General features: G+C 33.6%; 3 protein-coding genes and 1 long non-coding RNA gene across 6 annotated transcripts; 2 read left to right on the forward strand and 2 right to left on the reverse strand.

Moving 5' to 3' along the window:
- The first annotated feature begins 12111 nt into the window (after positions 1-12111).
- LOC107899591 (protein trichome birefringence-like 35) lies at positions 12112-14679 on the forward strand. Its single transcript, XM_016825347.2, has 6 exons — positions 12112-12543; positions 12622-12907; positions 13251-13422; positions 13516-13712; positions 13804-13956; positions 14223-14679. The coding sequence occupies exons 1-6, from the start codon at positions 12321-12323 to the stop codon at positions 14551-14553; spliced, it is 1362 nt and encodes a 453-aa protein (XP_016680836.1). The 5' UTR covers positions 12112-12320; the 3' UTR covers positions 14554-14679.
- A 673-nt stretch (positions 14680-15352) lies between these two features.
- Positions 15353-16427, reverse strand: LOC107898462 (beta-amylase 8). The gene is made up of 2 exons (XM_016823928.2): positions 15908-16427; positions 15353-15827 (listed from the first exon to the last, which is right to left on the reverse strand). The coding sequence occupies exons 1-2, from the start codon at positions 16400-16402 to the stop codon at positions 15615-15617; spliced, it is 708 nt and encodes a 235-aa protein (XP_016679417.2). The 5' UTR covers positions 16403-16427; the 3' UTR covers positions 15353-15614.
- A 12515-nt stretch (positions 16428-28942) lies between these two features.
- On the reverse strand, positions 28943-35917 carry LOC107899592 (protein BREAST CANCER SUSCEPTIBILITY 2 homolog B). 3 transcript variants are annotated; one of them, XM_016825348.2, is made up of 20 exons: positions 35605-35917; positions 35377-35532; positions 34072-35109; positions 33871-33977; positions 33626-33780; positions 33209-33331; positions 32914-33111; positions 32759-32840; positions 32615-32665; positions 32450-32525; positions 32223-32334; positions 32059-32130; positions 31262-31457; positions 31005-31187; positions 30664-30806; positions 30532-30594; positions 30239-30437; positions 29845-30009; positions 29601-29752; positions 28943-29313 (listed from the first exon to the last, which is right to left on the reverse strand). In XM_016825348.2, the coding sequence occupies exons 1-19, from the start codon at positions 35747-35749 to the stop codon at positions 29696-29698; spliced, it is 3321 nt and encodes a 1106-aa protein (XP_016680837.1). In that variant the 5' UTR covers positions 35750-35917; the 3' UTR covers positions 28943-29313; positions 29601-29695. The 3 variants fall into 3 exon arrangements, with proteins under 3 accessions (XP_016680837.1, XP_040946702.1, XP_016680838.1); XM_041090768.1 differs by having other exon boundaries at positions 35377-35543; positions 35605-35743; XM_016825349.2 differs by lacking the exons at positions 28943-29313; positions 29601-29752; positions 29845-30009; positions 30239-30437 and having other exon boundaries at positions 30664-30825.
- Positions 29175-30071, forward strand: LOC121215907 (uncharacterized). The gene is made up of 2 exons (XR_005911895.1): positions 29175-29309; positions 29597-30071. It is a non-coding gene; the product is annotated as an uncharacterized lncRNA (long non-coding RNA).
- Positions 35918-72089: the final 36172 nt, after the last annotated feature.

Genomic DNA, 72089 nt, shown 5'->3' on the forward strand with positions numbered 1-72089 from the left:
ATTCCTGCAATTATAAAATCGTAGTATCCATAAATAAAGGAAGAAAGCTTGTTCAAAATGTTAACATTAATGGGAGACAACATTAATGGCAAACAATACAAAGTGGTGCAAGTTTAGCACCCTAAAGTTGACTTTGAAAAAGTGGCATGGGATAATTTTTTTTTGGTCCTTGAGATAATGGGCTATTTATTGTTTGGTCCTTAAACCTCAACTATAAATAGGCCTTCTCATTTCTCATTTCAATTCATCCCAACCAATCTTTCTCTCTTAGTTTTCTCTCTTCTCCCATTTGAGAATTCTTAAGGAATTCTATTTGTTTGTAATACTTTGGAGATAGTAAAGTTATCATCTGGTGTTAGTGCCCGAGGACGTAGGTATAATTTACCGAACCTCGTTAAATCTCTTGTGTTCTTTCTTGTCCTATTTTTCTTTCAATATTTGAGGGTATAATAGTAGTATTTAATTGTGCTATTAAATTACTATAGAAGGGATATTCTGTCTAAGGAAAGACTTGGTATTTAAGAGATCCATGTGATCCACCTCTCTTCCCTGGGAATTGAACTTTGTGTGATTTTTTAGTACAATAATTTACACGCTTCCGACCCTATTGGAACAACAAGTGGTATCAAGAGCCGAAGGTTAATCGTAGTATGCTCTGTGGTTGCAGTTTGAACTGATCTTCCACATCAGAAAAGATTTCCTTAGGTATATTGAAAGATAATGGAGAAAACGGTCGGTGTAGGAGCTTCAACATCGTCCATGTGGACAAGACCGACAATTGCAAATGCAAGATTGGCCGTGGAGATCTTTGATGGCACGGGCCATTTTGGTATGTGGCAAAGTGAGGTTCTAGATGCCCTTTTTCAGCAGGGTCTAGACATTGCCATTGATGAAGAGAAACCAGATGATGTACAGGAGAAAGATTGGAAGGCGATCAATCGGTTGGCATGTGGCACAATTCGATCATGCCTTTCTCGAGAGCAAAGGTATGCTTTTCAAAGGAGACTTCTGCAAATAAGTTGTGGGTGGCACTTGAAGAAAAACAGTCAAAATAAGCTCCACTTGAAGAAAAGACTGTTTCGCTTCACATACGTCCCAAGTACCACAATGAATGATCACATCACCAAATTTAATCAGTTAGTCACTGATTTGCTGAATATGGATGAGACATTCAAAGATGAAGATTTGGCTTTGATGCTGTTGGGGTCACTTCCTGAGGAGTTTGAGTTCCTAGAAACTACTCTACTTCATGGCAGGAGTGATATATCTCTGAGCGAAGCCTGTGCGGCCTTATACAGTTATGAACAGAGAAAGAAGGACAAACAGAAAAACTCAATCAGAGATACAGAAGCTTTAGTAGTCCGAGGTCGTTCATACACTCGGAAGAAAACTCAAAAGGGGAGATCAAAGTCAAAGTCCAGACTCGGGAAAGATGAATGTGCTTTTTGTCATGAGAAAGGCCACTGGAAGAAAAATTGTCCAAAGCTGAAGAATAAGGAAAAAGCTGCTGTAGATGCTTGTGTTGCTAAGCATGATACTAGTGACTCTGAACTATCACTGGTTGCATCATCATCGTCGTTCCATTCAGATGAGTGGATATTGGATTCGGGTTGTACCTATCATATGTCCCCTAACCGGGAGTGGTTCTCTGATTTAGTAGAACTAAATGGAGGAGTTGTTTATATGGGCAATGACAATGCCTGTAAAACTGTTGGGATAGGTTCAATCCAATTAAAGAATCAAAATGGATCAACCAGAGTTCTGACTAATGTTCGGTACGTGCCCAGTTTGAAGAAAAATCTCATCTCATTGGGAGCCTTGGAATCCAATGGTTCAGTTGTTACTATGAGAGATGAGATTTTGAAAGTGACATCTGGCGCACTTGTGATATTGAAGGGCGTCAGGAAAAATAACTTGTATTACTACCAAGGTAGTACAGTGATTGGAGCAGTCGCTGCAGCTTCCGGCAACAAAGAATTGGACTCAATATAGTTGTGGCATATGAAGTTGGGACATGCCAGCGAAAAATCCTTGCAAATTCTGGCAAAGCAAGGATTGTTGAAAGGTGCAAAGGCTTGCAAATTAAAATTTTGCGAGCATTGTGTTCTGGGAAAGCAAAAGAGAGTGAAATTTGGTACTGCTATCCATAATACAAAAGGTATTTTGGAATATGTTCACTCAGATGTGTGGGTGCCTTCCAAGACACCTTCATTGGGAGGAAAACACTACTTTGTTACTTTTGTTGATGAGTTTTCCAGAAGAGTTTGGGTGTATACCATGAGAACTAAGGATGAAGTGCTTAGAGTTTTTCTTAAATGGAAAACTATGATCGAAAACCAGACTGGCAAGAAAATCAAGCGGCTTAGGACGGACAATGGAGGGGAATATAAAAGTGATCCATTCTTCGATGTGTGCCAAGAGTATGGTATTGTTCGACACTTCACAGTTAGGGATACACCACAGCAGAATGGATTGGCAGAGCGTATGAATCGAACATTGCTGGAGAAAGTTCGATGTATGTTGTCCAATGCTGGGTTGGGCAAGCAATTTTGGGCTGAGGCTGTGACATACGCTGGCCATCTTGTTAATCGTTTGCCATCATCTGCATTAGAAAGAAAAACTCCTATGGAGGTATGGTCTGGAAAACCGGCTACAGATTATGATTCCTTACATGTGTTTGGAACCACTGCATATTACCATGTGAAGGAGTCAAAGTTAGATCCGAGGGCAAAGAAAGCTCTCTTTATGGGAATCACTTCTGGAGTGAAGAGATTTCGTCTTTGGTGCTTAAGCACAAAGAAAATGATCTGTAGCAGAGATGTTACCTTTGATGAATCTGCCACATTGAAAAAGGTAGCAGATAAAGATATTCAGACGAGCAATACTCCACAGCAGGTGGAGTGTACTCCAAAACAGGTAAAGTTTGAGCAGATGGGGATTTGCCCAGTTAATAAGTCTAATTCTCCAGCCACAATGGAGGAATTAGAGGTTGAAGAGGTTCTGACCCAAGAACCACTAAGTACACCAGAACCAGTTGCAGTTGCAAGGCCACGGAGAGAAATTCGTAAACCTGCTCGATTTACTGATATGGTGGCCTACGCCCTTCCCGTTGTTGATGATATTCCTATCACTTATCAAGAAGCAATGCAAAGCTTAGAAAGTGATAAATGGAAAAGCGCCATGGATGAAGAAATGCAGTCTCTCCTGAAGAATAATACTTGGGAATTGGCGCAATTACCAAAAGGTAAAAGGGCAATCGGATGCAAGTGGGTATTCGCAAAGAAAGATGGATCTCCTAGCAAGAAGGATATTCGCTACAAGGCAAGATTGGTAGCTAAAGGCTATGCTCAGAAGGAGGGAATTGACTACAATAATGTATTTTCCCCTGTTGTGAAGTATTCTTCCATTAGAATTTTGTTGGCCTTGGTAGCACAGTTGAATTTGGAGCTAGCTCAACTTGATGTTAAGACGGCTTTCTTGCATGGTGAGTTAGAAGAGGAGATCTATATGACTCAGCCCGAAGGATACACAGATGCTGGCGGTAGAAATTGGGTTTGTAAGCTGAACAAATCGCTATATGGATTGAAGCAATCCCCGAGGCAGTGGTACAAGCGATTTGATAGCTTTATGAGAAGGCAGAAGTACACAAGAAGCAAATATGACAATTGTGTATATTTGCAGAAGCTGCATGACGGATCTTTCATTTATCTACTCTTGTATGTTGATGATATGTTAATCGCTTCGAAGAGCCAAAATGAGATAGATAAGCTGAAGGCGCAGTTGAATCAAGAGTTCGAGATGAAAGATCTAGGTGAGGCCAAGAAGATTCTCGGCATGGAGATAAGTAGAGATAGACCGAGAGGCAAGCTCTGTTTAAATCAGAAGCAATATCTGAAAAAGGTATTACAATGTTTTGGTGTAAATGAAAACACAAAACATGTAAGTACCCCACTTGCTTCTCATTTGAAACTTAGTGCTCAATTATCTCCGAAAACTGAAGAAGAAAGAGAATATATGGCGAAAGTCCCATATGCTAATGCAGTTGGGAGTTTGATGTATGCGATGGTGTGTACGAGGCCTGACATTTCACAAGCTGTTGGAGTTGTGAGCAGGTATATGCATGATCTTGGAAAAGGACATTGGCAAGCTGTGAAATGGATTCTACGGTATCTTCGAAAAACCGTAGATGTTGGTTTAATTTTTGAACAGGACGAAGCACTTGGTCAGTTTGTAGTTGGATATGTTGATTCTGACTTTGCTGGTGATTTAGATAAACGTCGTTCAACTACGGGGTATCTGTTTACTCTTGCGAAAGCCCCAATGAGTTGGAAGTCTACCTTACAGTCTACAGTAGCTGTGTCTACTACAGAGGCAGAATATATGGCAGTTACAGAAGCTGTTAAGGAGGCTATTTGGCTTAATGGATTGTTGAAAGACTTAGGAGTTGTTCAAAGTCACATAAGTTTATATTGTGACAGTCAGAGCGCTATTCATTTAGCGAAAAATCAAGTCTATCATTCAAGAACCAAGCATATCGACGTAAGATATCACTTTGTGCGGGAAGTCTTTGAAAAAGGAAAAATTCTACTTCAGAAGATTCCAACAGCAGATAATCCCGCAGATATGATGACCAAGGTGGTAACAACAATCAAGTTTAATCATTGTTTGAACTTGATTAACATCCTGAGAATTTGAGCACCTTCAGGTGTATGGCGCTCGAGAGTGCATTTGTAGGCACTACAAAAGATAGCTTTATCGAATTTGGGGAGTTGAAGGAAGTGTGTGAAGATGTGATTATCCTAATCAAATCTTCAAGGTGGAGATTGTTAACATTAATGGGAGACAACATTAATGGCAAACAATACAAAGTGGTGCAAGTTTAGCACCCTAAAGTTGACTTTGAAAAAGTGGCATGGGATAATTTTTTTTTGGTCCTTGAGATAATGGGCTATTTATTGTTTGGTCCTTAAACCTCAACTATAAATAGGTTTTCTCATTTCTCATTTCAATTCATCCCAACCAATCTTTCTCTCTTAGTTTTCTCTCTTCTCCCATTTGAGAATTCTTAAGGAATTCTATTTGTTTGTAATACTTTGGAGATAGTAAAGTTATGATCTGGTGTTAGTGCCCGAGGACGTAGGTATAATTTACCGAACCTCGTTAAATCTCTTGTGTTCTTTCTTGTCCTATTTTTCTTTCAATATTTGAGGGTATAATAGTAGTATTTAATTGTGCTATTAAATTACTATAGAAGGGATATTCTGTCTAAGGAAAGACTTGGTATTTAAAAGATCCATGTGATCCACCTCTCTTCCCTGGGAATTGAACTTTGTGTGATTTTTTAATACAATAATTTACACGCTTCCAACCCTATTGGAACAACACAAAGACCATAATGCATTTTCAAATTTACGTGGAGTACCAAAAATGATAACATGTCAAATAACAAGAGATGTTATGCTGCAAATTACAATGAATACCACTATATCCTATTTTGCAAATTTAAACTAAATCAAATGTGTTTCTTTACCCAGTATTTACTATTTTCAACCTCAACCACACAATAATGCACACCCAATTAGCAAGTAGCAACACCAACATAATTCAAATAATAGATAATAAATTTTAGACCTAAAAGTGCTAATGCAAATTGTATGTTTATGTCATCAAATAACTAAGTGTAAAATCAAGTAGTAAAATCTACACTCTGATCATCATTTTTAAAAAAAAAAATCATCAATCTTTTACTCAACCAAAAAAAACTTGATTATTAAAACTGAATCTTAATCGATTTCAAAAACCAAAATCAATTATTCTTTGGCATCAAGTAATAATATTGCAAAAAATATTAAGAGAAACCAAGAGGGTGTCAAACTAATAACATAAATCAAACTTCATCAATAAGATACTTTCTATATATTGAGAAAGATTCTAGTTGAAAGTTAAATGAATAGGCTTAAACTTAAGATGCAACTTACCTATGTTTCGCACTCTCGATTTATTTACTTGAAACGAAAAGTATTTTGTCAACTAATCTTGTACGTATCAGTTTAAGATGCAGAAAAACAACAAATATTAGTCCATCAATGTTATAATCGAAAAAGCTTATTCTTGTACAACTTCTTGTGTTTGTTACCATGAGAATGTGAAACAAACAACTTGATAATGAAAATTAAAAAAAATTAAATTAAATAATAAAATAAATTCTAAACTTCCCAAATCGATTAAAAATAATTTTTCTAATAAAAATTACTTAAAAATAAATTTTCAACAAACAATTGATATAAAAGAATGCACCTAATCAACAAACAAAAAACATTAAACCATCATATATATATATAATATTGTTATAGAAAAATAATAATAAAACAATAATAATAAGTAAAAAGTGGATGAAAAATACAGGAGAATTTTCATTGTTTAATTTTCACTTACAAGGTGCTATTTATAAGCTCCTTTACATTCAATTAGTAAATATATTACATTCAATGAATTAAGTTTTCTTAATTACTCCATTTAATGATCTCCTGAGTATAAATGAAGTAAAGAGTTTTATCTTATTACTTTAATATGTTTAAAGGGGTTATAGACATTCATTTAATGTATTTACAACACTCCCCTTTGGATGTCTTTTAAATAAAAATGTTCCTCATTAAAAACTTTATTAGGAAAAACCCTGTGGGATAAAAACCTAATGAAGAAAAAAAAGTACACAATCTCCTATTACAAGTTGCCTCGTTAAAAACCTTTACCAAGAAAACCCAGTGGGACAAAACCTTGGTTAAAGGAAAAGAGTACAACATGTTTTAGACTCCCCATAATGGCAACATCACAGTATATCTTCGAGTCGACGCATTCCAATCTTGTTTCGTAGTCTTTCAAATGTTGAAGTTGGCAATGCCTTGGTAAAAAGATCTGCTAAATTATCACTAGAACGAATTTGTTGAACTTCTATGTCACATTTCTTCTCAAGATCATGAGTAAAGAATAATTTTGGTGAAATATGCTTCGTTCTGTCACCTTTGATATAACCACCCTTTAATTGAGTTATACATGCTGTATTATTTTCGTATAAGATAGTTGGCATATTTTCCTGTAAAGGAAAGTTACATATCTTATGGATATGTTGGGTTAATAACCTTAGCCAAATACACTCTCAGCTTGCCTCATGCATTGCAATTATTTTAGCATGATTTGAAGAGGTAGTAGCTAATGTCTGCTTTGTCGAACGCCATGATATGGCAGTACCTCCACATGTAAATAAATATCCCATTTGAGATCGACCTTTATGTAGACCCGATAAATATCCAGCATCAACATAACCAACTAATAGGGATTTTGAATCATTTGAATAAAATAACACCATATCAATGGTCCCTCTGAGATATCTAAATACATGTTTAATTCAATTCCAATGTCTACGTGTTGGAGAAGAATGAAATCTTGCTAACAAGTTTACAGCAAAAGTAATATCAGGTCTTGTGTTGTTTGCAAGATACATCAATGCTCCTATGGCACTTAGATATGGTACTTCAGGACCAAGAAACTCTTCATCATTCTCTTAAGGACGAAATTGATCTTTATTCATATCTAACGATCGTACAACCATCGGGGTACTCAATGGATGTGCTTTATCCATATAAAATTTCTTTAAGATCTTTTTCGTATAAGTTGACTTCCATCTTTTAAATGCTCGATTTGCAGGCCAAGACAAAACTTTGTTTTTCTAAGATCTTTCATCTCAAATTCTTTCTTTAAATAATTTACTGCATTTTGAAGCTCTTCAAGTGTTCCAATAATATTTAGATCATCAACATAAATAGCAATTATCATAAAGTTTGATTCAGACCTTTTTATAGAAACACATGGCAGATTGGATCGTTTTTATAACATTCTTTTAACAAATATTCACTAAGACGGTTGTACCACATACGTCCAGATTTTTTTAATCCATATACACTTTTCTGTAATCTGATTGAGCAATTTTCTCAGGAAACTCTATATCCTTCAGGGATTTTAAATCCTTCTAGGATTTTCAAATAAATTTAACTATCAAGTATACCATACAAATAGGCTGTAACAACATCCATTAGACGCATGTCAAGTTTTTCACGTACTTCCAGACTAATAAGGTATCTAAACGTGATTACATCCACCACAGGAGAATATGTATCTTCATAATCAACCGGGCCTTTGTGAAAATCCTTGTGCTACAAATCGTGCTTTATATGTTACGACTTTATTTTTCTCATTTCGTTTTCACAAAAATATCTATTTATATCCTACCGGCTTTACATATTTAGATGTTTGGACTATAGGTCCAAAAATCTCACGTTTATAAAGTAAATTTAATTCTACTTGAATTGCGTCTTTCCATTTTGGCCAATCTTTTCTATTTCTATATTTCTCAATAGATTTAGGCTCAGGATCCTCATTTTCTTTTGTTATTTCAATAACAACATTATAAGCAAAATTGTTATCGAAAACTATATTTTTTCGGTTCCAGCTTTTTCCTGAAGTAACAAAACTTATTAAGATTTCTTCGTTATCACCATTTTCAGGTACCTGAACCTCTTCTGGGGTTTTTTGATTAGTTATATCTTTGGCCTCTTCTTGGGCACTTGCCTCCACAATATTATCATCTTGAATAATTGCTCCTTTTCTTTTACTAAGATTTTTATCTTTGGAACCAATTGGCCTTCCATGCTTTAGGCGTAGATTACTTTCTTTTGCACTAACAATTTACCCTATTGGGATATCAATTCGTATTGGAGTATTTTCAGCTGGTATGTGAGATTTTGTAATTCTCTTTAGGTCAGTAAATGAATCTGGCAGTTGATTGGCAATGTTTTGCAAATATATAATCCTTTGAACTTCTTGTTCACATTGACTTGTGCGAGGATCTAATTGAGATAATGATGACCCATTCCATGTAATTTCTTTTGCCAGTTCTATTTTCTCTCCCCCTAATTTTGAAAATGTTGTTTCATTAAAATGACAATCAATAAATCGTGCAGTAAAGAAATCTCCAGTTAATGGTTCAACATATTTAATTATAGAAGGAGATTCATAACCAACATTTATTCCCAACCTCCTTTGAGGACCCACCTTTGTGCGTTGTGGTGGAGCAATTGGAACATATACTGCACATCCAAAAATTCTAAGGTCTGAAATATTTGTCTCCTGACCAAAAGCCAATTGTAATGGGAAGTACTTATTATAACTTGCTGGCCTTAAGCGCACAAGTACTGCTGCATGCAAAATAGCATACCCCAAGCTATAACAGGGAGTTTTGTTCTCATAAGCAATGACCTAGCTATTAGATAGAGGCGTTTGATAAACGATTCAACTAAACCGTTTTGTGTGTGAACATAAGGTATAGGATGTTCAACTTTTATCCCAATTAACATACAATATTCATTAAAAACTTGGGATATAAACTCACCAGCATTATCAAGACAAATAGTTTTGATTGCATAATATGGAAATTGTGCTCTTAATCAAATTATTTGAGCAATTAGTCTTGTAAATTCTAGGTTGTGAGCCGATAATAAACACACATGTGACCACCTAATAGATGCATCTATTAATACCATAAAATATCTGAATGGTCCACATGGTGGATGAACGGGCCCACATATATCACCTTGAATACGTTCTAGAAATGCGAGAGATTCAATCCCAACTTTAGCTGGTAATGGTCTAATAATCCTTTTTTTCTTGAGAACAAGAGACACAAGATAAATCCTTGAATTCAAGAATCTTTTGGTTCTTTAATGGGTATCCAATTGAATTCTCGATGATTCTTCGCATCATAATAGATCAGGGATGACTTAATCGGTCATGCAAATAGTAAAAGTATGTGGCTCTACAAACTTCTTGTTTGTAGTAACATGTGACTCAATTGCACTAATATGTGTATAATATAAACCTGATGAAAAAGCAAGTAGCCTTTCCAAAACATATTTCTTTCCACATTGAACATTTGTAATATATAGATATTCAATATTTTTCCCATTCATAGTCTCAATATGATATCTATTAAGACGAATATCTTTAAAACTCAATAAATTTCTTTGAGACTTAATGGAATATAAAACATCATCGATGACAAATTTTGTACCTTTAGGTAATAATATAATAGCTCTTCCAAAGCCTTCAATAAGTTTTGAACTACCCAATATTGTATTAACATGGGCATTACTCATTGTCAAATGAGAAAAATATTTTTTTTTATCTTTGAGCATCGTATGTGTTATAACACTATTTGCAAGACATATGTATCCATTGATTTTGGGTCCATCGAAATTTTGTTGAATAGTTATATTCTTCATAAAAACAAATAAAATATAATATGAGAAAATTGCAAAAATTTATTAAATATATAAATTATTCTTTATGCAAGAAAATAAAACATACTTAAAATAATATAAAAATGTCAAAATAACATCAATTTTTCTAATGATTCTTAAAGAAATCTGCCACATCTAGGTGAGTTATATTATTAAGGTCATTAAATTTATCACCCTCGTAGGCATGGTCAGTTTTAGTATTATAGTGGATATATTCATCTTTTGCCTCCATTTCATCATTTTAGGATATAAAATTTGTTTCCATATGTTTTCCCTTCTTTTTAATGGATACTTGATAAAATTTCACTAAATGCTCAGACGTATGGCAGGTACGTGACCAATGCCCCTTCATGGCACATCAGTAGCATATATTCTCAACAATCTTTGAAGGATTAGTTTGACCACTTCTTTATTTTTTTTCATTGTTATTCTTTTTCTGGTGGTTAGAAGTATCATTGTTATGACCACCATGATAACGATTACTAAGACGTCCTCGACCACGTTCCCTACTACGTCCACCCGACCACGACCGCAACCTTTATATTTTCTTTTTTTTTTATAATTATTGTGTACTACTACATTCACTTCAGGGAATGAACCAGTGGGACGAATTCCATGATTTTTCATTAACAGCTCATTATTTTGTTCAACCAGCAAAAGGCATGAAATTAATTCAGAATACCTTTTAAAACCTTTTTCACGGTATTGCTGCTGCAGGAGGACATTAGTAGCATGAAAGGTCGAAAATGTTTTCTCTAACAAGTCCTCATCAGTTATGTTTTCTCCACATAATTTTAGTTGAGAACTAATTTTAAAAAGTTATGAATTGTATTCACTTACAGTCTTAAAATCTTGCAATCGTAAGTGCATCCAATCATAACGAGCTTTAGGTAGTATCACAGTTTTCTAATGGTCAAATAATTCTTTCAAATTTTTCCACAACTCAAGAGGGTCTTTCACAGTGAGATATTCCACTTTTAATCCTTCATGTAGATGATGACGAATAAAAATAATTGCTTTTGTCTTGTCTTGATTAGATGCTTCTTTATTTGTTAATATAGTATTTCCTAGAACTTTAGCATCTAGGTGAATTTCAGCATCTAACACCCATGACAAATAATTCTTGCCTGAGTTGTCTAAGGCCGCAAATTCAAGTTTGGCAAGATTTGACATTATAATCACTTGAATCAAAATTAAAAAAATATATCAGTAAAATAATAAGCATTCTCAATCGTAAAATAATTCAATTATAAATACCAAATTTGCTAAATAATAATATGTATGTCAAATATTGGCATAGAGAGGAATAGTCATAATAATAACTTAACACAAATTACATTAATTGAAATATCTTTTAATAAAGAAAAAACATGTATATATAATTATCATTATTAGATTTTAGTTGTAAAAATAAATGTGCAAATGTTACCCAAAGTAAATATTTCATCTAGAAAATAAAATAAAAGAATTATGGAAATGCATATACTGTATATAGTTTAACGAGAGTTATACGGGCAAGTTATATAAAGTCGAAATGACGTGAACTTCAGTATGAACTCATAGAAGCTCGTGTTGATAACGTGTTATAGAAAAATTAATAAAACAATAATAATAAGTAAAAAGTGGATGAAAAATACAGGATAATTTTCATTGTTTAATTTTCACTTACAAGGTGTTAATGTATTTACAACAAATATTTATTTAAAAAAAAAACGCGGCAAGAATATATATATATATATGTGTGTGTCTCTGTGTGTCCGGGGTAACTATTTTGGTAGCTTTTCCCAAGTTTATATCAACTTTTTTTCTTTTCTGAGCTGATGCTAGAATTTCCGTTTCCTGGTAACTATTAATTGTTGAACAATTTCCTTTCATTTATAGCAAGCAAATGGAGTTATTACTTGCTATGCCTTCCGGAAGTAACCGCCATTTTTGAAGCTCAAAAGTCCTTGCTATCTGCATAATCCTATGGCTCTGCCACTCACCGTCTCCATGTCGAATAAATGGAGCAGAAAGAAACGCCACTTCCCTTTACTCGCAGTTCTTTTCCTGGTTTTCTTAGCTTGTTCGGTTATCTACATTGAATTCAGCATCCAACAAATCCATCAAAGCCCGGATCATGTTCTTCACAGTCAACGACAAACTTCATCATTTACTTATGTAAAACCAAATCTTCCCAAAGGAGCTTCAGGTGTGCTTATCTATCTTCAATCTTTACTTTCCTTTTATTTTCTTTGAATTTGGCCTAAAACATGAAGTTGGGCTTTAGATGTTTTCGATGGATCCAGTAGTTGCAACTCTACTAGGAACTACAGTGGGAAGAAAATCCGGTGGGTCGGCACGGATGCGGAATCGAATCAGCTGAGGAGCATAAGCCAAGAGAACAGCTGTGATGTGTTCTCCGGCAAGTGGGTGTTTGATAACCAATCGTACCCGCTTTACAAAGAGTCCGACTGTCCTTACATGTCGGACCAGTTGGCATGTCATAAGCATGGGAGGTCCGATTTGCAGTATCAGCACTGGAGATGGCAGCCTCATAACTGCAATTTGAAGAGGTAATTTGTCCTTTTGGTTGCTTGTATTTTGTTAGTGAGACCCAAGTACTAGATTTGCCAGTTTCTACCTTTACGCAATTTGAAGAATGGGATGTAATTGGTTAAAATTTTAGATTTTTAGCCATAGATGATAGAACTTCCCCGTTTTTATCTGATATTTGATAGCCATATTGGGCCTGACTAAATTCAGAGTCAAGCCGGGTCGCCCTGTTTTTCTCTATAAAACTTGCTTAAAGGGTATTAAGCTCTGTCACTCGATCCAACAGGCGTTAATATAGATGATTGAACTTTCTCTTATTGAAAAGTTGCAAGTGATTGTGTTTTTCCTTTTTCTGGTGTGTAGATGGGATGCGACTGAAATGTGGGAGACGTTGAGAGGGAAGAGGCTAATGTTTGTGGGAGATTCTCTGAATAGAGGTCAATGGATATCAATGGTGTGTTTGTTACAATCAGTGATCCCAGCAAATAAGAGATCCATGACTCCTAATGCTCAGCTTACCATTTTCAGAGCAGAGGTGAGCCAGGATACAACCTATAAGAGGTTTTTAACATAATGACTAAGAACTGAAACATTGTTGCCGTGTGTGTTACTTTGATGTCATTTGTAGGAATACAATGCCACCGTGGAATTTCTCTGGGCTCCGCTTCTGGTTGAGTCCAATTCTGATGACCCGGTGAATCACAGGCTGTCTGAACGAATTATCCGTCCGGATTCAGTACTCAAGCATTCAGCACAGTGGGAGCATGCGGATATACTAGTTTTCAACTCGTACTTATGGTGGAGACAGGGCCCAGTTAAGCTGCAGTATGTACGATAGTTGATCGGTTCTAGTCGAATCAAGGTAAATATATTTTCAAGATGCGCTGAAATGCTTGTGTGCTTGCAACTTTTGCAGATGGAGTGGTGAGGAAAATGGAGCCTGCGAGGAGCTCGATGGGTTAGGAGCAATGGAACTAGCCATGGGAGCTTGGGCAGACTGGGTAGCATCAAAAGTCATTCCCCTGAAGAAACATGTCTTTTTCGTTACAATGTCGCCAACACATTTCTGGTTAGGATCTTTACCCTTGCACTGAATTATCTCATACTACATCTATATAATCTGGATAAGTCACCTGATGAAAGCTTGCAAACTTATCGAATACCGTAAAATCATAGCATAGAGGCATTTGAAGCAAAGATAGTGCATCATGAAGGCACTAAAAGGACTATTGCTGGTATATAGAAGCTAATGTATATAGCATGGACTTGTGTGGGAATTATACAATCTTAGTGGCCCAATATGGTTTTTTTTACTAGCATTTTGACATGAAATAGGAAAGGAGAGTGGGAAGCTGGAAGTAAAGGAAACTGCTATAATGAGACGAGACCTATCGATCGGGAGAGCCACTGGGGAAGTGGTTCGGACTTGGCTACCATGCGCATGGTGGATAAAATGGTTTCTGGTTTGGGTTCGAAGGTAACAGTTATCAATATAACACAACTCTCAGAATACAGAAAAGATGGGCACCCTTCCATCTATAGAAAGTTTTGGGAGACACTGAGCCCCCAGCAGTTGGGGAACCCTGCAAGCTACTCTGACTGCATACACTGGTGCTTACCAGGTGTGCCTGATGTGTGGAATGAATTACTGTTCCATTTTTTGTAAATATTAAATCTTATTTTATTTATGAATTAAATGTAATCAGCTCCCTTGGATGGGATGCTTCATATTTGGGTTGAGTCCCCTCCCATATTTTAGAAATTAATAACCAGCTATCCGCATTCATTTCAACTTTGGCTATTCTTTAAAACACTTACCATGTCTCTTGTGTGCAGTTCCTATTAGGATCACCAGTAACACACCAACCAAATAGCAATTGATAGTAGAACTAAGGTTAACAGTTAAAAAGTTAAAAGTTAAGTCTGTATCCTAGTTCAATCATTAAAATCGTTAAAAATTATTAATTTGATGTGTTGATTAGGCTGCTCTCTTGTAACGGAAAATATACATGTTGAGTTGATAAATTTTAATAAAAAATACAATTGAACTAAAATTTTTAAATTAAAAAAAAAAGAGGATTAAAATTTTAATTTTTAATTATAAAGACTAAATCTTAAATTCTATAGAATTACATACAATAATAACATATTTTAACCTAGAACTAATTAAATTAGTAAAATGCTTGAAAGGAAACCATGTTCATGTGCAAGGCAAGACCAAATTCTCTTTGCCTTGGCCCCTTAAAAAAGGGTGAAATTCTATATTTGGGTCCTCTTGAGAATTAGAAATTCAATTTAACCCTTTTAGCATATAAGGTTTAGCTTTGGCCACCAACAATTTATATCCTGACTCCAACTCCACCAAAAATTTCTGATTTCGCCCTGTGCAAGGGTCTGTCCTAAAAAAAACCCGAGCACATATATATGTTGTAATAAACTTCTATCGAACAAAAGAACATGTAGTGTTTAATAATAATTTCTAATATTTTCGATTCATGTATGTATATAACCTGCATGTTTTTCATCAACAAAATGAGCACCAACAACATTTGAGTGCAATGCTTTCCTATTTTCTTATAATTTCTCTCTCTCTCTCTCTCTCTCTCTCTCTCTCTCTCTCTCTCTCTAAATATATATATATGAAAAGAGATGAACAAAAGCTAGACAACACTTTATCCCTAGCTTTAAATACACTCCCAAGTCCCATATCAAAGAAGTTCATTACCCCTAGGTGAAGGAACTGGAAATGGAGAGTGAAAGCATCAAGTTAATATCATGACATTCATGGGAACGCCCGAGCCCTAGTGATAAGAGGGTCGGTGCTGCAACATTTCCATCATCATTGCATATGCAGTAATCTTCATCTGTTGATTGACCAATATCCTCAACAAATTGGCAGCTAGAGTGAACCATAGAGACCGCCATTGTTGCCCTTGATTTCTGCAACAAATTATAAAATGTTGTAAGCACAAAAAAGTAAAAAAGTAAAACAAAACAACATTTCACATTTATTAGCTGACCTTTCTGTAAATGGTTCCATCGGCCTCCACATGCCAACCAGCCTCTTCACAAACAGCTTTCAACAGATCATTGCTATCAGCACGCTTTGGAAGGTTGTAGTTACCATGCTCCTTCAGCCCTGCAAATATTTTGTGAGCTACGGCTCGACGCTTGCGCTCCCTTTGCTTGTTCTTCAGGCGCTCGTCCTCGGTGGGGAACCGATACCTGGTGACTCTGCCACCCTCTTTGGTGGTTCTGTGAACAACCCATGGCCCTTTGCTCTTCTTGATGCAGCCCCTTAATGTACTAGTGTTCTTGTTCTTCTTCTCACCAGCCATTGCCATACCTTTTTTCTTTTTTTTTTTACTTTCGGCTCTGTGTCTCTTGTTCCTTGATTTGAAGTATCTCAAGCTGCCTTTGATATTGATATTGATGGCTATATATGTACAAAATAATGGAGTGAGGAGACCACAATAACGGAGTGTGTGTACTTGGGGTGTACCATTAGACAGCATAATGACAATTTTGGAACATTCCTGAACCTGCATGCAGGGTACGGTTGTTATGAGTATTATGGAGGAGTGATAAAGCATTTTCATTATTAATTATTGGGTAAAACTGTATGAAAGATCCTTGCACTATGCATTTTTGGTGTATTTAGTCCCTCTACTATAATTCCATCATTTCTACTTCCTTACTTCTCGATATTTTTAGTCCTAGGACTTTTTCTTTGTGAATTTTGTCGAATATACAACTTGACATACCTTATTTTGTAAACCGTATGGTTATAATTAGATTTGATTATGAGTCAGGCCACTCGCTAAGGTTTGCTCAAAAAATAAGAGGATTTAGACAAAAATATAGGTTCAAAAAATGGGCTTAAACAAAAAATAATAATAATAAGACTTGTTTTCTAAACGAGTTGGGCCTCGGATAAGATTTTTTGTCTCAACCCGATTTTGAATCTACCTAATTTTTTTTCTGCTGTTGTTTTACTGTCATTTTGTTGTTTTGCCGCCAATTTGCAGTTATATTGCTACTATTTTATTGTTATTATTTGTATATATTATATAACTCTTGTTTTATTGTTAATTTTGTTACTATTTTAGAGGTATTTGTTTGTTAAATTGCAACTATATTAGTGTTATTCAAGTAAAAAGTTTTTTTAATGTATTTTCAATATGTTGGGAAACATTTATTTTAATATTTTTAGTATATTTGATGTATTATATTTTTAAAATTTATTTTTAAATAAAAAATAATATAAAAAAATTTAATATGGACGGATCGGATTAGGCTCGGATTTAGTATTTTTTATTTGGACTAGGCTTGGGCAAAATTTTAAGTTTATTTTTTAAGTTGGGCCTAAATTTTGACATTAAATTGATTCGACTCATGATCAAGTTTAGGTATAACACATACACCTTGCTTTTTTTTTTATAATTAGGAAAAAAATATTATTCTTTTTACCATGCAAAAAGCTTGTCCAGCTGAAAAAAATTGAAATATATATTATATGACAATATGTTTGACAAAATTAAGGAAAAAATTAATCGCATGACTTAAAATACACAAGTTTTCTACATTGATTGTCTCTTCACTGGTATTTCCAACTTCCATGCAAAACAAATTAGGTGTCCTTTTTCTGCTGTTCAATAAATAGGTGTTGTCTGCACTCTCTGCAGCTGAAAAAAGAATAAAAAAACAACTTTAGACATAATTGTGGCGGTACCGTTAAAGCGTGGGAATTAGATTAGGTGGGTGACCTTCATTTGGTTTTCATGAATAACTCCTCCATCCACACACTACAGCCGTTGATTTTTTTACCTACTACACTTGCATTTTCCTACATTATAGAGGCAAAAGAATTGATCAATTTTTGTGATGCACCATTTCAATACTTGCACTGAATAAATAATATAATTCATACAAAATCCAAAAATGTGTTTTTCAAATATGTGCAAGCATTCAAGGTTCCAGATTGTCGGGGAGAGGAAATAAATTTTAAATTTTAAAAATCTTCTAAAACAATAATTTTGGGACTTGAATAAGTTAATTAATTATTTAAGTTTATCATATTAAATTTTTTTTTCTTCTTATTTTGCTTCGAAAAAATTTTCAAATACGTATGATTTCAAATTTATGTGCTCTAGCATGAAATTAATTATATTGTAACAAGACTTTAATTTGACATGTTTGAAATTTTAATTTAACTCAACCAATTTCACTTGATTCAATTCGACTCGAATTTGATTTCACTCGAAAAAAATTTCAAATCGAGTTAGAATGATAAAATAAAACTCGTCAACTCGATTAACTCAATTTTTTTCTCGATTCGATCGAAAACTCACCCCTAATTATAAATATTTAAATTACACAAAAAAAAATTAGTAATTTGGACCTAAACCATACATCAGTCCCAGATTGGTGTCCCGTTTTACCAAAAAAAAATATGACATCTAATAAAAAAAACATGCTATATGTCATGTTTTGATTGGTTGACATCGCTTGAAGGAGTAAATTAGGATACTTCCATAAGAAAAATTTTAAGAAGAATTTAAGAATTGAAATACAGTTCAGAGGTGAATTTACTAATAAAGTAAAAAACGCAAAAATACTCTTATAATTACACTCTTTTTTCCAAATCTGATAGGGGGTAGGCAATTTTTAAAATATTACAAAATTTGATGTTTAAAAAAATTATATATAAAAATTTATAATAAAAAAAGTTTTATGTCATCACAAAAGAATTTTTGTTTTTCAAATTCTTCACCTCAAACGAATTTATAAAAATTTATCCTACTAAAAAAATCAATTCTGCTTAATTTAAAAATATTGATTGTGATAACTAAAATTACCTAAAATTAAAAGAATAAAAATTTTATATACTATAAAATTTTACAATATAGGCTACTAAAATATTGGCTTTTTTTATCTGTATAATACAAATAAAAAAATTAAATACTGAAATAGTATGCTAATACCACTATTTACCCAAATGGTATGTTTGAAACAGTAATAAGGATGGAGGGAGAGAGCTGGGCGACACCCATGATTTTTCTGACACACTGATTGAATCATCATTACAAAATGATGTATGTTTAAAAAATATATTTTTTAAGGGTGGAGGGGGAGAGATGAACAGCACCAGTATTTTTGGGTGCAAAAATGCGGTTGAATGGTGGAGGATGAGAGAGAGGCGACACCAGACTAAAATGTGATGACCTAAAATATTCAAAGGCCTAATATGTAAATATGTCATTTTAATTGATTGCTAATAAAAGCTTTTAGGGTGCCGCTTGATAGTGTGGTAGCACCAAACTTCAAAAAGGTTAAATTGCTTCGTAAGCCATTCTTATTTACTATTTTCTTTTATTCTTTTTCAATATAAAAAAATAGAGAGGCTTATTACCAATCAGTTAAAAAAGTTTTTTCTACCAAAAAGTATTTTTGTCAAAATTTTGATTCTAACTGGAAATAAATTTGATTTATTTTTCGAAAAATAAATTTTTTGTTCAAATAATTTTTTTTGTTCAAATTATTTTTTTCCAGTTGGAATAATTTTTTGAAAAAAAAAATTTACAAAAAAAATTGAGCAGTGGAATAAAATTATTTGCTAAAAGAACACAAAATATAAACATTTATGTTAGTTTTAACACAAAATAAACTTAAACACAAGCAAATAAATGATAAAAAAATACTTTTCTAACCCTTTTGCTGTTGTTGTCTCCTTCTTCAAACACCCGAAATCTTCTCTTCTCCTTTCTTTCTTTTTTTTTCTTTCAACAGTCATGCCCTTATATGGGGCAATTTGTAAGCCTCAAAAGGCCTGAAAATTGGGTTGACTACCTGACCATCAGTCAGGAAATTTTTTTCCCGTGACCGTCCGGTTAGTTCCACCAGGGGTGTTGCCTGCCCTAATATATATATTTTAAAGTTAATAATTGTCAAATGATTGGCATCAAAGACAATGGTGGTGCCGCCTATCCACCGCCCTCACCATATCATTTTTGTAAATAATGGTGGTAGGATACCATTTTTGTAAATAATTTTATTTCTTGTATTATTTAGATAAAAAAAGCCTTTTTTCTTGGTATGGAGGATGAAAATTGATTAATCAAATGGTTAAGTTATGATAGTGCATAATTTCTTAATTATTTGTAATATTTTTCAATTTGAATTATGCTGTTTATGTTTTTAATTGTATTATTTATACTTACATTTTATTTATTATTAATTTAGGGAATAATTAGAGAAAAGTGAGTTTAATGTTTATTTTTTGCAAGTTTTTGCAGTTTGGACTTTCAACACAGTGAAATTTCAGTATTTTGGTCATAACTTGAGTTATAGACTTCCGTTTTGGGCCCATAGTATATGTATTTGAAAGGAATTGAAAGAGACAGCCAAAGTTATTTCATAACTCAAGCCCAAAAACTTTAGAAAGGCACCCAAAAATGGTATGGAAGTTTGACACAAAAATTATCGAAAAACCTAAAAAAAATTTACTTTATGTATTTAAGGGCACTTTTGTATTTTTTCCATTATATTATTTTTGCCTTATAAATAGACATTATTAGGTTAAAACTAGAACATACTTAGACGGAGCCCATAGACGCTCTTAGTTTTATTTTAGTTTTGTGTTTTCTTTATTTTATAGGTTTTTAAACTTTTTTGCTAGCCAAAGTAATATTCAAAGTTTGATTCTACAAGTTTGTGAGATCGAACTGTTCTTAATATTTTCTTCGTTCTTTAGCGTTTGCATGTATTTTGGTTTAATTACAATGTTCAGGTTTGTAAAATAGTCAATAAGGGAAGTAATTTATGATGATTGTCTTAATTATCGAGAAGGTAAGAAGAGATTAAGTTGCTAAGCGATTATTGACAACTATAACCAATTCATTAAAAAACATTGAAAATCATGTTTGCATCAATGATCAAACTCTTGAATTAAACAAAGATTTTTCTTTGACTAAGTTTTTTTCCCATTGATTTTTTATTTTATTTTATTCAGTAGAAAACTTACTTTTCTATTTACATCACTTGCTATTTATATAGCTTGAGTAATTAAGTTAAACTCTTGAAGTCATTGCTACTAACAACCTATTAATTATCTTAATCAAAATTTACGGGCAATTTATCAATAAAAGCCCTTTTTTTTTCAAAAATTACCGAAATGAGATCCTTAAGCATCTCGCGCTGATGTGGACGCGATTTCGGCCCGCGCGTGAACAGTACCCAACGGTCAAAAAAATAAAATACCGGACCCATTTCGATAAATTTTAAAAATATAGGGCTTTTTTGGTATTTTGAAAAAATAAAATTTGAATCTTTTTGTACTTGTATTTATTTTTTTAATCAATTAACTCTTCAATATTACATCAATAGCAACAAGTACAAAAAAGATTCATAATTGTTACCAACAAGATTTGAACCAAGGTACTAAGAGAAAAGAGCAAGCATCTTAACCAACTAAGCTAAACTAATTAATTGACACATTGTAGAAATACTGTTATTATCTTAATTATATTACTTACGTTCTAACGATTTATCGGACCTATTCCATACACGTGTCAAATCAAAAAAAATAATACAACAATTCTGTAAAAAAAATCTGGTGTTTACTTCAAATAAATAAGGAAAATAATGATTTGAATGTTTCAAAATTTAATTTTAAACCGAAAAAATCAAAATTTAGGGGCAAAAAAGATCTTTTTCGATGAAAACTGCGGCAAACCGCCTTCAGCTGTTTGTCAGCGTGTAGATCTCGAAAAGTTATTCGAAATAAAAAAAAATCGTCTCAATCGGACAACCGAGCCAAAAGTTATGGCCTTTCAAAGTTTTCCAAGCTAAAAAATATAAATTGTTCATCCACGTCAGCAAATCGCATCCTCATAGGCGCGATTTGTGTCCACGTAAGCAAAGCGCTCTGACGTGGACGCGATGTTCTGACACGTCCCCTGACATCGCGCTGACGTGGACGCGATTTCAGAGAAAATGGCCCATTCCGGTAAATAATAAAATACCGGGCCCATTTCGATAAATTTTAAAAAAATAGGGCTTTTTTTGTATTTTGCCCAAAATTTACCAACTTATTAGCATTTTAGCATGTGATTCGTATGCTAATATTCTCCTTACTTACTCTCTCTTTTACTTTCTTGAATTTCATTACTTTTAATATTCCCACTGCTTTCCTTTTTTTTCGGTTTTTTTACCCAATTAATCTGAAAAAAAAAATCAGAATAGGCACCACACCAATTATTTACAAAAATGGGTAAAATCTACCATACTCAGTTGGTGCTGTCGACGTGTCAGGTGGCACCCCCAAAACTTCTAACACATCATTATCTTTTAAAAAAAAATTTGGTGTCGCTTCTTTGTATTTTTTTTTCAAAATACTCGAAAATGTACGGATATACCGAGTATAAAAAGAAGAAAAATAATATTTTTTAATGGTGTCACATAGTTGTCAGGCAACACCAGAAATTAGTTTAATTCTGGCTTTTTACCCAAATAATGTGAAAAAAATAATAATTAATTACCATGTGGGGAATGAACTCGTGTATGCAACAAACAAATAAAATAAAATCGAGAAAATTGAACACGCAAATTTTACGTGAAAAAACTCCTGAAAAATAGGATAAAAAATCACGGGCAAAAAGAGATTTTACTATAATAAAGAGAGTACAAAAGATGGAGAGAATTAAAAGAAAACCGAAGCCCCAAAAGAATAAGTCCTTCAAAACAAAGAATAAAATTCTCTCAATCTAAATATTTTTGTTGTTGTAAACCTAAAGTAACTAAGACCTATTTATAGGAAGAAATTTGTAACATATTTAACTAGAATAAATCTAGGTTAATTATAGTTTAAGTGGGAAAGTACAAAACAAAGTTTAACTGAGAGAAGAAAGCTAAAAAACTTGAGACGAAAGAGGATCACGTCATCGGGACGAGGACTTTCTTCTCGTTATGACGCCGGCTGCTCGTCGGAATGAAGAACACTTCTTCATTGCAACGTCACACACTGTTTAGTCTAAAATGCAAGGCATAACTCCATCCACCTTAACTCGTATTTGACTTAACTCTCTTGCCAAATCCCTATTATGGGCCTAATTTGATCTTCGTCAGATACTCATCAAGTCCAAGCAATGCTCGAACTTTTAAACTGGAAGACTTGTTGTCAACATGTCAACCGGATTGTGTTCTGTGTCAATTTTAAGAATTTGAACATCCCTCGAATGGTCATCTCTCAAACAAAATGATAATGAATATCTATGTGTTTCATTCTTCGTGATACATTTGATCTTTGGTGAGATGTATGTCACTTTGACTATCACAATATACGACAGTTGCCTCTTTTTCACTTATAGAATCACTAAACAAGTCCCTTAACCAAATTGCTTCTTTTATATCTTCAGTAACTGCCATGTATTATGCTTCAGTAGTCGACAAAGACAATATAGCTTGAAGTGTAACTTTCCACCTAATGGCACAACTCCTAAAAGCAAATAGGTAACCTATGAGAGACTTTCTTCGATCTAAGTCTCTTGCATAATCAGAATCAACATATCCGACTAAACCCTTTTGAGTTTTTTTTCCAAACTCTAAGCACATGTTAAAAGTACCCTGCAAATATCTAAAAATTCACTTAATTGCATGTTAGTGTAACTTACCAGGATTGGTCATGTATCGACTAACAACATGTGAAATATCGGGATGAGTGCATACCATTGCATACATCAAACTTCCAACTATGCTTGAATAATGTACTTTTGACATGTACCTTTCATCTCATTCATTCTGTGATAAATCTAAAATTGAGAGTTTAAAGTGTGCAGCTAAAGTAGTACTTACCGGTTTTGCATCTTGCATCTCAAATTGCTAAAGGATCTTCTTGATGTACCTTTGTTATGATAAAAACAATTTCTTGGAATGTATATCTCTCAAAATTTCCATCCCCAAAATTTTCTTTACTGCACCTAAATCTTTCATCTCGAACTTAAAGTTAAGCATGATTTTAAAACGATCAATTTCATATGGATTCTTACCGCAATCAACATATCATCAACATAAAGTAGCAAATATATAAAAGAACCATCATCAAGACATTGTAGGTAAACAAAATTGTCATACTTATTTCGAGAAAAACCAATACTTAACATGAATGAGTCAAATTTTTATACCACTGCCGAGGAGACTGAAACATAATCGTACAAAAACTTTTGCAAAAGGCAAACATGATCTTCTTTACCTTCAAATTTGAAGTCTTCTGGTTGTTGCATGTAGATGTCTTCTTTAAGGTCACCATGAAAGAAAGCAGTTTTCACATCTAACTACTCTAATTCAAGATTGTTTGATGCCACAAGAGCTAAAAGCACCCGAATAGACGTATGTTTCACAATAGGAGAGAAAAAAAATCATGAAAATCAGCTCCCTTCACTTGATTGTAGCTCTTTGCAACCAATCTTACCTTGTACCTAATGTCGTTAGAACCCGAACCTTTTTTCTTTTTAAACACCCATTTGCAACCAACGATTTTCTTACCGATAGGTGATTTAACTAGCTGCCAAGTGTCGTTCTTTTGAAGTGACTCCATCTATTCTTCCATTGCAATGAGCTATTTGCTAGAATCGGAGGCTTGAACTGCCTCATAATAACACAAAGAATCGGTTGAATCAAAGCTCTCAGCAACACTTAGAGCATAAGTCACTAGGTTTCCTTCACAATATTTTTGTAGTGGTCGAATTTCTCGACTTTTCCTGTCACGAGCTAACTTGTAATTAGTTAATTGAAATGGTGAGGGTACATGAGCTGTAACGCCTCAAAATTTTTAGTTCTTGTTTTTGTGTTTATGTGACATAAGTACTTGTCTGCTTCAATGGTTAAGTAATCTAGGTGTGTGTGGGAGGTTCTAAGTTCAAGCCATGACTTGGGCAAATTTTAGTATTTTTATAAATAAAGCCTTAACCTACCCTAAAGGGCTTAAGTTTAATAGTTGGTAATCAAATAATAGAATGGGTCTATTGGTCTAGTAGTTGAATGGAGTGTTTGATTGCATAAGGTCTTGAGTTCGAATCCATGCTGGAGTGTAGGGTTAGTGGGAGAAAATTTAGGGATATGGGGTAACTATCGATATCATCTAAGTTTCTATTTGGTTTTTATTTTTCCCAAATTTCGACATTCTCCTCTTTTCCCCAATTTTTCTACCATCCTATTCTTCTTTGCTTTGCCGAATTTTTGCTCCCTAGTCCACCCTCTCTGTTTAATTTTTCTACTAGCCCACTTTCCGGCCAGCAATTGTATACACTCGTTCTGTAAGTATCTGACTGCCTCTATTTTATCGTTTCTTAGCTAGTTCCTAAAAAGGATTGTTTTGACTCTCTTGGTTTAGGCAAAAATCAAAAATCAGTTGCGGCTTCACAAGCAAATTGAGCGTTAGAAATTTCGATTTGTTGCCAGTAAGTGTTTAGGTTCGCTATCGATTTTGATGTAGACGATTTTCAGTTGTGAGTTTTCGTTAGTGATCTAAATTGGGATCTAAATATTTATTTTTAGGTTTTGGAGTGCTTGGGAGCGTATTTGCAGTGAAACAATACCAGGTGTGTACCCGAAACACAAAAATAAGGGATTAGACGAAAAGCCGAAATTGCTTGCTGTTTGGACAGCAGCAGTAGGCTAACTTTGAAAAATCACCATAAATTGTGGAAATCGAATTAGAGGATTAAAAAATTATGAGATTACAGATATTTGAGTCTAGTTTCTTATAGAAGAAACGAAGTAAGTAAAAGAATTTCATTTTATGAGATATTTGAATTTTAGTGAGATAGGGTCAGAATGATTTCGGAATCCCCTATCCTGATTTTAAAAACTTATTGATGAACAAATTTGTAAACTGAACGGAGATTTTACCTTTGGCTAGAGCTTCATCTTATTGATTTTCCTTCAATTTTAAGTGGTTTATTTACTTTTAGTAATTTGATGTAATAACTTTGGTTTTGTTTTTCACCCAAAAAAAAATTGATTTTAGTTATTCTCTAAAATCCCCACATCATATTTATGTAGCTTGGTTTTATTTAAAAAAATAAAATTATTACCTATATTTGTAGATACAACCCTACTTATTGCTACCTACTAAATTTATATTTTTTAAGTGGAATTTAATTTTTGTGATTCTCAACAACCATACAAAAGGCTCCATATGATAGATCTAAAAGGGTAAAAAATGCATTGGACAACAGAGCATGCACTGTGGGTTAAGCTTCAAGACCAACGAGCTAAGAAGAGCATATATAAGGAATTATCCATAACAATAATTTTCGAGCCATTGAAGTATACGTGCAATGGTTCAACTAGATGGCCCACCTAAAAATATCATTGTCCGTAAAAATATCCTAACTCAATAATTTCGAATTTTTATATGTAATGATATTTTTAAATTGTATTTACATTTATGTATTGAATTTCAAAATTATTGAGTTAGAATATTTTCAATTTAAATAAGGTTCATTTTAGGCTTTTTAGTTTACGATTTAAGGAAATAAAGATTAAAATGTAAATCTAGAATCAAATTGTGATTCCGCAATTCAAATTTAATTACAACATTACGATGTATGCAAATAGGGAAAATTTATCACAATTTATCAAAAACATGGATAAATCTAACATATTTTTGCATATTAGTAACATTGTAATCGAGTCATATTTGGTGGTAGTTGGGCATCTTCCACCTAATTGAAGATGAAGCGAGGGAATGGATTATCAAGCCAAAATGTTTTTTTTGATGTTACCAACACTATGAAAATGACCTTGGATGAAAAAACCTAAATCACTCGATAGATTTCGAACCATTCCACTTCAATTAGAGTGAATTTAAATAAAAAAAAAAGTAGATGTGGGGCAGGATAGGGCAAGTGAATTTTTTGGACAATGAGTATAGAGTGATTATGGTAAATACTTGTCTCGCTCCGCCCGGCTCCACCATAAGAAACTATCATTTTACCCTTGTATAAATATAATTATTACAAGGGTAAATTTGTATTAATGCAGCATAGAAAAAGGCACATGCTTTATGTTTAAATATTCATTGGAATTTAAAATGATTGACAATATTAGAAATAACGAGCAAAAATTAAATATTCATTGGAATTTGTATTAAATTGGATTTGAACAGGTATTTTTTTTAAGACTTAATTGACAAATTTCACTCTAAAATACTTTTATCAAACCTTTTTTTTGGTGAGAAGTATTACTTAAAAAAACCAAGGACTAATTATATTGTACCACATCAACACCCATGTGTTATTTTTTCTAATTTTATATTAATATTATTAAAAAAAATACTTCCCTCTCCTATTGTCCCTCTCCCTCCCCTACCATCCCCTCTTCCCGTCCCCCCCACCCCACCTCACCTCCTATCGTCCCTCTCACTCTACTCACAAGCCTCTATCAACAATGGTTGAAACCCAAACGTTATGAAAATAGATCCTTTTCAATGAAATCATGTAATATTATGTTGATATAGAAGCACAAAAACAATAATTAATTGAATTTTTTATTTTAATTAATTTTAACTTGTTGTAATTTGATTTAGTATGAAATTGTAGGTTTGTTAGATTTGGGCATCTTTGAGTTTTTGTTTAAATCATTGAAATTAATAGTTTTTCTTAGGTTAAATTTCATCTACTTTATGGCATTTGAATGTTAGGGAGAGAGTCAGGGGAGAGGGAGGGTCGGTAGGGGAGGAGGGGAGAGAGATAAAGGTAGGGGTAAAGGTAGAGGGAGGGAATTTTTTTTATTTTTTTAATATTAATATAGTTATTTTTAATTAATAATAATATAAAATTATAAGATCAGAAAAATAATGCATTGGTGCTAATGTGGCACAATATAACTGGTCAATGATTTTTTTATGGTGTTAAAATTTGGAGTGATTTAAATAACAGAAAAATAATTTAAGTACCATTTCTAACAAAAATATATATATAAGTACTAAGTTGGGAAAATAGTATGACTTTGTGTGTAATTTGTCAATTATGTCTTTCTTTAATTTAATTCAAATCAATTATAGATAAAAAAATATTTTATTTAAATTTAACTATAAAATGTTAATGTAAAAATAATTTTTTGAATTAGTTTAAATTAAATTTAAATATGTTTTATTTTCAAAATATACTACATTAAAAATACTTGCCTTTAGACTTTTGTCAAAATGAGGGGCTCCACTTTCAAATTTAGTAAGTCAACGCGACCTGTTTGGTCATTAGCATTCGTGATTGCTCTAAGGAATAAAGAAAAAAATTTCTGACCATTAAAAGACCTTAGCTAGGGTGAGTTTAGTTGGATTAGATGTATCACTATTATTTAGACACAAATATCTTATAAAAATACTTTTTTAGCAAAAAAACAGAATTAAAAAATTTTAACTTTTACTCAAAATATTTTTTGGCTCAAAAACACTTTTAAGAAACAATGCTAAACTAAACCTGAATCTTTTATATTTTTCACATAACTCACTTGGATTCAATTTATTTCTCAACCTTTTCATACTAGTTTTGGATTTAAGATTTTTAGACTTATTTTGATAACATGAATTGATTTTAAGACATTATTTACTAAAATTTTAAATTTTTTTATAAATATTTTTTTAAGTAATTTTTAAAGAAAATAAAAAATAATCAAGAACTAATTTTAGGTAATTCGGGGTAAGTCCAAAATTTTTTTAAAAAAAAAGACATTCTAGGAATAAAGAGCACATGTTTTTATAAGTTTAGAATCTTTTAAAGTTAACTTCTTTTAATTTTTTCATAATTTCTTTTTAAATAATTCTTCTTCAAAATTTTTATTTATTTATTTATTTATTGTGTAGTTCTAAAAAAATAAAGTTACAAACGTATGATGTATCTAAAGCTAAAAAAAGTGTTCCAACTCTTCAAATTACCACTTGAACACAAACAACAAAATTAGACGAAGCCACGAAAGGTTATTAAATAAAAAAGCACAACCATTTTTAAAAATTAAAAATGCAAGAATTAAATTTAAAATAAAAAATACAAAACCTCTGACACATTCGAACTTTATAAATTAAGCAAGGCAAAGATAATCAGGCCCAGGTCGTTTCAACAAAATAAATTCTCTCTTTATATCAAAAATTTTAATTTTGGCAGCTTAAACTAACGATGGGAGTGGAGAAACGGAAAAGGAAAACACAATATACGTACATCCTATGTGTTAAATAAGAAAACTAGCAGATACCCAGCTTATAATATTTACTTACAAAAAGTTATTAGCACAATTTGTTCCCCACTGGATTTTTACCTAATAAAACACCCGTACATCATTCCAACTCAAAAGCCAAGGACTGAAATCTCCAATTTTAACTGCATTCATTCACACCTTTCAGACTTCTCAGGGGGGTGTTAAAACAAAGTACCTTCATACAGATCATGCAAATCATCAATTCAAAGTCATATTATCTGCACATTCAAGCATATAACCCCCAAAACCCTATTTTTTTTCCCAATCAAGCTACCTTTTTTATGTCTTTCTATTTTCTGCTCAACTAGTTTAAACATATATATAAACTGGATTACAGCTAGCAAAAGTGTTCTTAGTTACACTCCTCCAGCAAGCCAATTCCATCAGTTTCCAATATTACAGGAAAACAAGTAACAGCAATTAAAGTTAGACTGAACAGAGACGAGAAATACAGAGAGGTACCTCATCCTTGATGTTCAAACGATCTAAGATGAAGCATCCATTTGATAGGCAAAGGGTGCTTAGTGTTGGTCAGGCCAAATCAGCTTGTTCACATGCTAGCCTTCACAATTGCCAATTACAAATAAAACCTTCTTGCGGAGTTCGTCAATAATCTGCATGAACAAGTCAAGTAGTAAAGGTAAATAAAGTAGCAGCATCAAGGAATAAATTCTGTCGTATCACTTCTATGTTTGACAGTGCGCACCGAGCTAGAGGCCTTTGCCCATGCCTGAACAGAAGCGCCGGCACTTTTGAGGTGAGAAATTGAGGGTTTAAAATTTAAATAATATGTAGAATTTTCTGTTGCTTCAGCAACCCAGAGATGATTCATTTGATCCTTTGGTTTCTTAATAAGGTTACAGAAGCCTACCTGCAAAGATTTTGTATTAGAGTCACTCTTTAAATGAAACAAGTCGAAAAGAACAAGTATAATGACTTGTCTATAGCCATTAAACAAGGAGAGTATCAATTAGTTCATCATGCATCGGCTCAATAATTAAGTTGGAAAAGTACTTATCTGATAACCTTAATTTACTTGAAGTGTTCAGTGAGACTGTTAATTCTGGATTTTTTTAAATAATAATAAAACTACAACTCACCATGGATCCCACTAAGTTAGAGTTGATTGGTGCAAACGAGTCATCATCAATGGATGGTGAGCAAAAACTGATGGCAAGTAAAGAATCTGACTGTAAATCGGAAATAGAATCATCTGTCACAAACACCCACTGTTTCTTCAGATGAGAAGCTGTATAGACTTCTCCCACATACACAACATATGCAGCAATGTCAAACTCACTGAAGAACCCAAAAGGAACATGAGTGAGAAACCAAAATCTTCAGAAGAAAATAGCTAGACATTTATATATGAAGGTAGAGGACAGAGATTCACCTGGAAAGAGAAATTTCACCTAAATTTGACAACTTCATCGACTTCCGTGGGAAGAAAAATGCCCTGTAAAGACACAAATGAGTTCAAAGCCTGTAACCAATTGTTGTAAACAGAATGCAGATGGAAACTTACTCAAAACTTTCCATTGCCAGGGGAGATAGGGGCTGCCATTTGTTGGTAGATCCTCGGGCTTGTAAGTAAAGGATTTCCGAATCTGAGTTCATTGGTATAAGTCCAGAAACGACATATGCCTGTCCCTCAACCAGCTCACTTTCCTGTTTCAGCCATATGTATCTTCATAATCAAACTATTAGATAAACTAAGCAGTTGCATTAAACCCAGAATTTATCCTGCCAAACTAAAGATCATTCAATGATAATTTCTACAGCAAATGCTTGTAAGAGCAGAAACTGAGAAACCCCACATGCACAAGTAGATGAAAAATGTAGAGCAAGATAAACTCTCAGATTCACCTGCTTTTCTGTTGGATTCCAAATGGTTATTATTCCTTCTTTAGGTCTTCCCTTTCCATGATAATTCCTATTAATTAATCCAACAACTCTAACCCTCATGAATGGAACAACATCTCGCTCATTTAATCCAGCCTCCGCCAGAGCTTTCTCAATTGATTTCTCCATCTCTAACTGCCTAGTAGCCTACAATCAGATCTGCATGGTTAAATATCAATTCCTAGCTAGATCTGCCTTTCAAGCAAAGAGCTGAAATGCACCTCAAGTTTTGATTTATATGTAGCAAAGGAAGTTAGTTGCTCCGGGCTCATTTCTGCCATAAGGACTTCTGGCTCAGCAGATGTCTCAAGAATCCTTAAGATTTTTGCTCCTTCACTCTCACTGTCATTATGGATATAAGAACTGTTGACCCCTCTTTGGTACTCAGATATAACATGATCAACCAGAACTGAGCACCTGCAGCAGGAAAAGATGAAGCATGAAAAGCCTAATATATTATGAGCTCACAATTACACAATCATTTAAGGCATAACTTCAATTTTTTTTTCCAGCTAGAATACCAGTTCTAATTTACATCAGTAAAAGTTCGGATTTCCTCTGTTATTTCCAAAATGGAGCAAATGAATATTTAAGGCTGTTAGGAAGAATCATACTGGTAGCATTAACCAGGTGATATTCTTAAGAGCACATCATAGTCCCTTATGCAACAAGCGTTGTTAGAATGAGAATTATCAAATGTATAGTAAACCCACATGATAGTGAAGAATGAATAATTATGAAGTTAAAAGGCATCACAGTTCTTTCTTATAAAGACAGTTAGCAAGACTAAATCTAATAAAGAGAACTATTAGTTGGTAAAAGCACAAAAGGTGGAAGTTGATCACCAAAAGGCTGGCGAAAGGCTGACTGCTGAAACTTACGTGCATGCCTAGATAAAGTGCAGCAGATAAAAGCATTACATCTAATTTCAACACCACTATATGATATGAAATTACATATTACGATGGAGGATTCTAACACTTTAAAACGTGTACAGAATATAGTGGTCAGTGGTCACCTTTGATTGTGCTTTTGCACCATTCTACTCTCCATCCTCTCAGATCTAACAATTGATCCCCCATTTCTCAACCTAGATGGAAAAAGAAAAAACATAATTAAACTTAAAGTATAACTTGCAGTTCCATTTCACCTGAAATTGCAGACAGATCAGTTTGTGGTTACCTCTCCTTGTAGAGAACAGGGTATATCCGAGTGACTCCAACTAAAGTCAAAGGGACTGGACCCCCGTCACCCTTGATACACCTAAATGCCATAGGAATACGAAAACCTTTACCTAAAGAATTAACAGGAAAATCAAGCTTAAGGAGGTAAGAGATATATTGATTTTTCTTGTTATTACAACTAACAAATGGAATTTAAATTAATAAGAAAATATAAATAATGCTTACAAAATCCAAGTCGATCAGCCCAGTGAGCTCTAAACGTCCCGTTCATGTTCAAAGCTAAACTAATTGCACTGGACGCCTGAAATTCAAGGAAAAGGAAAGGAAGAAGAAATGACAAAGCATTTTCAAGAATTTAATTTCCAAAAGAAAATTCAAATCAGAAAGAACCTCAAGGGGTGAAACTGGCCCATCCCAGCCACAAAGTCCTGCTCCCCATATCTTCAAAAGACAAATCAATACATAAGAATGGACAATTTTTTTCCAGAACTCTCTAATTGAAAAGGGAAATTTAAACATAAATGAAAAAATTACCCGAAGCTTCTGTCCCACAAACAATTTTCCAACAGCAAGCTGCTTTGATAGCAATACATCCAAAACAGCATTTATAGAGTACCTGTAAGCCCAGACATCTTTTACATGCCAAAATTTCCAATGCAAAGTAAGCAATAAAATTGGAATTTACTTACCACCCATCTGTTAGTTCCACTTTTGCATTGCCACTATAATGAGTTCCATTTGTTATCTCTAGGTTGGTCTCCATATTTGGTTCAGAATTTGATTGAATTGTTGAAACACATAGCACCAACATTTTAGAAGGCGAAGCATCCCCTTCAAGTATTTTCTTTATTGCAGAACGCTGACCATGATTGACTTCCCTCTCATATCTAAAAAGATGGATTATAAATTGCTTCCATATATATAAATATCTTCTCAAAAAAAAAAAATCAGATGCAAAACAAACAACTCACTGTAATTGGATACCTGTACTTTAATTCCTCAAGTACATTGGAGACCGTTAAAAATTTTCCAGCACATTTGGAAGGATAGCACCTCTCGTAGCATGCAAGTTTCCAAACAATCCACTTATAATGATTTGCGACCCACCTAGACATGCAAGGGGAGTAGGAATGGTTTAACAAATATACATTGCAAAATGCAGATGATAAACAGAGTTTAATAAATACATGGCACATATAGCAATACAAACAAGCAAAAGTCAACTATAAAGCAAACTCAGATTTGGTATATATAAAAAAATACTTAGAGGTAGCCAACTTTGAGCAAGCAACCAATAGCATCAGTTTATTAGTAACTTGCTGTATACCATGAAAATCATTCAAATAAGTTTCAAGTACTAAAGATTTGAAGTCGGCATGGATAAGAGAAAAAGGTGATTACTCTTTAGAAACGTGTTGCACAGAAGCTCCAGAATGAGACAACATGTCATAAAAAGCTTCTGCCCCAATTCGACTGAAGCCAGTTTCATCTTTAAATAAATACTCATAAGCATTCTCTGGAGTGATCTGTTTACCGTTGATTGGGAAACACTTCAACTAAAGCAACCCAGGAATATAAACAGGTGTCAATGGTGAGAAATTAACCAATTTCTTGAAGGCAATAAACTGTAATGAGAAGCTGTTTACCGTGCTGCAGGCTGAAGGAGGCACAGCAAAATATTCCTTTATATATACTCTTGGTACTCGAAAAGGATATTTAGTGGAAACTGTCCTATTGCAACATGTATGATCATCTAATGAAGTAAAAAGGCATGCATTAACAAAGAGAATAAACCAAAATGAGAAATCATAAAACTAAAGCAAGTTTTAAAGGCCTGATAAATTTACCATTTGCTACCAAGGAAACATCATTATTCCATGGAGCAGAGATCTTGGAACAGCGGGGTCTTTTGAAGGGAGAAACAAAACTTGATCTTCCAATTCTCCTCTTTTCATTCATAACCTGTTTGTTATTTGTTTGAGATGTAGCAATGTTATTTGAAATATCAGCCAATGGCCCACCAAATGACCTTCTAGGCAAATTAGTCTGTGAACCAGAACCGCTAGGCAAAGAATTGTTAGTTGCAAAATTTTTCTCAGAAAGCCTATTGATTGAATTCAAAGCATTCTGTGGAGAAGGCATATTAATGGCCGATGCACATGCACTAGAACTTTCAACTGCATCAAATTTTTCAATCAAATTACTCCCAAACCTTAAATTTTCTGAATTGAATATGGACCTTGTTTGCTTGAAAGATGATTTCAGTGGGGATGTGAAATCCTTGGATGTGTCTTTACTTACAGGAAATGAAGTAAAGAAACAGTTTTCCTTGTTTAATGAAGCATCATTAAAATTTTCCTCCTTGTAAACTGTAAATGGTGGAACCTCTTGATCCATTTCACCGAAGATATTTCCTAGCTCTGGGTCACCAAGAAGACTCCTTGCACGCTTCAATGCATCACTTGAAACTGACAATGATCTTCCACCTGCAGTATGAAACTTGATTGGAGGTGGCTTGGGAGCTGAATCAAACATTTTGGAATGCATTGGAGTTGAGTCATTTTCACTGCCTAGTTCACCTCCTACTAAACCATTCCTAGAGTTTAACATGTGCCTTGGTTCTGATGTAACATCCATAACCCCATAATTTTGCAAATCTTCTTTCTTCCCTGAATGAGAAAACCTTTGGCAGTCATAAGGTTCATTAGTTGCAGGTAACCTCCTTGGATGTTGAAAACCTTCAAAATTGTGATTCTCATTATCGTGTTCAAGTCCCAACAATGTCTTAGCTCTGACCAGACCAGCTGAAGATATGTTAACCATTTTCCCAGAGCCTGTTTGAAAAAGAGAGCTACCGCAGCCATTGTTCGCTGGAATCAGCTTGCCTGTGTGGCAGATAAGTTCAAAAAAAAAAAAAAAGAGCTTGGTCCAGCAATTTTACAATCATCTCAGTGAATATATTAAATGGTTCTAGTAACCAATGCTCCTTGGTTCCTAAAAATAGAAAAACCATTCCGAACATAAATTCAATTCCTACATTTTCCCCGTTTTAATTTCAGCTTCAAATTATCCAAATGACATAAGTTTCTTCTCTAAATTGCAGAATATAGTTATCAAACAAAAAAAATGAAAGTAAAAGAGAGAAGCTTTACTTGAAGTAACAGTAGAGGCAGCGTCGTCGTTGGCGAGGATAGATAATGCTTTTGCAATTGAAGATTCTTTCAACGCCACCGATTTCCCCAATCCGGTTCTGAACATCGGATATTTCTCGAATTCTCCATCTCCATTCTCAATAAGCTTCGAACATCCTGCGTTGGATCTAAGGAATTTGAGAGCACGATAATCAAATACAGACGCGAAATGATTGAGAGACTATTTACCTTGAAGCAGGAGATCGGCCATGGATGGGAGTGGAGGAACCGGAGCTCCGTTCGGGTCATCGGCAGGCTTAGTCGGTAGGATAGGAGGGGAAGCCTCCCAGCGAAAACTTGTTCCGGCATGAGAAAAAATCTGCCACGTAGACATTTTTGAGGATTTTGGCTAGGGTTTGTGTTTGATGTTTTCTTATGCTATATGCTTCATTGAGTTTCGAGTATTGTAACAAATTGAAATTTTTTTGATAAGGCGGGAAACGTAAAATATTACGGGGGAGATGAGATGATAAATTGGATTTGGAGGGTAGCATTTTCAGGTTCGTTGGGCTTAAGCTAAGCTGGATGCAATTTTGTTGGGTTTTTTTTATGATTTTTTTAAATAATTTTTCAAAATTAGATTGGTAGTTAAATCAATTAGGTTATCGGTTCAATCATTTCATCTGATTCGATTGAATAAATCATTAAAAGTACTAAAAAATAAACAAAGTCTAGATTTATTGTTTGAATCAATTAATCTAATGCCTTTTTTTAAACCGATATCTTGATTGATCTAGTCAAACAATCATGAGTTTTATTTCAGTTTTCGTTTTTTCATGCTAATTGTGGATTTGTTTTCATTTTCTTTATGTCAAAATTGGAATTTTTAACTTATTTTGAAGAACTCAAATTTTTTATATATAACTTTTAGATATTATTTGATAAAATTTAAAGTGTTTTTTCTTAAATTTTTAAAATATTTAAATTTTAAGTAAATAAAAAATAATTAATAATTTTTATGTAATAATTTTTAAAAATATAAAATTTTTTAAAATTATTTTTGTATTATAAAAATATTAATTATAAATTAATAAAAAATAAAACTCAATGTGATTCAAATAATTGTGATCTCTTGATTTATATTTTAACAATTATCTAAACACTTCGGATGGAATCAATTTTCAATTCCTTAATTTTATTGCTCAAACCTTTTTCTTTTTCTTTTTTTTAACAGTAAAACAATATCAATTACAAACTATAAGTAGAATTCGGATTGAAAAACCGAACACATCTATCAAAGCAAATCTGGTCATCAACCGAAGGAGAAGCCACATGAAAGATTCGATCGCCAAAAGGATAATCTTTCATCAAATTAGCCAAGATATTAGCAGCATAATTCACGTTTCTAGGTACTTGTTTTATGAGCACTCTCCACCTATACAATTCTTGGATACACAAAATCAAATCTCTATTTGAATGTCCTCTATGATATCCATGGATACCTTTGATAGCCAAGGCACGGACTATTTCAATAATAATGTTCATCCATTTAGCCTCCCAAACTAATTCGAGGCTGTCATAGATGGCCCAAAGTTCATCTCAAAGTACACTGCATCTTCCAATATTTCTTCCTAATTCCTCTCATTCCGTGCTACTACTGCCGAACAAGCAAGCCCCAAATTCGGATTACGGGCACTATCTGTGTTTAGTTTAAAGAAACCCATAGGCGGAGGAGCCCATATCTGATCCCTACTTCAATTCACCCTATTCCTCTTATAGGAGCCTGTCCCTGCTTGATGGACTTTGCCCACCCCTACGAAGAGTTGATCACACTAAATATGTTAAAATGGATATCTTGGAACACATATAAGTTCCGTTGTTTCCAAATCCTCCAACAAACAATGCCAAAAAGAGGGGACCAATCTACATCATGAAAATTAACATCAAAAGTATTTTTTTCAAGTTGGTAGATAACTATACCTCCAGCAAGGAAGAAAAAAACTGGTTTGAAATCCTCTTGGGGATTAACTGCTTCCACACTTCTTTAGCTTGGCTACAATCTTGCAACACGTGAAGACAAAATTCTTCAACACTTTGGCATAGCTTGAACGAAGGATCATCAGCGAAGCCTCTCCTACACCATTCCTTATTAGTAAGGAGACAATCCTTAAACACCACCCAGATAAACTTATGAATACGTTGCGGGACATTTGAAGCCAAGCTAGCTTCCATTTTGCTTCCAGCAGGTTTAACGAATTTTTTGTAAGCATATTATAGGCTTCTTTGATACTAAAATTTCCACTAGAAGTCCAGCTCAATATAATTCCATTAGGGCCTACAAGAGAATTCAAGGTCGGAATGTCACCTATAAAGGATAAAATATCTTTATTCAATAAGTATCACATATACTCCCAATTCCATTTACCTTCCATATTCACAACCTTGCAAAAAGTGATGTATTCATCAATCAAAGAAGGAGCCAAGCAATGGTTAATGAGAGGACCTACCTCTGCTATCCAATTATCAATCCAGAATTTGATAAGTTTCTCATCACTAATTGACCAAAGAATACTTTGACGCAGAAGGGGCCAAACCTTGGAAAGAGATCTCCACATGAAAGAACAATTGCTTTTGGAAATTTCCTAGGGGCAAACTTCCAAAATTTTATACTTCGATCGGAGAACTCTTACCCATAGCGCTTAATCATCAGCTAGGAGGTTAAATCCCAACTTTAACATAAATGATTGATTTTGTTCCTTGAGGCAATGGATACCAAGTCCTCCATTAGGCAAAGGTTGACAAATATCCCCCCTCCTTACCAACGACGGTTTCTTGGTAGCTTCAGAACTCCCCCATATAAATCTCCAAGCAATCCTCTCTATTTCATTACAAATTTTAGATGGAATTTCACGGTTTGCATGAAGTAGTTAGGGATGGACAACAAAACTGACTGAGCTAGTGTCACTCGTCCCGCCATAGAAAGCATCTTAGCATTCTAATTATCCAATTTCTATCTTACCTTATCTACCATGAACTTAAAAGTATTAGTCGTTATACGTCGATGGAAAATAGGCAGTCCCAAATGGATACCTAAGTCATCAGTTTGATAGAAGCCAAGTACATTGTATATATCATTAGCGTAGTTGGAATCAATATTGCTAGAAAAGAACATAGTAGTTTTGAGTCCATTGACTTTATAACTCGAGGTAGCTCCAAAAGTGTTAAGCACATTCTTTATGTTCCTAGCCTAATTTATATTCGCTTTTGCAAATAATAAGAGATCATAAGCAAAGAATAATTGCAACAAGGGAAGGTCATTCTTACCCAACACAATAGGTTTCCAAGCTTTATTCTCCACACTCTTATGAATAAGTTTCCCTAATTTTTCCATACACAGTACAAAAATGTAGAGAGACATCGGGCATCATTGTCTAATGCCTCTACTTGGAAAAATTCAGCCGACGGTTTTCCATCCCATAGAATCTGCATGGACACTGTTGTAATACATTCCATAATAATCCTAGACAAATTTGAAGGAAAACCAACCTCTGATAAAGTGTCTTCAATGAAATCCCACCTGATTCTATCATAGGCCTTCTCTAAATCGACTTTGATGGCTATCCAGTTCTTCTTCTCTTTTTTTGTACACATCGAATGGACAACCTCCTGAGCAATGATAATATTGTCGGCAACATGTCTTCCCGCCACAAAGCTAACTTGATTCGGTGCGATAAGTGAAGGGAAAACTGGCTAAAGATGGTTCGCAATAACTTTTCTGTGACAACCTTGTAAAGAACGTTACAAAGACTGATTGGTTGGAACTGAGCCATAGGTTCAGGAGCTTTAGTTTTAGGAATCAAAACCAAAAAGGTCTTGTTGATACTACTACTGATAGACCGATCAGAAAAAACTCCATAAACCCATTTGCAGACATCTGCACCTACCGTATCCTATTGACTCTGATAAAATAAAGCATGAAAACCATCAGGACCCAGAGCCTTCAAGGAGCCCATATTGAATAAAGCATTTTTTATTTCCTCATTAGTCACATTTGCCACAAGAATATCCAAAGTAGCAGAATCCAAAATCGGGAAACATCCATTTAAAGGGAAGTTACCAATAGAGTGATCATCCAAAGAGTAGAGAGCAGAAAAGAACCTGACTGCTTCCTCTTGAAGGACATCCTTGTCATAACACCATTGATCTTCAACCTTCAAACTTAATTAATCCCTAATAATTTGTACTTTTGAATCTCGGAGTCAAGTTTAATTTTATTGCTTAATATGGTATTGGGCTATTTTATGGCTTAAACAAATAAAATGGAATGATGTAGGCTAAAAACCCAAAGTGAGGAGTAGGAATAATAGGTCTAATTCTGATTTTAGTCCTTCTACCATGTTGAAATTAAATTTTAATTCTTTGTTTTCTTATAGATATTTTTTTCTATGTTTTTTTAATATAATAATAGGGGTGGAGAATAGGAGTTACACAGTTCAAACTATATCAAACGAGTATCTAACAAAAGTTTTAACCAATACTATATACAAGTCAAGAGAGTTATTTCTTCTATGTTAATTTGACTTTAATTTGTCATCATATGTTTATAACATTATCATATTCAAATTGATAACACCATGTTAAAGTGATGATGTTAGATTTTCTTTAAAACATACTTAAACATTCAGTCGACATATAAATTTGTCATTAGATGAACATGGTTAATTAGATTTTCACCTGGTTTGATTATGTGATCAAATAAAAGTAAGAAGACAACTAATGATGTTATCAAATTAAACCTACTAATAATATTATAAAAATAAAGAAATCAATTTATTTTAAATTAAAGTTGAGATATTAAGTTCTAAATTTTAACATAGTAGAAATACTAAAACTATAATTGAATGGAAAAAAAATAGTGTTTTGACCACACTTCTCTCATTGATGATATATTAGTGTTAATTAGGTGAAGTAGACAAAAGTTCACTTCCTAATATTATTCCTTTAATGGAGATGAAATAGTCAATTATGTTTTTTGAGTTATAACTTTTGTGATAAGCAGACAAAGAAGATGAAAAACAAAAGAGGTATTACTTGTTGCTTCTTAAAACACCATGCAACAAGATTGTTTCTTAAAATAACACAAAACTTACTTGTGGACCTTTTATCATCAATAACAGCTCTTTAATTGGCATCAACAAAATGTACTAAAAATTCCCTTGGTTTACACTTGAAGAATAGTTTCATTCCAACTGTCATTAGAACGATAACAAATAGAAAGATTAAATACAAAGTAACGCAAAGAACAAAATAAAGAGAGAAATAACACACAATATTGTTAACGTAGTTCAAACACAACGGTTCTACATTTGTGAAGCCTCGTCCAATGAATGATTTTATTTAATAATCGTTCGGATCACCTATTGGCTTGAGCCCAATTTACCCTTACACAAAGAAGTAATTGTAGCCCCAATACCAACCCCAATTATCACAAATCACTAACCCAAATCATAAAATTAATAAACTCTCCAAGGAATACCTAAAAGAATGTTAACCACAAGAACAAAACAAAGCTATCGACAAATACACTAAAAATTACTCTCAATGTGCGACACAAAATAGCCTATTTATAAGCTTATTCAAGCAGACAATCAATAGTGTTTTGATAAGCTTTAAACTCATATTTAAAAGTTGAAAGTATCCCATTAATTATCCAGAGTATTTATCACATAAAAGTCATCATAAATCAGTCATTCAACTACTTCAAAACCCTATTAAATAAACATGATATTTATTTCTAAAAAGTAGCATTTTAATAATAAGAATTTCATGCTTATTCAATCACCCCAAGCAATATGATTAGGAATCTTAGTACCCTAGTCAACCCATGCTTATAATTTTTGTTGGAAAAAATCTGACTCGAAAATGGTTTTCTTGCATAGCAGATTAAAATTTTAAAAACCGAGTCAGTTTGTGATATTTATAGCAATAAACTCTTTATTGAAATCGCACATGTATTTTCGACTAGATGGATCCTTATTGTTCTCAGCTTTCAACCGAATGACATTCTCTGTTATTCTCGTACCACGAACTACTTCGAGTATGGGCTCGAACTAATTCGAATCAAACACAAAAAGCCATAAATTATTTACTTTACTTTTAGTAGGAAATCAAATCTCTCTTCAATAGAAACAAGTAGAATTGTTATTCCGGAAAATATAAGTTATACTTAGAAAATAAATTCTCACTATTTTTTGGCAAAATAACAATATCTCAAATTTGTGCATTTAGCCCTACCAATACCATCTATTTATAGGAAGAAGAAATGAAACCCTTGTTGAATTAGTAGAAGTTTATTTCAATAGAAAAACAAAATCTTAATCCAACTAGGAGAGTGAGGTGGCAACCCTAGTTAAATATACTAGGGTTTGTCATCCCATGTATTAGCACGAGGGCTTTTGGACCTCTCACGTATCGAGTCCAATTATAAGTACTGTCACACCCCTACCCAGTCTGATTACCGAACCCAAGCTACGAAATGTTACAACAATTGCCGAAATATATAACATTCAATTTAGGCTAAAAAATATGATTAAACAATAAAATGCTTCATAAACCATGCAAAACATAATTTACAAATTAAACTGAGACTCAAACGAGCTTATGAAATCTCTTAAGTTGACCCAAGAACAAATAAGGATCAAATTAGAAATTTTTCAAAAAGAAGAAAAAGTTTGCAAACTGGGGTTACATGGCTATGTGTCCAGGTCGTGTACCTCATTGTGCCTATGTGGATTAAAAGTTTCCTACCTTCCAATGATCACACAGCCGTGTCACTAGTCCATATGTGACAAACGACCATATACCAACCTGTGTGGAACCTAAATATGCCTTTTTATGCAAGATTTCAATTCAACTTTACAATTAGATCATACGTATTCATTTAACCATCTTTAAACCTATTTAAAAAATTCCCAAACCATGCTAAACATATAATAGCTCATCATTCTAAACATTTAACCAATAAGCCTCATTAGCACCAATACACAACAAAGTAATATAAACCATTATAAGTCATTCAAGCATGCATTATAACATGTATTAACATCACATTTTCATATCAAAACATACATACCATTCTCAATCACCTAAATTCCATTATTCACATTCAAAATTGGCCATCTAAATGTTTCAATCATAGATTACCATATGCCATCATTCACACTTATATACATGCTATATAGGCATTCAAAGTTAAACACCATATCAGTTTAACTTGTGATCAACCAAAATAAAACATATACAAGATACAAAATAACACCCCTAGGTACATGCCAGGTAACTAACAGAGAAGTTCACCATCATTATTGAGTCTGAGATCTTCACTAGATGCTGAAGTCGATGTACAGAATCACGTACTTAATCTAACCTGTGCACGAGAACAACTGAACGTTGACTAATCCATACAAAGACATCACTATAAGAGATATCAATACGAGAAGGTTTTAAAAGAACTTCCAAGGTTTTATTAAAACATAACATTATACCATATGTATTATTTTTATTGTAATAGCATACTATACTCCAAATTTCATACCAGTCTTTCAAAGTGAATAATTTACACCTCATCGATGCATCTGGTGCCTAGTGCCTCGTTAGGAAAATTGAAGTAAATCAATTGTGCCCATCGCTCGTCGATTTAATTGGCACTCAGTACCTCATCGAGTAAATCAAAGAATATAATTGGCACCCAGTGTCTCACCAGATAAACCAAAACATTACTTGCACATTCACTAAGTAACGAATTTTCCATAAAATTTCAATTATATCCCAACAACCAAAATTCATAACTCAATTCAACAAGTTATCTCATAATATAACATTTTTCAATCCAATACAAAGTCAATTACATACTTGCATCAAAATACACTATTTTCTATTCTATATAGTTTAGTCCTTCATCACGAGAATCAACATTTCACAACAATTTGATTCTATCAATTATTCTCAACTTACTTTAACCTTTGATCATGCTAAGCAATGAAAGTATATGGAAATTTAAATGAATTAATTTATGGAGTTACAAACTGTAAGCTCCAAGCTATACATATATATTTAAACTATGTAATATCACTATATACATATCAATTTCATAATCAAGATCAACATCCACTAATTTTCATTCAACTAAACCAATATACCAAATTATACCATTTCAATTTGTACAAATCTAACCTATATTATATAACATTCTACCATTTATAATCCATTCAATTTCATAGTATTTACTTCATACCATTAGTCAATTGCTACATAGTCAATATTTATTTCACATATAGATATTCCATAGCATTACGCGTTACCATATTAAAGGCTACAAGTATAACTTGTATTAATACTGTCTCACAACATAACCATTCGATACTACATATTTGTTCATATCTATTATATATTTCATTTTTTTATTTAATCCTTTTGATGCCAAAATCATTATATAATAACAATTCAACTCTAAAGCAAAACAATATAATACAAATATATCATCAATTAATAAAGTAAGCCCCATATGAACTTACCTGATTGGATCAACAAACAAATTGAAGCTTTAGGGATTAATCGACAAATTTTGGCTTTTTTGTAATTATCTTCGGTTTGGTTAAATTCTCGATCTATACAATAATTCAATTCGATTTATTAATTCTAAACATCATATAACAACCTATTACATTCATGTATCGGTCCATTTTCAGTTTTCTAATACCTTTAAAGTTTTGAATATTATTCAATTTAGTCCCTAAAACCAAAATTGCTATAACTTTCAAATTTGAGCTCCAATTTTTAAACTGATTTCAAATACATCCTTCTACGGCCCTCTATTATCAATAATTACAGAAATTTCGTACAAATTTTGAAATATTTACAATTGAGTTCCTATGTTAAAAAATAAACAATTAAACTTTACAAACTAATCTTTTTTTCATTCTTAAGCTTAATATCTAACAATTTAGCATCAAAAGCTTCAAAATTCAACAATAGGAACTTTTATAAACTTTAACAATTTCACGATTTAATACACGAATTAGTTAAACCGAATTACAACGATCTCAAAAACATAAAAATTATAAGAAACGAATTTAAAAATCCTCACTTATTGAAGGTCGATTGTTCTCAAGCTTAAAAATGGAGTTTATGTTATTGTTGACTTTTGAACAGTGAAAAAGAAATGTCAAAGATGATGGCTTTAAAATTTTACCTTTTATACCTTGATTAAAATAATAATAAACTTTAATTACTTTAATTTAAACCTTAAATTAATATTACTCATAATTAAGAAAATTTGGTGGATGAAAGATGTCATCCACCACAGTTTAGCTTATTCAACATGGTTCATTTACTTTTTTGATCCATTTGATTATTCAAAAGCTATAGTGATTGAATTTTTTTCATTTTTACAATTTAGTCTTTGTACCTTAATTAATTACTAGTTTAGCAAAATTACTTATTAAAAATTTAATTCACCTATACACTCACTCCATGTAAATTTAATAAAAATATTCACGGGCTCGATTTACAGAAACGAAGTCTTAATACCTCATTTTCTAGAACCTTTAACTTTAAGGTTGTCACACTTGTACCTTGATTAATTATCAATTCAATAAAATTTCTAAATCAAATTTAAATATAATTCTAAATAAACCCATAAATATATAATAATATTTACGAACTCACTCGTCAGAAATAGGGTTCCGACACCACTAAAAATTGGGCTATTTCAAGTACTTATTGGACTTTTAACCCAATAATTTATAATTCAATCTAACTCAATACATGTTTTCTATTTTCCACAATAGACATAATAACTTAATTGAAATTAATTAATTAATTTCTCAATTAAATAATTTTCTCAACCTGATTCTAATTCCGTTAAAATCATTGCAACTTTCTCGTAAAAGAATCTATGAGAAAATATATTTAATATTTCTACGTTTAACGGATTCACTATGACTAGTTAATTTAATTCTATTTTTTAACTTTAATTATTATTTAAATAATAATTAGAAAAACCATAATTAATTTTCGAGGACATTTCCATTTAGTGAAAATACTACATTCATTTCTGAATGTTTCACATTTCTCTAACTTTACCATTTATATCCATATTTGTTTATTTGATTTAACATGCAATTCATTTTTGGCTTCAACGAGCTAGTAGAAGAACCTATTGGACATATGTGATTAAAGCTAAAATAATTTATAATTAAATTCTAACTTTTCCCCTATTAATTATAAACTCATTCATTCACGAAGTCATTCCACTGTAGTACCGTGACAAAGCTCTCCTAGTGACATACCATTATGAAAGCAACTTGATCAGTGCTCGTCCAATGATCTTATCATAAGTGTGTTACCCTCATAGGATATCTTTAATCTCATTGGGATAAATCTGCTCTTCCAATATAATCCTATTTTATCTTATAGTAACCATTACATCTTTCTTCATTAAAAGTCAGTTACTATTAAATAGCAGTCGAGTCATATATCACAAAGACGAACAACCCATAACTATGTTTACTTTTCATCTATCATGTAATGCCAATGAGAGGATATCATTTATTTGTGTCTTGGGCTATTAATTATACTATCGTGAATAATACTACATACTGTAGAAGTTGTATACCCAACGCACCAGCTTTCAGTTCCTTATCTATTTGAACTCGGGGTTTTACTTACATCAAAGTATATGAGTCACGCATACATAGTCTATCATCTACTTAGGATTAAGGTATGCCACACTTTAAATGTCATAAGTGAATATATCCATAAATGGATTCAGGATCTATTCTTCTTAGATCCAGTTCGATGTGCTATCAGTTCAGTCAGTCACATTTATGTCTCTATCTTTTGGGAGTCATCCACTTCGATGCCCAAGACAAGGTATCTCCCCAATTGGACTTGATAGACGACATGTTAGTCTTTCAATCAGTTTGTTCATTTTCAATTAGACTAAGGACATGTTTAGATTTGTCTACTAATATAAGTTGTCTTTCTATATTACAATCCAACCACGTAATAACGCTTAGTCTTAGTTTAAACATCAGACAACCAATGAGCCGATATTTGCTTCTATTTTGCTTTGCATGTAAAAACCACATGATAACATATACAAAGATGTTAATGTAATACATGAATTATTTTATTAACCAATCTGCTAAAAAAAATACAAGTTTACGAACGAATATACTACACTTAGGGCACTAGATCCAATAGTTTTATCAAATATTTCACATTCAAGTAGACCAAACTCAACATAAACAAAACCTATTCAAAGCCCAAGTCAATGGCCTTAATAAAGAAATAGTTTCGTTTAACAAAACATGGAACAAGCAGCAAAAACTTTCCCAACAATCTCCCCTTTGGCATTTTTGACAAAACCCTACAGCAAATGGTTAGCCTACAATCTAAACAAGTCACAAAGCAAGGGAGTTAGTATATGTCTCCCTCTAAGAGGTAAAACCATGCTTGACCACACACACCCCCTATCAATATGCTTGTTTATCACGTAATCAATTAAGCACGTGCCAAGGTCATCAATAATATATCAGCATCATCTTTTTTTTAAATAAGCATAATCTCTCACTTTGACAAAGTGGAATGGAGCAACTGTAACCACCAAGAACAAAAATATCATATTCTTTTACCATTCCCCCCTTTTTTAACAAAGATGTCAAAAGTGCAACCATAAGAAATCAACTATAAGTGAAAATGAATTAGACAATATCACCAAATCAACATCATTACTCCCCCTTACTCTATTCATCCCTTATCGCCTTCTATCATGTTATTTAGAGGGGATAATATTGAATGCTACCTTATTAACAAGAGGAGTTGTAGCTCGTGGAACAACAATAGTCTTTTTCACGAAACCTAGATGACGTTTCTCCAATCATTGATATATCTTTAACATGGTCATCATAAGTTACATGAGCATCAATCAAATGCTAATCTTCATTGCTCAAATGTAATCGATCCTTCCTTACTAAAATTTGTATATGCTACGGTCTCCTTGTTTTGTTGATCGGACATGTTTAGCAATTGAGCTAAACTTCTTCCAATCTCCCATCATCTTAAAACAGTGGGGGTTTGGTGTGTCCTTCTTTCCCACAATAATGACATACAAACTTTCCTTTCTCCTTGTTACATATATGTTGATGTCTAAATGTTCTTCTATTAACCGTTACAACATTAGATTGAGTGTTCATTGTACTTCTTATTCTTTGATCATTCATCAACTTGTAACAATGTGATCTAACATGTCTGGTCTTTTCATAATAGTAAAAAACATGTTTTCCATTTTTCTTTTTACTTGTTTCAAAGGAAGAAGTACCAATACCTCTACTATTGGCATCGATACCTCAGGCTTGATGACCAAAAACACTACATTTTAAGTACATTTTCATGCTCAAATCAAAGCCTAAGTCAACGGTACTCATAGACACAAATCAACCTACCTAGATTCATTCCAAACACCCTAGAACATATCATTTCAAACTATTTCATTCACATTCAATCCTATATGCCAATGCGCCTCAAATGGCACCCAATCAAACAATGAAGTCATATGATTCAATACTAGCCATTTAAAATAATACGATCATACTATTAAATAACACCTGTAATAGGCCCAATCTGCCCAGCCTGTTAGTTAAATAAATCTAATAAATAAATGAATAAAATAAAACCAAACTAAAAATTAAAAGTCCAAAAAGTAACATAATCCAGTCCTTTACATCACCAAGCCCAAATCCTAGTAAACCCAACTAGCCTGAAGTTTTAAGACCCACCAAGCCCAAATCCTAGTAAACCCAACTAACCTAAAGTTTTAATACCCAGCCCAAGCATTACAAACCCAATACCCAACCCAAGCACCGGAAACCCTAGCAGCAAAGGATCCCAGCGCCGTAGTAGTGACGTCCCATTGCTCTCCCTCCGCACGTGACAAGCCCTCGTACGCATGCGCCTACGCCTCCGTACGTGCCACGTCTGCACCTCTGCACACAGTACCTGCAGGAGACGAGCAAACGCGCAGCAGAAAAATAGACAACGAACGAAAAGAGGGGCAGAAATCAGCAGAAAAAGAGAAATAAGAAAATAAGAAAAAAGAAATAGAAATTTGTATTTTTTATTTATTATTTTCGGGATATAAAACCCCAGGGATGTACCTCTTTTTGAACACAGACACATTCAATATACAAAAAAGAAATCAAGAATACAAAGGAGAGGTGATTTTCTAGTTTCTGGTTCTTTTTTATTTTGTTGTTACTGTTGTTTACCCTTTTTCTTGGCGTTCATGAAATGTTTATTAAAAGGAAATAGAAAACAAAAAGAATGTGGGCGTACCTCGCGACTGGACCTTTTGCTCTTTCTCTGTCGTCATCGGAGTTTGGGGGCAAGGTCCTGGAGTCTCCGAAGGAGGCGATGAACTGTCGAGCGGCACATGAGGGCCTAGGGTTTTCCTTTTTTTTTAACTATTGTTTTGAAAATAAAAGGGGAGGCTTCTGATTAGGTTATTAGGACATTAAGGCGCGACGAAAAACGGCGTCGTTCGGTGCTCAGATGACCCGACCCAAGGGTAGGATCTGCGTACAAGGGTTTTTCGGTTTATTTGCGCAACAAGTCCCCTTCTCTTTTATGTTGTTTCAATCTGGTTTTGTTTTTTTTAAAAAACTTGCATCACATTTAGCTTCGATTCCATTTTAATCCTTTTTAAAGCGGTGCCGTTTCCTGTGATCTGATTTGATTATGAGTTTATGCGTTTAATTTCTTTATTAGTCCCTGTGATTTTAAGTAGATTTCAATATGATCTCTTTTATTCCATTTTATTATGTATTTACTCCCTGACTTTATGTTTCAATTTCATATTAGCTTTATATTATATGTTTATTTAGTATTAACTAAATACTTATTATTATTACAATTATTTTTAATATTACTATCATTATGATTATCGATAATATTGTTAATACTAATTTACACATGTTTATTTACTTCCCTTTTCTTGTTATGTATTAACATTAAGATTTACATTATCACATATTAATATACTATTTTTTATTTATATTATAAATAACCATTTTAAATTTATTATACATTCGCCTTAAAATCTCTTATATGCTATCATTTTAAGATTTATTTTGTATTATAAATTTTTATATATTCATTATCACTTAGATTAATCATTTTCATGAAAATTTGTTATATTATATATACCTTCTCTAATATTTTATTCTACAATATGTCTTTATTTCACTTATTACATGTTTTATTTGTATAAAAGCTTTTTTAAACATGCTATTATTATATGTATATACATAATTATTTTAATTACCCTCCTCTATATTTTGTATATTTCAACTTTTACATATTATTATATATCATTATTTATGTTGAGTTTTCATTTTATGTGGGTTAAATTAATAAATATATTACTTGTCTCAAATTCATTTTTTTAATATATTATTATTCAATAATTATTATTTCAAATTTATTTTTAAGTTCATGTATAAATATTTCAAAAAAGTGTACATAGGATTTGTTAGGGGTAATTCTTCTTTTATTGTTTAGGGTATGTCTTAGAAAATTATTCCTTAATTTCTTTAATGTTTGGTTGTCAATATTGGTATTTGTATAATGTGATTAAAATTATCGTTGTTATTTTCATTTATTATTTGCATATATGTTACTTCTTGGTATGTATTTGAATTATTATTTGTCTTTTACATTACGCAACAATTGTATTGTGTTTGTCCTTCTTAAAACGTATTTTGTTACAACCATTTCATTTCATAATTTTCAAAAGGCCTAATGATCATAAGTTCTCGAGAAAATTGTGCCCTAACTCACTGCGCTTCAATTCATCTCGATGAATTTAGATAATCAAGTGTTCAATTTATTAAAACCATAATTTTAAAATAAAGCATTTAAGATTACAAAATGTTGCATCCTAACTTACTGGATACGACATTTTGTTGTCCCGATTGCAAAATAAAGGCAATGTTTGATGTTTAAGAATTTCGAGAATTTGAACCTTAACTTATTGGATTTTGATTTCTCGATTGACTCAAATAATCAAATATCCTTCTTAAAACACATGATTTTCTTAAAAAGGAACAAATCTAATTTCGAAGATTGACTTGTCGCACCCTAACTCACTGAGTGTGGCAATTTATTTCTCCGAAATGGGTGCACCTTATCATCTAATTCATTCTTATTCAAATTTTCTTTTTTAAAGGATCGTATTTTAACATCTTTTCAAAATTTCGACATCAAGACATTAAACAATCGATTCGGTACCAATTTTGGGCGTCATGAGGGTGCTAACCCATCCTCGTGCGTAACCGACTCCCGAGCCTATTTTCTCAAAATTCGCAGACCTAAAATTATTTTCAAGGTGATTCGATCACATCTCAATAAAAGATCGGTGGCGACTCCCAATTTTTGTTTTTAAGTCGACAACTAAACTTTTTTTTTTCAAATAGAAAGATGGTTTCGACAACACCCTATCATTCTCAATTATTCTGATCATTCGTACACATTAAACAAAGCTTACCATTGCACTTCAAAAATCATGACCTTTTTGTAAACAAAAACATGCCAAACGCCATTCAATTTCATGACAACATGCCTTCTACGTTAAGCATTCACCATATAATTTACATTTTCCAACAACCTCAAATTTCTCATATACACAATATCATCCAAGGTCTCACCACAACATAGATAGCAATATTTATTACTAGAACTAAAGGTTAACCATTCATCTAAGTACATAATAACATACTAGGCCTACCTAAATAATTCAAGATCTCAAAACGACATCCCTAGGTACATGCCAATAAATATAACAATATGAGCACAAACTTTAAGGAGTCTGGTATCTCGGTTAGATGCTGAAGTGGGACTCGAACATAGTTATAAACCAAACTTGTGCATAGAAAATGAACTACACAATGAGTAGGTACTTTAACGTATTTTTTAAAATTGAGGTAAAATAGAGAATCAACTTAATCCACATTCACTTTAATTAATGTTTAAAATTCATGCCATTAAGTATTAAACCTGAATTCGTCACTTGGTTTTGAACTCGTTAGTCCATCTCAACTCATTTCAAATTTGTCATCTCGAATTGCCTGACAACAATAACTTACCACCTTGGATTGCCCGACAAAAATGGCTTACCATGCCAGATTGCCCGAAAATGATGGTTTTTTAGTTCGTTTATGTCACACTGGGTTGCCTGACAATGATGACCTACCATCCCGGATTTTCTGGTAACGATGGTTTCTTAGTTCTGGCCTAATATCTCATTGATATTCACCGGCACGTTTTGGTATGGTTATATTTCAATTGTTTTTAAATATCATTTCATATAACTCAATATGCTTTTATTTATCTTCACTTCTATTCACAAAATAATCCAATCCCATAATCCTAATTGTAACATCCTTTACCCAACCCGAATTACCAGATTCGGATAAACACTTAATAAAAATTTTAAAACTGGCGTGCTTAATTACAACAAACTTCTTGTTTAATCCCTCACTATTATTAAAAAAAGGAGTACTCAATAAATAAAACAAAACTCAAACAAGGTAAGCAATTTATTACAACTTAAAAACTTTGATAAAGAAAGACACAACATGGCGTAGAATACAATTTCCCATATCCCTATAGTGTCCCATGTATGCATAATATCACAACTCGAACTATCATCTTGGCGTATTCCAGGCTTGGTCCCTCTTGATGTACCAACTCTTTAATCAAAACCTGCATCATAAACAGACGCTTGTAAGTTTGTACGAACTTAGTAAATCTTAACCCAGGTTACCTTAGAATGTTTATTGTTAAGTTCCTCAACTTGAAGGTTTAGGATTTCTTTTCAGTATTTTGCTGATACTATTCTAATATCGGGCGTATACATATACGCCAATTTCATACTTGATCAACCTACTCTCAATTCACTCATTAGGCAGATTCTAGATTTCATCACTCAATGTAGATCTCATTTCCTTTTTGGAAAACGGATGCATTTCTCAAAAAGATATATATACAAAATTTACTTTCGACAGATTTCCACACCAATTGATATAAACACTTCACCTAGGATGGTGTACTCACCGATATTATTCTTAGTGGATTCTTATGCAAACAAATGTTGGATATTCATTGCAAAATGGTTTACAACAGATCCTCTCTCTAGCGAAATTATACACTAATTCTATAGTTTTCAGAATACTAATTAAATCATATCTTTAAATTAACTCAGAGAACAACTAATTCTAATGGATGCAATATTTTAAGTCATTCAATAGAATCTCAGAACACTATATTACATAGTGAGAGATGCCCACATTTGGCGAATACTGTATAAACCAGGTAACCTCTACACTTAGCATGGAAATATTGTGGTTTGGCAAACACTTATACTACCCATAACTTTGAGCACATCGAATTCTCTATTCTGGTGGAACCATAGTGGATTCATATATAAATTGGGTATACGTAGAGAAAACTCTTTCAGAAATTTCTTCAAACATATATTCAAACCTTGCCACAAAAATGGCTAACAAATACTTACCACTTAGGCGATACGGAACTTATCACAAAAATGTTTCAGAATATGTCACAACGACATTACAGAATCCGCCACTGAGGCATTACGGAATACGCCACAAAGACTCTATTTGGATGCCACCAAGGCACCACATGAACTGACGTGTTTGCGATATGAATTTGCCTAAACTCATCGTCACGTAAGGTTTGCCCATCATCACCCTAAGACATGCAGAAACCCCAGTAGATAAATACGACTCATCCATCCTTTCCAAAATACGCCATGGCCATGGTATTTTTTAAGATTTTTCATACCAAATTTTATGTTTACTGTCTTGGCGAACTTTGTCAAATTACTGTCAAATTAATGTCAAATTATTGTGATATGAGAATCGACACTCCGTTAAACCCCCACTTCTCCAACATTTTCAATCATGCATTATACATATAACATAAGTACACATTAATGTAAACTTTACTCATACCCATAAAAAAATCATACATTTTTACATGCTTACCACATATCGACACAATCATGCAACACAATATACATTCCATCTACGAACATACAGTTGCTTCATATGACCACATACACATTTAAATTCATGCAGATACTTTACGAGGATCACACATTTATGTTCAGTAGTCACTCAATGACTCGTGCACTGTTATTGAAACAACAACCATATGAAGGAACTTTCTAAAATGACTTGTAAGAGTCAAGACTAAGGACTTACCTGAGAACTCACCTTCACTTCAAGTCAAAATTTAGGTTTCGATGATCCTACCTGAACCCGTAGCATCAAGTTCTTAAAAATTTATGGAACTTCCATTAAAATCCTATTTACAAACAATTTACTAACATCTCAAATAAAAATGACCTCCATGTAGGGCCTCTTACTTACACCCTACTATTTTTATGTCTCTTAACATCCTTACTTTTTCAAAATCATAATTTGCTGAGCTATTAGGCTTACTAGAAGGTTGAAACATCCATCCATTATCCCAAAACCTTAGCTTTCAATTTAACGAAGAAAAAGAGAATATTTACGCTCAAGAAGAAGAACCAGAGCTTAGGATGGAAGAAACAAAAAAAACCCTCTAAATGTTCCCTTCTCACCATATATACATACTCAGTTCTTCTTAATGGATCTTGATAAGTGTCATATGCATACAGATATTGTCCCTTTAATGCCGTACCAAAAGTGGGAAAATATAAAAAAGAATATGGTGCATATATTGTTTGACCAGCCCAGTCCGTTCAATTGACTCCTAACCAAACAAGTTACAGAACCTATATTGCACAGTGTTCGACAAGTACCACGAACTCTTTTATCTCAAGTATGCCAATTAACAGTTTAATATCTTCATTCAGCCCATCTTCAAATCTTTTACACATAATAGCTTCAGTCGAAACACACTCTCGAGCATACCTACTAAGTCTCACAAATTTTCGCTCATATTCTGTCACTGTCATAAGACCCTGTTTCAATTCAAGAAATTTCTTGTGTTTCTGATCAATGAATCTCTGACTGATGTATTTCTTATGAAACCTAGTCTGAAAGAATTCCCAGGTCACTCGCTCTTTTAGAACCATCGATACTAGTGTATTCCACCAGTGATATGCAATGTCCCATAGCAAAGATATGGCACATTTCAAGCACTCATCAGGGGTGCAAGATAACTCATCAAACACTCGAATAGTATTATCGAGCCAGAATTCAGCTCACTCAGCATCATTATCATCAGTGGCTCTGAACTCTTCAGCCCCGTATTTTTGAATTTTATCAACAGGAGGCTTAAGTAATCTCAACGGATCACTCACTTGATGTATAACAGGAATCAAAGATGGATTAATCGTTGGTGGAGGTTGTTGTGCAGCCGGATTAGTCTGGATATATTGAGTAAACTAGTCGTTCATCATTTGGTAAAAGGTTTGTTTAGCCTCTCCCTCCTGATTACTCGAGGTCGGTCTAGAATCTACCGGCTCTGTCCCTTGCGCGGGAGCAGGCGCTATACTTTCAACATCATCGGCTACGGCTCAATCGGGATCCATCTCTATACGAAAACACATTTTCAGATGTCAGGAGTCATCACATTATCGTAGTATAAATTATGGCATATATAGCTAGACTCACACACGCTACGTTAGTCCTAGAACCGACTAAACCGTAGCTCTGATACCAATCAAATGTAACACCTCTAACTAATTTATAGCATAAACACCACTTCAAAATAAGGTTAGATCATAATCTAATATACATCATGTTCTTTCATACTCTTTAGCCAAATTATTTAGTAAAAACTTACAAGATATTTACTATGTTTTAAACTTACTAATATAAACTAATTTATAAATTATTCATGACGTAACCAATCAAGACATATAATCAAATTACCAGTCATACTAATTATCATCTATACCAAATAGACTTATACCATGGTTGAATCATTGAAACCAAACACATTGAACATTCAACCGAGAACATATAAAACTAAGCTTAAACATAATGATCAAGCCATTTTTTTTACTAAACCGAATTTAAGCATGGAAATTAGGCCATTTTCGCATGGCCATTTATATACATAACCCAAAATCAAGCATTTCAGTTATGTTATACATGCCATAAAATTTAATTCAATTTCAACAAAATACCGAAAGGAGTCGATAGTGTGATAGCCTTCTCTGACGATCCCCGAGCTCGTAACCAATTTCCAAAATCTATAAAACAAAGAATAAACATACACACAGTAAGCTTTCGTAGCATAGTAAGTCATAAGCGAACATTAATCATACGAACATTCACACTAAATCAAATAACCAAGTCAACCCAAACCTTAATTAAATATACATATATCACACTCACAAGTTTATATGTTTCCAAAAATGTATAGCTAAATGCACAATTACACATAAACATATATAATTATCATTTTTAAATATTACAACTATATCAATAGGCTGAAACACTTATATGTTCAATTGTGATAACACATAATTTATATCTCACATAGCTTTAATTCATCAATTCAAGTATACAACTTACCTTAATTTAATAACATAGTATGAATACATACCTGAAACATTTAATTAAATTTCAGATTCTATCTTTACTTCACATTGCCCGTTGAACTATTTAGAATCGGTATAGATACTCAGATAACTCGTAAAGATCGTACAATGCCTACGTCCCAGACGAGGTCTTACATGTAATCAAATATCGATGCCACTGTCCCAGACAAGATCTTACACGTAAATCATATACGATGCCAATGTCCCAGACATGGTCTTTCTCAATATTGTATATCAAAATTCCTATGACTCATTAGGGCTTTTAAATGTCGCAATTAAATCAAATTAAGCTCCAAATAGGTCATTCCATGCGCAGTTAAATTCGGCAACAACAACTCATCAATTATACAGGGCATTTAATTTATAAATTCATACTCAATATATATATTGTTTCAGATAGTGTAAAATCATAAACAATGCAAGTCCCTAAATCAGCCTAATAGCATCACATTCGGACAATGTTATTAGCCCAAAACAGACAGATTCATTAGCACCAAATGGCAACATAACCGCATCTAAATTTGACTGAAAAATCAATAAATTTGGACAGTTACTTTTATTAAATAAATGGTATAAATGGTAGTGCATTAAATAGTGAGTTTAACACAATCAGACAACTTTAATTTAAGCTCATTATCATTTAATTAGTGTATATAAAATGTACAGACATTGCATTTATAGCTTGTTTCAATCAGCTTAAAAAAAGATGCATTAAATGTTGAAATTTAGAGCATTAGACAGCAATCATTTTTGGACGGGGTTAACTTCTATCAATTAATATTTTTCCTTATTTACAACAAAAGCATACCAATTACACTAAAATTTGCTGCACATTCGATACAATAATTGCATGCTGAAGTAATAATCATTCATGCAGAAGATTTCAACAGCTCTTGTTTATTAATTAATTTAAAATTTTTCTTTTTCACTTCTAACTGCAGTATTTTGATTAAAAAAAACAACATGTGTACAAGACAAATTTTGACCCGGCCCAATAGCCCAAGGCCCAAAATCTAAATTGGCCCAATTGGGCCCAAAAATTAAACAACATCGGGGAACCCTAGGGTTCCCTGCCTTCTCCAACGTCGCATGCCAGGGCCATGTGCGCCGTACGGCTACCGTACCTGCTCCCTGGTCACCTCAGCCACTTGCCTTCTGCCCACCTGCAAAACAAAAAGAACACACAATGGCAGCCCAAAATAGCAGAGAAGCAGTAACAAATAGAGAAAAAGCAAAGATGCATTTGGCTATAAAATCAAAAAAATTCAATGTAATCGGGGGGATTTTTTCACGAACATTAAAGAGAAATAAAAGAAAAAGATTTCTTAAAAAAGGTTTTTTTTTCTCTTCATATTTCTTGTATTCTGCTCATTTTTTTTATTTTTGTTTTTCTTTATTGTTCATACTAAAAAGAAAAGAAAACAAAAAGAAAAGGAAAAGTCTTACCTGTGCCGCGCCGGAGGAGGAGAAGGCGAGCGGTCTCGCCACGTTTCCGGGCCTTTGGCTTTTTCCTTCGCGGGATTCAACCTTGGATCCATGACCTAGAAGAAATCGGCTTCAAAAAGGTCCCATTTTACTCCTCTAGGCGGCGGCGCTATGGTGGAGGCGCGCCGAAATCTATGGCCGGACTTGTGGCCTGAGAGAGCACCTCTCTCTCTCTCGCTCTCTCTCTGTTTTTTTTGTAAAAAATGATGAAATGATTGTTTTTTGGGTTTATTTTTTAATATTTATACTAAATATGAAACGGCACCGTTTTGAGGCCCCCTGACCCGCGCGTTGACCCGATCCGACTCGGAGGATCCACGTGTTTTGCTTCAAGGGGATATTTACGCCATAGGTCCCCCTTCCTTTGTGGCGTGTTCTATGCGATCCTTTTTTTATTTTTGATTTTGGCCACATAATTTTTCTTCTGTTTCGATTTGGTCCTTAGACCATGCGCTTGGATTCCGCTAGAACGGTACCGTTTCAGTGATGTGAGAATATTGCGTGTTTGATCCTTATCCTTTTGTAGCGTGTTTTAATTACCCTTTTTTTATTTATATTTGAGCCCTTAAATTTATTCTTGATTTCGATTTAATCCCTTTCGTTTTATTTTATTTTATTTTTCTTTAACTATTAATTTCTGTTTTGTTTATATTTTCATTTATCTTATATATATGTGCTACGTTATTTTAATGTGTGCTATTATTTATTACTATTATATATTATTCTTAACACTATTATAATTATTATTATTAGCATTATTATTATTAATATTATTAAATACCTTTTTACTTCAAGTTATGTTATATGTATATACATACATATAATTATTTTAGTATACATACATGCGTACATCCCATGTTTCATATATGTTTATATGTACATATTTTTGTTATTATTTTACAATTTCAAGTATGTATATATATGTGAATAAGTTTTTATAATATAAGTACATACATATATATATACATTTTTTTCTGAATTTGTATAAGTATATATATATATGCACATTGTTTTGTCTTAGAATTTTTATATTTATGTACATATACAAGTTCTTATAATGTATATAGTTATATTTTATATATTTTTATATTTTATAATCTATTTATATATATACGTAAACACTCATATTTTATAACTCATATATATATATATCTTTTATCTATTTTCTTCATTTATTTATTTATGTACATATCTGTTATTGTTATTTTATCTTGCTTTACTTTTGTCTGTTTAGTATTTGTCATGATGCCTGTACGATTGTTTTTATATTAGTCTTATTACTTATATTTTGTTTTTGCGTGATTATTTTACTTACATTATCATCATCATTCCACTACACCCATTTTTATTTAAAATTCAAAAAAGAAATTTTAAAATATAAGTAATACTCGGTATTTGGGATCTTTGAGAGAATCGAGCCCTAATGTGTTGGGTTTCGATTTTCTTCGTTGAATCTAAATAATTGAGATTAGTCTTTTAAAAATAATAAAAAGCTCATTATCGGGAATTCAATACGTTGTGTCCTAACGCATTGGATATGACACGTTATTTTTCCGAGATGAGGATTTTTTCTAAAAAATAACAAAGGCAATATTTTGCATTTGGAAATTCAAGAAAGCGTGCCCTAATGTGCTGGGTTTCGATTTCTCGTTTAGCCAAATAGCCAAATACCCTCTTAAAGTTTCAAAGTATGGGTTTTAGAAACCATAAAGTGATCTTAGTTTCGAGAGTTTAAAGTATCGTATCCTAATGTGCTGGATGTGATATTCTTTCGGAACAAGAAAATCTTAAATTCCAACTCATATTATTCAAAATTTTTTAGGATCGTATTTTTAAAATTCTTCAAAGTTTTTTATATTCGACATTAAGACATTAACTAATCAACTAGGTACCAATTTTTGGGCGTTACGAGGGTGCTAATCCTTCCTCGTACGTAACCGACTCCCGAACCCATTTTTCTGAATTTCGTGGACCAAAATCGTTGTTTTAATAAAATCAAATCGTTTATTAAAAGCAACCACTTTTTGAGGTGATCCAATCACACCTCATTAAAAAAAAAGATTGGTGGCGACTCCCGTTTTCGTTTTCGTTTTTTAAAATCCAAGTCGACCCCGTTTTCATCTAAAAAATGGTGTCAACAGCTTGGCGACTCCACTGGGACTTAGAGAGTCAAGCCGTAAAATTGATTATTTTTGGTCTTATTGTCGAAAATTGAAAATTTGATTTGTAAAAATTACGATCCTTTGATTGCATTGTTTGTGATTGATTACTATGGATTGAGTTCTATATTTTGTCATCATATTGCATAAAGACTGTTTAGTCTTACCCTTTTTAAGTGAGAGTGAAAAGCTACTCCTTCGTGAGGTTTTCACCTCCGTGCAGGATAGTGGATCACTTTCGGGATTCATCCGTACCTATGTCTTCGTGAGATTTTCATCTCCGTGCAGCCATAGGGAAATGTATTCCCCTGAACCAAACTCGGTCCGTATGAGCCTATAATGGGTGAGGATCGAGGAATCTGCTGGTTCGGGTACCTTGAATTTAGAAAGAAACCTCATATAGTGGACTTAGGAACTTAACTTAGGTAGAGCCACTCCAAATCCCTAGTGGTTACCCGACTAGGTACTTTTGTTTTCCTTGTTTGCTTTTGTTTTGTACTAACCCATCTTGTTTTGTTTTTGTTACATTTGCATCTTAGGAAAGAGATATTGATTCAAATCCAATTACTAAATTAGAAAGCTTGTCATGGAATACGAATTCCTTGATAAAGTGGAAAACAATACAATTTCTTGAATATATTCTGAGAAACACACGAATGGCAATGGAAAAGTTCGTGATCTTACTTCGGGGCCTGAGGATTCAAAGCGATCGTCTGAGAGCCTTCGTCGTTCCAACACCTTTAAAGAAGCTGACGAGCTTTATGAAGATGGGCAGGTGATGGATCGCGACCAATATCAAGAAAAGGAGCTAGCAATGACCTCTATTGGCGAGATTACCTCAAATGTGCAGATGAAGAAAAAGATCGATGTTGTTTCTTGGAATATGAGGGTAAGGCCATACATGTATCTGCTTTATGTAAAGGAATTTGCTTTCTAGAAAAGTTTTCTAAATGTAATTGAATCAGAATCAATGTCTCTTTAGACATACATCTCATGCATTTGCATTACATGCATTAAAGTCCATTGAAAGGGTCTAATTGAGTAAATTTATTTCAGCTAATCTGGCAAACCAATCAACCAAACATCCTTATGGTACTCGTCGCAAAGCCAAAGAAATGGATCAAAGATTAGAAAAATTGGAGTAAATGCAAAAGGATATGCAAGAACGGTTACAAGTACAAATGCAAGAACAGCTAGATAAAATTCAAGAAGACATGACGAATTTGATCAAGGCTCAAAAAGATGTGATGGCTGAATTGACTCACCTACTGACTAAAGGTGTAAACAAGGGGAAGGTTCCTATGGTTAAAGATGAAGGAGAAGACAATGATAGACCTATCTATCCTCTAGGCTTTACGCCTCTGCATGCGCAGATTCAGACCGAGGCTGGATCAGGTTCTAATCCTAGAGATAACCCAGTGAATCTTGTTATTCCTGATTTCGATGAAATGACTGAAAAAGAGAAGGCAAACGTTGAACTATCAAAACAATGAGAGGAGAGGTGTAAATGGTTGGAGGAAAAATTCAAAGCCCTGGAAAGCGCCGATAGTTACCATGGGATCGATGCGAAGGATCTGAGCTTGGTTCCAGGCTTAGTACTCCCTCACAAGTTTAAGATGCCTGAATTTGAGAAATATAGTGGGACCAGTTGCCCAAAAGCCCATATCACCATGTTCTGTAGGAGAATGACTGGGTATATTAACAATGATCAGCTATTAATACATTATTTTCAGGATAGCCTCATTGGGGCAGCGTCGAAATTGTACAATCAGTTGAGCCGTACTGAGATTGGTTCATGGAGGGACCTAGCACAGGCATTCATGAAACAATACGGTCATGTAACGGATGTGGTTCCCGATAGAATCACCTTGCAAAACATGGAAAAGAAATCGAGCGAAAGTTTTAGGCAGAATGCACAGAGGTGGAGAGAGGTTGCAGTCCAGGTTCAGCCACCCCTCTTGGAGAAAGAGACGACAATGCTCTTCATCAATACGCTGAAGGCCCCGTTCATTACGCATATGTTAGGAAACGCAACAAAAAGCTTTTCTGACATAGTTATGAATGGTGAAATGATTGAGAATCCTATAAGAGCCGAAAAAATTGAGACGGAAGAGAGTGATAAGAGGTCAACCCCAAGGAGAAGAGAAAATGAGGTGAACAACACAGGTTACTCAAGGTCAGTAAGTCATTCAAGTAAAGGGGTCGCTAGTCAACAAGGTTCATCAAGACAAGAATCTTATGTGAAACAAGGCACTGAGAACCTCCAGTTCACGCCAATTCTGATGTCGTATAAGGAGCTGTATCAAAGTTTATTCAACGCACGCATTGTTGCCCCTCTCTACACGAAACCTCCACAGCCTCCGTACCCCAAATGGCACGATGCAAATATCATGCGGGAAATACGGGGCATTCCATGGGCGTCGTTAAATTTGATGATTCCTCCAGTGTGGAAAATCCATTACTCAATCATAATTGATAAGTGGAGTGAATGCAATGCACAAGCAACTGAAGAAGGGACCTTATCAGATATCCGCCCTTATAAACGTGGAAGTGTTTTAAGCAATTCAACTGCGGAAGAAAACCCTATAGTCTCTAGAGCTTTTTAAATTAATGTTCAGAACATTTTCGTTGTTTTTAGCCTAAAATGATAGAAATTTCCTTTGTGAAATAGGCTCATGTCTGAACGTTATTATTCTAATGAAATACATATTTATGATCACTTTTGAGCCAATGTTATTTCATTCTTTTTGAATAATTATTTCTGATTATTTTATTCTTTTGGCTTTTCTTCTACATCATTCATTCATTCATAATCATCTTGTATAAATAATTATTCATAAATTTATACATTCTTTTGTATATTCTTTGGTATTTATTATGGGTTCCCAAATATCAATTACGTGAATGACGCTGCTATAGACTCAGATTTTCCTCTTGAGCAAGGCATCTGTTTAGACGGATCTTATGACTTTGAAAATGAAAAAGATTGTAGCTTATCTCAGACTTTTTGAGGATGGTAGAACAAGAGAACTGACAGATCCTACCTCACAAGGAATCATTAGGAATTGTGGGCTTAGAGAAGATTAGAATTGACCTGACCTCAAAGATGAAGCAAGACCTTGTTCAAAGATGTCTTTGTAGGATCATACCAAGATATGCCTAGGATAAACGTTGATAAAGAAATCTACACAACTGCACGATGACAGAAATCTACAGTAGGAACGATGCAATTCTTTGCCGGGGCAACGCCTTTCTCGTTGAGTCAGCATAGCTTTGCCCATTTGAAGTCGAGTTTCCATCCCTTCAAGATGTTTTCTTGTCGTAGTTGTGCCCCAAAAGGCTCTATGAAGGAAATTCGATATCAGAGAAGATTCTTCGAAAGGGATAACAAGGACTTACCTAATCCCAAGAGTTCAGATCCAATTCAAAAAAGAAGAAAAATAAAAAGAAAAAATTCAAAATCAAAATCAAAGTCAAAAAGAAGAAAAAGAAAAATCAAAATCAAAGTCAAAATGAAAATGAAAAAGAGAAAAGAAAAATGAAAAGGAAAAAGAAAAGGAAAGGCCAAGGCGAAAACCTGCAAAGGGTGCTTTGTGACCAAATGTGGTTTTGAGTTGAAAACCCGAAAAGGGCGACTCAAATTTCGAGCAAAATGGGGCATGAACATCACCATTATCAAAGACTTATAATGGGCATTGCTTCGCTATTGAGATCATTAATTACTTCATCAAATGGATAGAGGTTACTGCATGCGTCAATGTCATCATATACCGATATAGAACTCCAGAGAGAATGGTATTGGAAATTGCATTGAACTTGAATGACAGCACGATAGCTAAGGGCTGTAATCAGTTCAAAATCAGACATCACGGTTTGTCACTGTACTGCAAGACAATGGATTTCAAGAACAAAAAAGAAAGAGATGAAAAACAAAAATGAAAAAATGAAAAATGAAAGAGTAAAAATGGAGAGGCTAAGGGGAAAACCCGCAAATGGCACCTTAGGCCAAAGGGGATTTGAGTTGAAAACCCAAAAATGGCGATTCAAATATTGATTAAAGTGGGGCATGAGGTAATCAAAGCAACTCGAATCTTGACCAAATTAGGCATGTGGTGATCTTGCTATACCTGAATCAACAGGAAAGGATAGGCGACATCTTGGGGCATCGACAGAGCACTGTAGATCTCCTAAACACATGTCCAACTCAAAATGGTCTTCAGAAAGTTTGTACAGAGAAGTTCAAGCTGCGATATCTGGGGCACCCAATTCTCATATTATTTGTTGTTCTTGGAATACTTTTTTCCTTTCCAAGATATACATTCCCAATTAATTTCTTAGTCATCCTTCTTTACTATTTTCGATAATTTGTTCTTTCGAGCTATTCTTAGAACCAACTTTATTCTTATCCATTGTTATGACCTTTTTGCAAACATGTTGCATTAGAATAATAATTAATGGACTAATAAAGCTTTCACAAAGGAAGTTTTGCATATTACTCTGAAAAGTTTCTAAATAATATAGGAGCTTGAAACAGGACTATTGTGTAGAACACACCAATTTTAAAGGTTGGAAATCTGAGAAGGAAGAGTCTGAATTTAGACTTTTTCTTTGAATTTCGTTGTCGAATGCATTGGTTGAACAAAATGATAAGATGACGGGTTAATGACAAAGCTTAAATGAACAAGCAAGCAATGATCATCAGGCAATAGGAAGAGGTTACCTCAGAGAAGAGAGCCTTCATTTACGCATAATTCTTTGGTACGACACCTTGGGAATGGTGTAAGGAACTAGAACGACTCGGATCCTGTATCCTTAAATTGTGATAAGGAAGGATTGAGGAAAGGCCACATATTTCTACGCTTGGATTATAGTGGGAGAATGATGGTACAAATTTTGTGTCCCAGTGGATTTCACAGTGGGGGCAATCTGACTAAAGTGATTCTTTGAAGAAGTCGGTCAAGCGAGAAGACGTTGTAGCATGTCAGCGTTAAAGCCTTAATAAACTTCAAGTAATGACAACCTAAGCGAGATCATTCTCAAAAAAAGAAAAAAAGAAAAAAAAAAGAAAATTCTGCATTCATGCAAACACCATTCACACATGTCTAGTTAGGAGCATTTGATTCATTTTGATCATGCCATATTAATCATTAGGCATAATTAGGTTCATTATACAGGTCATGTTCCCCAGAGAACAGATCAGTGAATATCGAAAACAAAGCCTTGCCTCCATCGATTGCAGTGGAGCTGGTTAAAGATAGCAGATATTGCCTTCCTGCGTTAACAGCGAAGCAGATCGAAAACAAAACCTTGCCTCCATCGGTTGTAGTGGAACTGGTTAAAGATAGAAGATATTGCATTCCTGCGTTAACAGCGAAGCAGATCGAAAACAAAGCCTTGCCTCCATCGATTGCAGTGGAGCTGATTAAAGATAATAGATCTTGCCTCCTGCGTTAACAGCGAAGCATACCGAAAACAAAGCCTTGCCTCCATCGATTACAGTGGAGCTGGTTAAAGATAGCAGATCTTGCCTTCTTGCGTTAACAGCGAAGCAAACCGAAAACAAAGCTTTGCCTCCATCAATTGCAGTGGAGCTGGTTAAATATAGCAGATCTTGCCTTACTGCGTTAACAACGAAGCAGATCGAAAATAAAGCCTTGCCTCCATCGGTTGTAGTGGAGCTGGTTAAAGATAGCAGATCTTGCCTTCCTGCGTTAACAGCGAAACAGATCGAAAACAAAGCCTTGCCTCCATCGGTTGCAGTGGAGCTGGTTAAAGATAACAGATCTTGCCTTTCTGTTTTAACAGCGAAGCAGACCGAAAACAAAGCCTTGCCTCCATCGGTTACAGTAGAGCTGGTTAAAGATAACAGATCTTGCCTTTCTGTGTTAACAGCGAAGCAGACCGAAAACAAAGCCTTGCCTCCATCGGTTACAGTGGAGCTGGTTAAAGATAACAGATCTTGCCTTCCTACGTTAATAGCGAAGCAGATCGAAAACAAAGCCTTGCCTCCATCGGTTGCAGTGGAGCTGGTTAAAGATAGCAGATCTTGCCTTCCTAAGCACTAGCGGAGCAGATCGAATACGGCGAATCTTATCTTCCCCAGGAGTAGGGAAACAGATTTAAGCCACAAGTCTTATGTTCCTAACCAGCAGTGGAATAGGTTGGAAATTACAAGTCTTATCTCCCTAAGCAGTAGTGGAGCAGACAGAATAATAAATCCTATCTCCCTAAAGTTGCAGTGGAGCGGATTAAAACAATAGATCTTATTCCCCTAAGCAATAGTGGAGCAGATCGCATCAGGTCTTATCTCTCTGAAGTTGCAGCGGAGCAGACTGAGAAAACAAGTCTTATCCCTCTGAAGTCACAGTGGGGCAGATTGAAGAAGCAAATCTTATCTCCTTGAGGTTCCAATGGAGCAAATTGAAGTCGATAATCCTATCTCCCTGAAGTTTTAGTGGAGCGGATTAAAGTAATAGATCTTATCTCTCTGAAGTTACAATAGAGCAGATCACATCAGACTTTATGCAGTAAAGCAAGTTGAAAATACCAATCGTGTCTCCCTGAAGTTGCAGTGGAGTGGATGAAAACGATGAATCCTATACCTCCAAAGTTGCAGTAGGTCGGATTAAATCTACCACAACAAGTCTAATCTCCTTAACATTGTAGTGGAACAAACTAGAACCACAAATATCGTCCCCCTGAAGTTGCTGCGAAGAAGATTGAAGCTACAAGTCAGATCTTTCTGAAGTGCAGTGAAGTGGATCGAAGCAACGAGATACAGTGGACTGGGATAAAGCTACTTGAAGAGGAGAAGCGTCACAAAAAGTTGAAACTCGGTGAGACAGGGCAAAATTGGTCTTTCTTAGTCTTTGCTTCATTCCCGTTACACGACAATGAAGCAAAGAGGGGCAGCTGTACAAGACCAATTTTGACCCGGCCCAATAGCCCAAGGCCCAAAATCTAAATTGGCCCAATTGGGCCCAAAAATTAAACAACATCAGGGAACCCTAGGGTTCCCTGCCTTCTCCAATGCCGCATGCCAGGGCCATGTGCACTGTACGGTTACCTCACCTGCTCCCTGGTCACCTCAGCCACCTGCCTTCTGCCCACCTGCAAAACAAAAAGAACACGCAATGGTAGCCCAAAATAGCAGAGAAGCAGTAACAAATAGAGAAAAAGCAAATATGCATTTGGCTATAAAATCAAAAAAATTCAATGTAATCGGGGGGATTTTTTCACGAACATTAAAGAGAAATAAAAGAAAAAGATTTCTTAAAAAGGTTTTTTTCTCTTCGTATTTCTTGTATTCTGCTCATTTTTTTATTTTTTTTCTTTATTGTTCATACTAAAAAGAAAAGAAAATAAAAAGAAAAGGAAAAGCCTTACCTGCGCCGCGCCGGAGGAGGAGAAGGCGAGCGGTCTCGCCACGTTTCCAGGCCTTTGGCTTTTTCTTTCGCGGGATTCGGCCTTGGATCCATGACCTAGAAGCAATCAGCTTCAAAAAGAGACCAAAAAGGTCCCATTTTGGGCAACGCTAGAATCCATGACCAGACTTGTAGCCTGAGAGAGCATCTCTCTCTCTCTCTCTGTTTTTTTGTAAAAAATGATGAAATAATTTTTTTGGGGGTTTATTTTTTAATATTTATACTAAATATGAAACGGCGCCGTTTTGAGGCCCCCTGACCCGCTCGTTGACCCGATCCGACCCGGAAGGTCTGCTCGTTTTGCTTTAAGGGGATGTTTGTGCCATAGGTCCCTCTTCCTTTGTGGCGTGTTCGATGCGATCCTTTTTTTATTTTTGATTTTGGCCACATAATTTTGCTTCTGTTCCGATTTGGTCCTCAGACCATGCGCTTGGATTCCGCTAGAACGGCACCGTTTCAGTGACGTGGGAATATTACGTGCTTGTTCCTTATCCTTTTGTAGCGTGTTTTAATTACCCCTTTTTTATTTATATTTGAGCCTTTAAATTTATTCCTGATTTTGATTTAATCCCTTCCGTTTTATTTTATTTTATTTCTCTTTAACTATTAATTTCTGTTTTGTTTATATTTTCATTTATCTTATATATATGTGCTACGTTATTTTAATGTGTGCTATTATTTATTATTATTATTAACACTATTATAATCATTATTAGCATTATTATTATTAATATTATTAAATACCTTTTTACTTCAAGTTATGTTATATGTATATACATACATACAATTATTTTAGTATACATACATGCGTACATCCCATGTTTCATATATGTTTATACGTACATATTTTTGTTATTATTTTACAATTTCAAGTATGTATATATATGTGAATAAGTTTTTATAATATAAGTACATACATATATATATACATTTTTTTGAATTTGTATAAGTATATATATATGCACATTGTTTTGTCTTAGAATTTTTATATTTATGTACATATACAAGTTCTTATAATGTATATAGTTATATTTTATATATTTTTATATTTTATAACTCATATATATATCTTTTATCTATTTTCTTCATTTATTTATTTATGTACATATCTGTTATTGTTATTTTATCTTGCTTTACTTTTGTCTGTTTAGTATTTGTCATGATGCCTGTACGATTGTTTTTATATTAGTCTTATTACTTATATTTTGTTTTTGTGTGATTATTTTACTTACATTATCATCATCATTCCACTACACCCATTTTTATTTAAAATTCAAAAAAAAAATTTTAAAATATAAGTAATACTCGGTATTTGGGATCTTTGTGAGAATCGAGCCCTAATGTGTTGGGTTCCGATTTTCTTCTTTGAATCTAAATAATTGAGATTACTCTTTTAAAAATAATAAAAAGCTCATTATCGGGAATTCAATACGTTGTGTCCTAATGCATTGGATATGACACGTTATTTTCCCGAGATGAGGATTTTTTCTAAAAAATAACAAAGGCAATATTTTACATTTGGAAATTCAAGAAAGCGTGCCCTAATGTGTTGGGTTTTGATTTCTCGTTTAGCCAAATAGCCAAATACCGTCTTAAAGTTTCAAAGTATGGGTTTTAGAAACCATAAAGTGATCTTGGTTTCGAGAGTTTAAAGTATCGTATCCTAATGTGCTGGATGTGATATTCTTTCGGAACAAGAAAATCTTAAATTCCAACTCATATTATTCAAAATTTTTAGGATCGTATTTTTAAAATTCTTCAAAGTTTTTTATATTCGACATTAAGACATTAACTAATCAACTAGGTACCAATTTTTGGGCGTTACGAGGGTGCTAATCCTTCCTCGTACGTAACAGACACCCGAACCCATTTTTCTGAATTTCGTGGACCAAAATCGTTGTTTTAATAAAATCAAATCGTTTATTAAAAACAACCACTTTTTGAGGTGATCCAATCACACCTCATTAAAAAAAAAGATTGGTGGTGACTCCCGTTTTCGTTTTCGTTTTTTTAAAATCCAAGTCGACCCCATTTTCATCCAAAAAATGGTGTCAACAACATGTATATTGAGCTACTAAACTCTGCTTAGCAGTATTTATATTCGAACATTATTTGCATGTAATAAATATATTTTAAACATAAGAATTTTACAAAATTTTCTTCGAAGGACTTACCTCGGACGAAGACGAACGAACCGGAAGACTATTCGACAACTTTTGATTTCCCTTTTTCCAAATTTGATTTCCTCTTTTCTTGATCTAAATCATAAAAATTTAACTCTTTTATTCAATAAAACATTCAATCCAATCCACATACTCATATTTAGGGCATTTTACAAATTAGCCCTTACATTTTCACATTTTGACATTTAAGTCCCTAATTCACAAAATTACAAAATACACATAATCTCATTTTACACATGCTAGGCCGATTGTTTATACTCTTCATATATGCCCATATGTTTCATTTGTTTCACATTTTAATCCCTCTATTTCATTTTCACATTTTAACCCAAAATACTCAATTTCATAAAAAGTCCAAACACAAAACATATTAATCTCATACCAAGCTTTCATAACTCATCAATTAACATCATTAAGCCCACAAAATCATCAATGACAAAACTCAAAATTATCATCAAATTCTGAAATTGAGGCAAGGACTTAAGAGAACACATTGCAATGATCACAAAACGTAGAAATTATAAAAAAAAATCGAGCAAACTACATACCTAAATCAAAACTTCAAAATGTGCCGAACCTAAACAACAACCATGGCTTCTTTTCTTCTCAACATTCGGCCATGCAAGAGATGAAATACTCCACTAACCTTTTAATTTGTTTTATTTATGTCATATTATTACATCATTTACAATTTTAACCTTGGTGATTTAATTTACAAAATACCTAATGGTTGTCCTTTGCCGTCCATAAGCTTTAATAGTGGCCTAATTTCCCTTTAAGGACTTAGCAATTAATTAACCATAGAAAATTAGTACTTTAACAATTTAAATGACACTTTCACATTTTAAGCGATATAGCCATTTTTACAAATTAAGCACACAAACTGATAAATTAAATCATGAAATTTTCACACATGTTAATTCATAAACTATAAGCACGAAAAATAATATTAAAATATTTTTCTAACTCGGATTTGTGGTCCCGAAACCACTGTCCGACTAGGGTCTAAACCGGGTTGTTACAAAAATTCTGAGGCGTATTCTTCAGTTGGCGTACTCTTCTTCAATTGGAGAATGTCCCAATATGAAATCCTTAGATTTTGAATGGGCAAGTACATTATGCACCAGGAATTAACTTGTCAAGATTCTGAGAAGTGGAGGGCTACACTACAATAGTGCGTCAAATCAGGTAACCTACATATCTATATGCCTCTTTCTTGGATCTGTCGATTTTGCGGTGTTATACTAGTTCATTCATTTAGTACTTAACTTAATATTCAATCCAAATTACCAAATTCATTTCAAATCATCACTAGAAGACTACTTCAATAGTGCATAAAGTAAAATATCATAAAAGTATAGAAATTAATTAAGTTTTATATCGTAGAAATACTTACAGAAAGTTCGAACTACTCGTCGTTGATTTTCACTTTCCTCGTTCCTTTTGATACTCTCGTGTCGTCTTTTACTACGAATAATAATTCAAAAATGTTTAACATTGATTTCCAGCTCAATTCACAATTAATTATAAGATCACACATATTTTGAAATTTATTTAATTTGGTCCTAAATTGAAGCTAACATAACTTTTGATTTAGAACTCAAATTTTCAATCCAATTTCACTTTAGTCCATTTAGGACCTCCCATTTCTCATTTCCACTACAAAATTTTCAATTTATGCTATTTAGTCCTTATTAAACAAAACTATAATTTAACTTCACAATTTAGTCCCGTTTTTACTCTTAAGTTTAAAATCTATCAATCTAGTACCTAAAACTTCAAGAATTCATCAATGACATCCTTTTCAAACTTTAACAGTTTCGAAAAATAATACACAGGTCAGCTAGATTAAGCTCTCGAGATTTCAAAAACACAAAAATTATAAGAAATGAACTAAATTGCACTAACCAATTGAAAGTTTAAGCTTTGAAACCCTAGGACGAAACTTTTCTGTTCACCTTCTTATTTTAGCTTTGCATGAGAAAAATGGAGAAAAATGCTTTTCCTCTCCACTAACTTGGTTTTATCTCAATTTATTTATTAATTTTAATTAAATTTTTATCACATTTTCTATATACTATCACTAAGACATCGTCCACTAACAATTTAAAGAGGGTATAATTGCTTTCTCAATCCCTACTCCTTGCTTCTAATTAAAATTTTCCTAACAATTGAACTTTTACTACTCTTACAATTTAGTCTCTATACTTTAATTGATCACGAATTCGATAAAATTACCTATAAAAAATTTAGTTCACCTATAATATAACTTCATAAATATTTAATAAAAATATTTAGGAGTTTGATTTATGGAAATGGGATCCCAAAACTGCATTTTCCAATACCACTGACTTTCAAGTCGTTTTGTTCTTTTTCTCATTTGAGAATGATAACCTTTTCCCTTAAGGACTCGTTCAATTGATAACGTTTTCATGTTCTTCAACATATGGCTCAACGCACCCCCATCAATGTCATTGTTTGAATTTGATGCTTTAATCACCGAAGGTGGATGAGGGATAAAATAACCTTTCTTTTTGGATTTCATTATTGCAAATTGTAGCTTAGGATCTCATTTGAACAACTCTTGAAGCTCGCTCTGGTACTAATTGATAAATCCATCGATTTACACTTGAAAAATAGTTCCGTTCCAGCTATCGTTAGAATAGAAACGAACATAAATATTAAGTGTAAAGTAACGTAATGAGCAAAGTAAGGAGAGACTTAACACACGATATTTGTTAACGCAATTCAAACACAAGGGTCCTACATTTACGGAGCCTCGACCAGTGAATGATTTTATTCT

The sequence above is a fragment of the Gossypium hirsutum genome, chromosome D04 (genome assembly GCF_007990345.1).
Source record: "Gossypium hirsutum isolate 1008001.06 chromosome D04, Gossypium_hirsutum_v2.1, whole genome shotgun sequence".
Classification (NCBI taxonomy): Eukaryota; Viridiplantae; Streptophyta; class Magnoliopsida; order Malvales; family Malvaceae; genus Gossypium; species Gossypium hirsutum.

Excerpts from the sequence above, each read along its gene's own strand:
- LOC107899592 (XM_016825348.2), bottom strand. The coding sequence starts at position 35,749 with ATGTCTACGTGGCAGATTTTTTCTCATGCCGGAACAAGTTTTCGCTGG. Across the intron at positions 32,526-32,614 it reads GGCCAGTTTCACCCCTTGAG|GCGTCCAGTGCAATTAGTTT; the intron begins GTTCTTTCTGAT and ends CTTGAATTTCAG. Across the intron at positions 30,807-31,004 it reads GGAATCCAACAGAAAAGCAG|GAAAGTGAGCTGGTTGAGGG; the intron begins GTGAATCTGAGA and ends TGGCTGAAACAG.
- LOC107899591 (XM_016825347.2), top strand. The coding sequence starts at position 12,321 with ATGGCTCTGCCACTCACCGTCTCCATGTCGAATAAATGGAGCAGAAAG. Across the intron at positions 12,908-13,250 it reads CATAACTGCAATTTGAAGAG|ATGGGATGCGACTGAAATGT; the intron begins GTAATTTGTCCT and ends TCTGGTGTGTAG. Across the intron at positions 13,957-14,222 it reads ATGTCGCCAACACATTTCTG|GAAAGGAGAGTGGGAAGCTG; the intron begins GTTAGGATCTTT and ends GACATGAAATAG.
- LOC107898462 (XM_016823928.2), bottom strand. The coding sequence starts at position 16,402 with ATGCTGTCTAATGGTACACCCCAAGTACACACACTCCGTTATTGTGGT. Across the intron at positions 15,828-15,907 it reads ATGGAACCATTTACAGAAAG|AAATCAAGGGCAACAATGGC; the intron begins GTCAGCTAATAA and ends AATTTGTTGCAG.